Consider the following 72,089-nt stretch of genomic DNA (forward strand, 5'->3'; position numbering starts at 1 on the left):
CTATCCCCTCTGAGCTTCCGCTTAGACCTTGGTACCTCAAGGAGGAGCTGATCCGCTGTGGTACCAGTTGTGTCTGTATGGAGTTGATAGGTTCTCCTGGTGACCTAATGGGTTTTATCTGAGCGCTCCGATTTCCTCCCACTCTGTAGATGTACAGCTTTGAAGGTTAATTGGCTTCTGGAAATTATAAATTGTTACTAGTATGTAGGATAATGCTAGTGGACGGGGTGATCGCTGGTCGGTGCGGACTCAGTGGGCTGAAAGGCCTGTTTCCGCGCTGTACCTCTAAAGTCTCAAGGCTGCTTGCAGTTGTTGGGTGCCCATGACTGGAGGTTTGCCTTCATTTGACAGAAGCATACAACATGTACCAGCAGCTACCCACTCACATTAGTAAAAAAAACCTATTGTGGTACAATGATAATTAGGCTACTGAGCTGTCAGCGAGTAGAATAAATGAAAAATTGAAATGGTATTAGTAGGTTTAGCAGCCCTCTATTTAACATTCTTTCTTATAGAGATTTTAAGCCATGATACACCCAGTTATTCTTTATTACAAAGAAAACTCAGATGTAATATACACCATGTCATTTACCCATTTTCTTGCCTTGGTATCATTAAAAAAGTTTAGTTTAGTTTAGTTTAATTTATTTTAGTCTTTAGTCTAGTTTAGTTTATTGTCACGTGTGTCGAGGTACAGTGAAAAGCTTTTACACAAGGTACAGTGAAAAAGAGATGATGTACAATATAAGGTAGACAAAAATCCTGGAGGAACTCAGTGGGTGAGGCAGCATCTATAGAGCGAAGGAATTAGCGACGTTTCGGGTCGAGGCCCTTCTTCAGACCGATGTCAGGGCAATAGACAATAGGTGCAGGAGTAGGCCATTCGGCCATTCAGCCAGCACCACCATGTCATGTGATCATGGCTGATCATCCCCAATCAGTACCCCAGGGACGGGGCGGGATGGGAAAAAGAGGCAGAGACAGTAGGACTTGTAGGAGAGCTACTGTGGGGGAGGGGAAGGAGGGAGAAAGCAAGTAAAATGAGAGAAGTCAATGTTCATACCGATGGGGTGTAAACTACCAAAGCAAAATATGTGTTGCTGTTCCTCCAATTTGCGCTGGGCCTCACTCTGGCAATGGAGGAGGCCCAGGACAGAAAGGTCAGAACTTGGTTCGGTATGAACCTCATGGGCCGAAGGGCCCATTCCTGTGCTGTACTGTTCTATATTTTATGTTCTATATCATGTAACTGGCATCAGCAGATGAGTTGATATTAAATATTGAGAAGGCAGAAGGAGGAATTGAATGAATCCAGGGCAATCCCATGGATTCATGGTGCATTTCATCAGGGTTAATTAGTGTTACATGTACCAAGGTCAAGTGAAAAGCTTTTTGTTGTTGGGTGCTATCCAATCAGTGGAAAGACTACACATCATTACAATCAAGCCGTCCACAGTGTACACACACAGGATGAAGGATATAACATTTAGTGCAAGATAAAGTCCAATAAAGTCCAATTAAAGATAGTTTGAAGGTCTCCAGTGAAGTAGATGGGAGACCAGGACAGCCCTTTAGTTGGTGAGAGAACGGGTCAGTTGCCTGATAACAGCAGGGAAGAAAGTGTTTCTGAATCTGGAGGTGTGCTTTTTCACACTTCCGTTTCTCTTGCCTGAAGGGTGAGGGGAGAAGAGGGGCTGGACGGGGTGAGATAATGAATCCAATCACTATTTCTTCTACCTGCCAACTTACTCCAATTGAAAGCAACTTCTGCAATGTTGATAACAGATGAAATCAGCGAGCTGAGCCAAAGATGATAAATTAGTCTAGTTGATGGGTTAGGGGAATGGTGGGCAGGCCTGTGACTAGTGCTAGTGACGAGTGTCCATCCTTGTGGGTGGTGCTATAATGATATTTAAAAGTCACTTGGCCAGGTACACGGGCCGCAATGGTTCAGAGAGATAAGGGGCAAACACGGGCAAATGGCCAGAAATATTACAATCTGGTTTGGGAATTGCTCTGCCCAGGACAAGAAGGCTCTGCAGAGAGTAGTGCGTTCGGCCGAACGCACTATGGGAACTTCACTCGCCGCTCTGCAGGAACTATACATCAGGAGGTGCAACTCATGAGCCAATAAGATCATGGGAGACCCCTTCCACCCCTGCAACGGACTGTTCCAGCTGATACGTTCAGGCAAACGCCTCCGTTGCCATGCTGTGAGAACGGAGAGGTTGAGAAGGAGTTTCTTCCCAGAGGCAATTAGGACTGTAAACTCCTATCTCACCAGGAACTAACTTTACTGTTACCACTCTACTGTTTTTTTTTTAATTGCTGTTTTTGGGGGGGGGGGGGGGGGGGGTTCCCCCTTTTTCCTTCCGCCCACAATATTTAATATGTAAAAGAATATGTGATTCTGTTCCAGTCTGTTTGTAGTTTGTTTGGTTGTTTGTTTGTTTGTCTTTTTGCACAAAGTCCGCGAGCATTGCCACTTTTCAATTCACTGCACATCTCGTATGTGTATGTGACGAATAAACTTGACTTGACTTGAAATGGAATGAGCTTAGATGGGGCAGTGTGGTTGGCATGGGCAAGCTGGGCCGAAGGGCCTATTTCCATGGTCTAAGACTCTGTGAGAAGGTCCTGAGATACATTGAAAAAGCCATACATTCTCATAGCAACTTATAGAACTTCAGGGTCTTCCAATGCCCTTTATAGTCAATGCAGCCTAGGCACTATTATTATGTGGGCATTGTGAATTGTACTTAGGTGAAGAAAGAGCCCATATTAATAAATTGATAATTACTGAATAATCGTTTGTGAGATACCAAGTGAGCAGCAATTATTTACAAAATATGCATAACCTCTCCACTCTGAGACTGATAACTTGGCCACAACTAATATGATATCCTATGTAATCAGGAAGAACTGTAAATGCCTCTGAATCAGTCTAAAGAAGGGAGTCTTCAGAAAGGACTCGACCCGGAACGCCACCTATTATTTTTCCCCCGAGATGCTGCCTGGGCTGATAAGTTACTCCAGCATTTTGTGTCTACCTTCAACGTAAACCAGCACCCGCAGTTCCTTCCTGCACATTTAGGCTAAAGAAAGACCTGAAATGTTGTCTGACCAATCCCCCCCCACAGATACCACCCCCCCCCGGCACTTTGCGTTTTGCTTCAGATTCTGGCACCTGCAATTTCTTGTGTCTCTATCACTTACGACTGTCAAACTTCAAGCTTTCCCACTGTGATGTGTGCCGTTTTCAATGTTAGTATCAAAAAGCCCCCATTCTCTATCAAAGTACAGTACAGTATTTGGCAAAAAAAACACCTGCCTTTTGTGAGTCAGAACCAACTGGAACTGACTCTCTTGAGGAACTGTGGGCTGATATTCTTCTTGCTAATTTTAGAAGAAAAAAAAGGTGCATGAGAGTGTAAAGCTCAAAACTGCAATCTACAATTTTTCCTAAAATTTGAAGACAAAATTTCAAGTCCATAGTGACCTTTACAAAACCTCCTTGGAAATAACGTTACGGTTCGAGAACAAATAGTCTATGAATTAACACAAGGAAAAATGATGGCAGGGTGGTGCAGCTGGTAGAGCCACTGCCTTAGAGATCCAGGCTCGATCCTGACCTCGGGTGCTGTCTGTGTGGAGTTTGCACGTGTTCCCTGTGACCGCATGGGTTTCCTCCGGGTGCTCTGGTTTTCTCCCACATCCCGATGAGATGTGGGTTTGTAGGTTAATTCGCCTCTGTATATTAACCCTGGTGTGCACGGAGCGGATAAGAAAGTGGGATAACATGGGATCTCCCCAGAGATCACAGTGTCCCGCTGAGTTGCTCCAGCATTTTGTATCTATCTTTGATTTAGACCTGTATCTGCATTTCTTTCCTACACATAGTAGCAATGTTACAAAATTTTGAGATTTAAAAAATCAAGTCTGCAATTTATCCCATCAGATAAAGCATAAAAATAAGTTTAATTTGGCACCTAATTCACTTTCATATCTCAAGTAATAAAAAAGTTATGGCCATTTTCATACTCGGAAATTAGCATCTTGTTCCCTATTGATTTTCTATGGACATAACAAAAAAGCTGTGATCATGGACAGTCAAAAGCCCATAACCTTCTTAAAAATTAAGAGAACTGAATGAAATTTTCAGTTATCATAGTTTGAACCATTCTGAAACAAATATAAAATAATCTTACTTGGATGACCTGAAATTAAAGCATATAATTAGTTAGTTACCCAATTGTAGCTAATTTCAAACTTCAATTACTAGATCTAAACATCTATCCATTTCTTAATAAATTATTAGCATTTATAAATAGCCTAAGTGTCCAAATAATATTCACAAATAATTCACAATAAAACATGATTTTTAAATCTCATTTACATCAATTTATAGGCCAAATGGAAGGAATTTAGTGTTCAATTGCTGTAAATTAAAGTCCATTTTAAATCGGCTTTCTAGTGGGTTCCTGTGAACGCGCTGGTTTAGAACGTTTACATTGCGCTGGATTTGTGCCCTCAAATGCCCAGAAAAATACTGCGGGATATAAAGAGCCCAAAATGAGCTACTCGCTATAGAAAACTTTATATACAGGGTTCTTAAGAAGCCCCTTTTAATGTAAAAATAAGGTACATACCTTTAATTGTTTGCTTTATAAAACCCTGGGGCTGCGAGAGGTTGCGGGTTGAGAGAGTGATTTTTAAACTACTATAACTATTATACAAGGCCATAAAAACTAATAATATCTTTTGCGACAGGGTCTTTCAGTGATTTTTCGTTAATGATTTACTAGGCTGAACATTTTCGATTGCAACAGCCTAGTAAAAATCGCGTTTTAAACCCGCCCCCTCTAAACGCCAAAATCACACACACGGGGTGGGGGCAGATTCTCAATGACGATTCAGGTAGGTTTTGTAACATACCTACACATAGTGTGAACTGATGTTCGATGGTCAGCATGGACTTGGTGGGCTGAAGAGTGTGTTTCCGTACTGTATCTCAAAACTAAAAATAAAGACCGAACCCTTGAGAAAGACAAACTGCAAGATAATTTGTGTTCATAATTGAGAATGTACATTAAATGTTAACCGTACCAATTGAATTTAACCAAAGATCCTTTGAGAACCAACGCCTTTAACTTCGTCACCATCAATTTACCATTTTAGAGATACAACGCAGAAACAGGTCCTTCAGCCCACCGAGTCTACTCTGAACAGCGATCACCCCGTACACAAGCACTATCCTACTAGGATACCTATCCTACTCGGGACAATTTACAATATTTACCAAAGCCAATTTACCTACAAACCTGTACATCTTTGGAATGTAGGAGGATACCGGAGCACCCAGAGAAAACTCAGTCACAGGGAGAACGTACAAACTCCGCACAGAGACCACGTCTCTGGCGCTGTAACTCTACCGCTGTGCCACTGGGCCACAGTAAAAAATAATGGCCCCAAGTCAGTCTGCGCTGTCCCTATTTGTGGCTTCCTATTCAGTTGCTGGGATTTTCTGTGATCAGTCAAACTCGAGGGGAACGTTCCACATTGCATCATGATTGAAGGCTTTAGTGAGTGAGGGTGGGAAAGTCTATGTATTATGGCTGGATCTGATCCCTGCCTTTCTCTTGGTGTGATCACAAGGGGAAGATCATGCCCACTGTGTCTCTAATTGGACCAAAATCATGCTGTGGAAGCAGCTCCTTGACACATGGAAGAAACAGTTCAGAAGACCCAAGGGCGGTCACGGTGGCGCAGCGGTAGAGTTGCTGCCTTACGGCAAATGCAGCGCTGGAAACCCGGGTTTGATCCCGACTACGGGCGCTGCCTGTATGGAGTTTGTACGTTCTTCCCGTGACCCGCATGGGTTTTATCCGAGATCTTCGGTTTCCTCCCACACTCCAAAGACGCACAAGTTTGTAGGTTAACTGGCTTGGTAAATGTAAAAATTGTCCCTAGTGGGTGTAGGATGGTCTTAATGTGCGGGGATCGCTAGTCGGTGCGGACCCGGTGGGCCGAAGCGCCTGTTTCCAAGTTGTATTTCCAAACCAAACTAAACTAAACTAAACTAGAAACAAAGACGTACAGATGCTGGTCAATACACAAAAGGACACTGTATTTCCATGTGCCTATCTAAAAGTCTCTTAAATGCCACCATCATATCAACCTCAACCACCACACCTGGCAAAGGTTTCCAGGCACTCACCACCCTCGGTGTAAAAAAACATGCCCAAGCATCTCCTGTAAACTTTGCCCCACTAACTTTAAAACTATATCCTAGAGCATTTGAGTTTTCTATCCCGGGGAAAAAGGTTTGGACTGTCTACCCTATCTATTCTTCTCGGAATTTTATAAACTTCTGTCAGGTCTCCCCATAACCTCTGGCGTTCCAGAGCCAACAATCCAAGTCTGTCCAACTATTCCCCGCAGCTAATACCCCCTAATGGCCCTGTCCCACGATGCGAGTTCATTAAAAAAAAAATCAAACTCGTGATAAGCACGGAGAATGAACGTAGCAGGTACGTCGGAGCTCAGGGACGTCTCTTAGCGGCTCGTAACGCTAACAGCAGGTACTCGGGAAGACTCGCTAACGGCAAGTAAGCTCGGGAAGATTTTTCAACATGTTGAAAAATGTCCACGAGAACCCTGAGTACCGACGAGTGGCCATTACCGTAAATCTCTGAGTTCGAATCAGGGCAAACTCGGGAGAGCTCTTGGAATGAACCCGTACAGTGGGGCAGGGCTTTTATCCGGGCATCTTTCTGGTAAACCACCCCTGCATCTTTTCCAACGTCTCCCTATCCTTCCAGTAATGGGGCGAGCAGAACTGCACAAAATACTCCAAATGCGGCCCAACCAATGTCCTATAAAGCTATCTCATGGCTTCTTGACTCTTATACTCAATGCTCCAACCGGTGTAAGCAAGCACTGGTTTCCTTATATGCCTTCTTTATTGAAGCTCTTGGCTGCTAAGATTTAATATTTCTACGACCATATTATATTTGTCCACATTGACAGGCGCACATCCCACAAAACTGGAGTGGAACCAAGTCATCCTTGATCCCAAGGGTATGCCTATTAAGATGACTTGATAATCTGTGGTTGTGAATGACATCACCCGTTATGGCAGCCATCCATGCACTTAAAAAAGATAAACAACACAAAATATGTGAAGCTTTTATCCCCTTCATCTTGAAAATTTATTTTTTCTTTTCACTGCGGAAGCTTGACAATAACTCTTGTTTATCACCCAAACTTTGAAAGTCTTGACTTAAAAAGAAAACCAAATCGAGTGCTTTAGCTCGTGAAAAATACACAACATAGTGAAAGGTCACTTGAGCTGAAATGTCAACTGTTTCTCTCTCCACACGTGACGCTGAATGTACTGAGTGTTTCCAGCAAATGAAGTTATTATTTATAAAACATTGCTTTTGAGTTTTTCTCAGCCCCTCACACGTATCTGGATTGTATGAGAAAAGAACTGAAGTAATGAATATGACAATTGTTTACATAATACTTTGTAGTTACATTTCCAGTATTAAGCAGTACAATCTAATAGTTTCAAAACTTGTCTAAACATTACTATTTGGCCACACAAGTTACAGTTTAACCATATATAACCATATAACAATTACAGCACGGAAACAGGCCATCTCGACCCTTCTAGTCCGTGCCGAACACATATTCTCCCCTAGTCCCATATACCTGCGTTCAGACCATAACCCTCCATTCCTTTCCCGTCCATATAACTATCCAATTTATTTTTAAATGATAAAAACGAACCTGCCTCCACCACCTTCACTGGAAGCTCATTCCACACAGCCACCACTCTCTGAGTAAAGAAGTTCCCCCTCATGTTACCCCTAAACTTCTGTCCCTTAATTCTCAAGTCATGTCCCCTTGTTTGAATCTTCCCTACTCTCAGTGCGAAAAGCTTATCCACGTCAACTCTGTCTATCCCTCTCATCATTTTAAAGACCTCTATCAAGTCCCCCCCTAACCTTCTGCGCTCCAAAGAATAAAGCCCTAACTTGTTCAACCTTTCTCTGTAACTTAGTTGCTGAAACCCAGGCAACATTCTAGTAAATCTCCTCTGTACTCTCTCTATTTTGTTGACATCCTTCCTATATAATTAGGCGACCAAAATTGTACACCATACTCCAGAATTGGCCTCACCAATGCCTTGTACAATTTTAACATTACATCCCAACTTCTATACTCAATGCTCTGATTTATAAAGGCCAGCACACCAAAAGCTTTCTTTACCACCCTATCTACATGAGATTCCACTTTCAGGGAACTGTGCACAGTTATTCCCAGATCCCTCTGTTCACCTGCATTCTTCAATTCTCTACCATTTACCATGTACGTCCTATTTTTTGATTTGTCCTGCCAAGATGTAGCACCTCACACTTATCAGCATTAAACTCCATCTGCCATCTTTCAGCCCACTCTTCCAACTGGCATAAATCTCTCTGTAGACTTTGAAAATCTACTTCATTATCCACAACCCCACCTATCTTAGTATCATCTGCATACTTACTAATCCAATTTACCACATCATCATCCAGAACATTGATGTACATGACAAACAACAGTGGACCCAACACAGATCCCTGTGGCACCCCACTAGTTACTGGCCTCCAACCTGACAAACAACCATCCACCATTACTCTCTGGCATCTCCCATTCAGCCACTGTTGAATCCATCTTGCTCCTCCACCATTAATACCCAACAATTGAACCTTCTTAACCAACCTTCCATGAGGAACCTTGTCAAAGGCCTTACTGAAGTCCATATATACAACATCCACTGCTTTACCCTCATCAATTTCCCGAGTAACCTCTTCAAAAAATTCAAGAAGATTAGTCAAACATGACCTTCCAGGCACAAATCCATGTTGACTGTTCCTAATCAGACCCTGTTTATCCAGATGCTTATATATATTATCTCTAAGTATCCTTTCCATTAATTTGCCCACCACTGACGTCAAACTAACAGGTCTATAATTGCTAGATTTATTTTTAGAACCCTTTTTAAACAATGGAACAACATGCGCAGTACGCCAATCCTATCGCACTATTCCTGTTTCTAATGCCATTTAAAATATTTCTGTCATAGCCCCTGCTATTTCTACACTAACTTCCCTCAATGTCCTAGGGAATATCCTGTCCGGACCTGGAGGCTTATCCACTTTTATATTTCTCAAAAGTGTCAGTACTTCCTCTTCTTTGAATCCCATAGTTTCCATAGTTAGTCTACTTGTTTCCCTTACCTTTCCCTTACCTTTCTTTCAAAAACCCTGGAGCGTATCGTTGCGTTGCAACTTCATTCCCACCTCCTTGCGTATAACCTACTTGAACCCCTCCAATCTGGCTTTCACCCCGTCCATAGCACAGAAACTGCTCTCCTCAAAGTCCTCAACGACCTCCTCACCTCTGCTGACACTGGTTCCCTCAACATCCTCATCCTCCTCGACCTGAGCGCAGCCTTCGATACAGTGAACCATAACATCCTGCTCACCAGGCTCAAAGGCTTCGGCATTGAAGGCTCTGCACTCAGCTGGCTCCGTTCCTACCTTTCCAACAGATCCCACTTCATCTCTCTCCACAACCACACCTCTGCTACAGCCACAGTCACTCAAGGCGTTCCCCAAGGCTCCGTACTCGGCCCCCTCCTCTTCATCATCTACATCCTCCCCCTTGGTCAGATACTCCGCCACTTCAATCTGGACTTCCACTGTTACGCTGATGACACCCAGATCTACCTTGGCACCAAATCCCCCCACAACCCCCCCCCCCCCCCATATCAACTCCTGTTTGTTAGCTATAAAAACCTGGATGCAACATAATTTCCTCAAACTCAACAGCGATAAGACAGAATTCCTCCTCATAGGCTCCAAAGCCACACTCAGCAAAATCAATAACCCCACTCTCACCATCGACGGCACCACTGTCTCCCCATCTCCCCAGGCCCGCAACCTTGGCGTGATCTTTGATTCCACCCTCTCCCTTGAGCCTCACATCCGCCATGTCATTAAAACCTCCTTCTTTCATCTCTGCAACATCGCCAAACTCAGACCCTCTCTCACACCGCCCGCTGCTGAAAGACTCATCCATGCCTTCATCTCCTCCCGACTGGACTATTGCAACTCACTTCTCCTTGGCATCAGCTCCACCTACATCAACCGACTCCAACTGGTCCAGAACGCAGCCGCCCGACTCATCACCCATACCAAATCCTGGCATCACTCCAGTCCTCAAACAACTTCACTGGCTTCCCATCTCCCACCGGATCACCTACAAAATCCTGATCCTCACCTACAAAGCCCTCCACCATCTGGCCCCCCCATATCTCACTGACCTCCTCTCCCCCTACCAACCCTCACGGTCCCTCAGATCCACATCAGCCGGTCTCCTCTCCATCCACAAGTCCAATCTCCGCAGTTTCGGGGACAGAGCCTTCTCCAGGGCAGCTCCCAGGCTCTGGAACTCCCTCCCCCAACTGATCCACAATTTCGTGTCCCTCACCATCTTCCAGTCCCGCCTCAAGACCCATCTCTTCACCTCTGCCTATCCTTAGCCCCACATGCCGTCCCTTTTCATCTGTGCATTAATTGCCTCATACTGTGTTTTGTATTGAATTCTGTATTTACTTTATGTACTAGTCATGTCTCAACTATTTATTTCATTCCCCTTACATGTTTTTCCTCTAACTGCTAAATTTTTGTAAGGTGTCCTTGAGACGCTTGAAAGGCGCCCATAAATAAAATTTATTATTATTATTATTATTATACCTCACATAATTCAATATCCTTCTCCTTGGTGAATACCGAAGAAAATAAATTGTTCAATATCTCCCCCATCTCTTTTGGCTCTGCAGATAGCTGTCCACTCTGACCCTCTAATGGACCAATTTTATCCCTTGTTATCCTTTTGCTATTAATATAGCTGTATAAACCCTTTGGATTTACTTTCACCTTACTTGCCAAAGCAACCTCATATCTTCTTTTAGCTTTTCTAATTTCTTTCTTAAGACACTTTTTACATTCTTTATACTCCTCAAACACCTCATTTAATCCATGCTGCCTATAATTATTGTAGATCTCTCTCTTTTTCCGAACCAAGTGTCCAATTTCCCTTGAAAACCATGGCTCTTTCCAATTTTTACTATTTCCTTTCAACCGAACAGGGACATAAAGATTTTGTACTCTTAAAATTTCACCTTTAAATGTCCTCCATTTCCCTTCCACATCTTTCCCATAAAACAAACTGTCCCAATTTACTCCTTTTAAATCCTTTCGCATCGCCTCAAAGTTAGCCTTTCTCCAATCAAAAATCTCAACCCTAGTCCAATATAATCCATAATTATATTGAAACTAATGATATTGTGATCACTGGACCCGAACTGTTCCCCAACGCATACCTCTGCCACCTGACCCGTCTCATTTCCTAACAGGAGGTCCAGCACCGCCCCTTCTCTAGTAGGTACTTCTATGTATTGCTGCAAAAAACTATCCTGCACACATTTTACAAACTCCAACCCATCCAGCCCATTTACAGAATGTGTTTCCCAGTCTATGTGTGGAAAATTGAAATCTCCCACAATCACTACCTTGTGCTTACTACTAACATCTGCAATCTCCTTACATATTTGCTCTTCCAATTCTCGCTCCCCATTTGGCGGTCTATAATACACCCCTATAAGTGTTGCTACCCCTTTCCCATTTCTCAGTTCCACTCAAATTGCCTCCCTAGACGAGCCCTCTAATCTATCCTGCCAAAGCACTGCTGTAATATCTTCCCTGATAAGAAATGCAACACCTCCACCTCTTGCCCCTCCAATTCTATCACACCTGAAGCAACGAAATCCTGGAATATTTAGTTTCCAATCACAGCCCTCCTGCAACCATGTTTCACTGATCGCCACAACATCATATTTCCAGGTGTCTATCCAGACTCTAAGCTCATTCACCTTTCTTACAATGCTCCTAGCATTAAAATATGCACATTTAAGAAACCCCCCGCCTCTTATTCTCTGTTTATTTCCTTTTTCTTCTCTCTCCCCTACATTTTGGGTCAGAGTGCTACCATTCTCTGCCATCTGCCTCACACACTGACTGCTAGCTTTCCCAATTTGAGTCCCTCCCCCCAACCATACTATTTTAAAGTCTCCCCAGTAGCCTTTGCAAATCTTCCTGCCAGGATATTGGTCCCCCTCGAGTTCAAGTGCAACCCGTCCTTTCTGTACAGGTCGCACCTTCCCCAAAAGAGGTCCCAATGATCCAGAAACTTGAATCCATACCCACTGCACCAGTCCCTCATCCACTCATTTATCCTCCACCTCGCTCCATTCCTACTCTCACTGTCGTGTGGCACAGGCAGTAATCCTGAGATTGTTACCTTTGCAGTCCTTCTCCTTAACTCTCTACCTAACTCCCTAAATTCTTCTTTCAGGACCTCTTCTCTTTTTTTACCAATGTCGTTGGTACCTATATGTACCACAACCTCAGGCTCCTCTCCCTCCCATTTCAGGATTTCTTGGACACGTTCAGACACATCCCTGACCCTGGCACCAGGGAGGCAAACTACCATCCGGGTCTCCTGTCTGCGTCCACAGAACCGCCTGTTAAAGTTTGTTAAAGTTCAAGAAACTTCCTTTCCTGGAGGTATTTCTCCACATATGGTCATAGAATCATAGAGTCATACAGCACATAAATAAGTCCTTCGTCCCAATTCATCCATGCCAACCAAGACGTCCCATCTTAGCTAGTCCTATATAAGGTCATGAGTAATAGGAGCATAATTAGGCCATTCGGCCCATCAAGTCTACTCCGCCATTCAATCATGGCTGATCTATCTCTCCCTCCTAACCCCATTCTTCTGCCTTCTCCCCATTACCCACATGTCCATATTTGGTCCATTTCCCCTTAAGCCTTCCTATCCATGTACCTGTCCAAATGTTGTTTTAGATGATGTTATGGTATCTGCTTTATACCCATAGGCTAATTAACCTACATACCTGTACGTCTTTGGGATGTGGGAGGAAAGCAAAGCCTCTGGAGGAAACCTACGCAGTCACGGGGTGAAAGTGCAAACTCCACCCTGACAGCACCCGAGGTCAGGATCGAACCTGGCTCTCTGATGTTGCGAGGCAGTAGCTCTACCATCTGCGCCATTATGCCACCCAACATATCAGACGTGATCTTATTGAATGGTGGAACAGGCAGAAAGCTTCAAATAGCCAACTGTTCCTATTTCTTATTATTGGTGTCAATAGAATACAACCTGACTAATCATTATTCTTCAAGTGACGCTGGTATTTTATTGTGCTTGCTTTTTTTTTTCCAGTAAAACATATATATATATATACTTCTAAGGCTAGGTTTTGAACAATTAACATCACTATGAGTCATACAGTATATGTGCTTCAACTAATACTGTAATCAAATTGTTATCTGAAGCTGCAAAAGCCCACATTTTTTTACTAATATAATAGGGGATTTTCAATGTGGATGCAAAACAGCACCAACTATAGGCGGATGTCTTCTCTGATGAGCAAGGGAGAACTAGGGTAATAGGTTGGAAGTAAAAAGAGGGAAGTACAGAGCAAGAGAAAGAACCTAAAAGAAAATGTGTATCAGGTAGAAAATCAGCTCTCACCGTGGCGCAGCGGTAGAGTTGCTGCCTTACAGCGCCGGAGACCCGGGTTCGATCCTGGCTACGGGTGCTGTCTGTACGGAGTTTGTACATTCTCCCCATGGGTTTTCCCCGGGTGCTTCCCACACTCCAAAGCCGTGCAGGTTTGTAGGTTAATTGGCTTTGATAAAGATTGTAAATTGTCCCTAATGTGTCGCATAGTGTTAGTGTACGGGGTGAGCAATGGTCAGCACGGACTCGGTGGGCCAAAGGGCCTGTTTCCGCACTGTATTTCTAAACTAAATTAAAAATGGGCCACTGTGCCCATTTGTAATTAAGGATGGTAAACAGAAGCTCATGTATTTATAAAGAAAATGAGCTGAAGTACTGTATGGTTGAAGGAACAAAAAGTCAAATTTTGACCAGGCAGAAGTACTACTGCAGTTGTACAGGGTCTTGGTGAGACCACACCTGGAGTATTGCGTACAGTTTTGGTCTCCAAATCTGAGGAAGGACATTATTGCCATAGAGGGAGTGCAGAGAAGGTTCACAAACTGATTCCTGGGATGTCAGGACTGTCTTATGAAGAAAGACTGGATAGACTTGGTTTATACTGTCTAGAATTTAGGAGATTGAGAGGGGATCTTATAGAAACTTACAAAATTCTTAAGGGGTTGGACAGGCTAGATGCAGGAAGATTGCTCCCGATGTTGGGGAAGTCCAGGACAAGCGGTCACAGCTTAAGGATAAGGGGGAAATCCTTTAAAACCGAGATGAGAAGAACTTTTTTCACACACAGAGTGGTGAATCTCTGGAACTCTCTGCCACAGAGGGTAGTTGAGGCCAGTTCGTTGGCTATATTTAAGAGGGAGTTAGATGTGGCCCTTGTGGCTAAGGGGATCAGGGGGTATTGAGAGAAGGCAGGTACGGGATACTGAGTTGGATGATCAGCCATGATCATATTGAATGGCTGTGCAGGCTCGAAGGGCCGAATGGCCTACTCCTGCACCTAATTTCTATGTTTCTATGTTCTATGTTTCTATGTTTCTAAGACAAGAGGAACGAGAGACAATCCAAGCGGAAGACAAGATATTGGACTGAAACATACGGCAGAAGTTAAAGAATAAGCAACCGAGGCAGAAGTGCAGACAAGCACCAATGATAGACACAAAAAGCTGGAGTACCTCAGTGGGTCAGACAGCATCTCTGGAGAAAAGTAATAGGTGACGTTTCGGGTCGAGACCCCTCTTCAGACATCAACCTGAAACTTCACCTATCCCTTTCCTCCGGAGATAAATTATAGGGTGAGACAGAAACAGATTAGAAATTGAAATATAAAAGAAATAGAAGGTGAGATAATGAAAAAGAATGATAGAGAAATCTAGAACTAAGGAGCAAATTACCTAAAAAGAAAGAAGAGTAAAATAATGATGGGGGAGTCCAATATTTCCATTTGGTGCATTAGCAAAGAAAGAACAAAGGGAAAAATCTGAATAAGAGAATATAAATGAATCAAACATTTTTTTATCTGTTGCTCTGTTGTCTACTTCCCAACACTGTTTATTTCTCTCTACATTCGCAGTTGACCCACTTTCGGTCCTGGTTTATAAAACACCCTCACTTTGGCATTATAGGGCAAAGTGCTGGGATTACTCAATGGTCAGGCAGCAGCTGTGGAGGGAATGGACAGGCGACGCTTTGGGTCGGGACTTTTTTTCTGAATGCTGCATTTACTTTGGAATGGTCCCGACACAAAGGTCGTCTGTCCAATCCTCCCACAGATGCTGCCTTCCCCGCGTGACATTCCAGCTTTTTGTGTTCTGCTCAAGTCCCTTGTGTGTCCTTATTTTGAGATTCTCACCCTTGTGCATTAATCCCAATCTTCATAATACAGATATCTACCGTCCTACAGTTGAGAACACTTGTTGGTCTTGGTTGCTGAGGGTCTTAGGTCCGCTTAGTCCATCTTAACCTACCTGATCTCCCGGTGGCTCAGCACTTCAACTCCACCTCCCATTTCCAATCTGACCTTTCTGTCCTGGGCCTCCTCCATTGTCAGAGGCCCAGCGCAAATTGGAGGAACAGCACCACATATTCCGCTTGGGTAGTTTACAACCCAGTGGTATGAACATTGATTTCTCTAACTTCAGGTAGCCCTTGCTCTCTCTCTCCATTCCCTCCCCCTTCCCAGTTCTCCCACTAGTCCCACTGTCTCTGCCTACATTCTTTCTTTGTCTCACCCCCTCCCCTGACATCAGTCTGAAGAAGTCTCGACCCGGAATGTCGCTAATTCCTTCTCTCCATAGATACTGTCTCACCCGCTGAGTTTCTCCAGCATTTTGTGTCTATCTTAGGTCTGGAATTGGCTCAGGATCTCTCCACCACTCTATCCTATTTAAAGTTGCTCCCTAAAACCTATATCTTCATCCAAGCATTTGGTCATCGGTCCTTGTGCACTCAGTGACAAGTTATGTTGGGAACTGCTTTTATACTTCTGACTACATAAAAGGTATTGTACAACTAATGATCACAATTGATATATTTACAGTCGACTGTAAATATCAATACATTATAATTCTGACCAGTTAGCAGTTCTATCACCACTATGCATCTAGAATCTGCAACATTCTACTTAACGCTCGTGGTATCTTTCGGAAAGATGTGGTGGAATATGATTTTAAAAAAAAGGTTAATAGAATGATCAAGGAATTAAATATTTCAATTGAAATATTCCACAGTTTAGTACAATATTTTCCAATAATTTGTATTATTGGTGTTATTCGGGCATTTATTAATAAAATGACTATTGAAGCAGCTGTTGGCATCCACTGCCATACACCCATTTACACTAATCCTATGCTCACCCCCATATTATTCTCCCAATATTACCATCAATATCACTCACTTGAACATTAAGAACAATTTATAAAAGCCAATCAACCTCCCCAATCTGGAGAATTCATAAATTCATAAGCTGATAGGTCATGGGAGTAGAATTAGACCATTCAGCCCATCAAGTTGACTGCCATTCAATCGCAGCTGATCTCCCCATAACCTTTGATGCCCTTACTAATCGAGAGCCTGTCAATCTCTGCTTTAAAAATACCCATGACTTGGCCTCCACCAGTGTGTGTGGTAATAAATTCCTCAGATTCACCACCCTCTGCTGAAGAAATTACTCAACTCCTTCCTAAAGATATGTCCTTTTATTCTGAGAATTGATATGATAGCTGATCACGAGGGACGGCTTAAGAAGAAGTATATGCCAGAGTATTTGTAAGTACTCCAGGGCCTGAAAAACAAGACATAAAATGAAATATGTAAGAAGGAACAGCAGATGCTGATTTAAACCGAAGACGGACACATAAAAGTTGGAGTAACTCAGCGGGGCATGCAGCATCTCTGGAGAGAAGGAATGGGTGACGTTTCGGGTCAAGACCCTACTTCAGACTGGTTATAGTCTGAGAGATATAGACAATGATGTCCCGACCCAAGAACAATGAATGAAACATATGCAAAAAAGTAACGATGATAAAGGAAACTGGCTATTCTAAGCTGTTTGTAGGGTGAAAATGACTTGGTTGACGGAGGGATAGAGAGAGAGAGAGAGAGAGAGAGAGAGAGAGAGAGAATGCATATTTTGCTTGGCCAGCTTACAGCCCAGTGGTATGAATATTGATTTCTCTCACTTCAGGTAGCCCCGGCATTTCCAGAAGTGGATGGCACGGTGGCGCAGCAGTAGAGTTGCTGCCTTACAGTGCTGGAAAACCCAGGTTTGATCCTGACTACAGGTGCTGTCTGTGCGGAGTTTGTACGTTCTCTCCATGACCGTGTGGGTTTTCCTCAGGTGCCCGGGTATGAGGATTGATGGAAGGCACGGACTCAGTGGGCTGAAGGACGTGTTCCCGTGCTGTAAACAAAACTAAAATAAATGACTTAGAGCAGAAACACAAAGTGCTGGAATAACTCAATGGGTCAAGCTGCATCTCTGGAGAACATGGATGAGTGACGCTTCAGGTAAACCAGTATCTGCATTTCTTTGTGAGTCCAGGGCATTATTCAGAATCAATCTGCAGTGGGTATAGGAAATGAGTCACATATTTGATCACCAGTTGCAATGTGCACAGTCTAGGCTTACCTGTGAAGTAATTTAATTGCCTCTTCTAGGATATTTCAAAGAGCAGGCTTTTGGAATTATATGCCTACATGATAGTCTGCCTCTGAGGTTGAGGGGTGAAAATCAGAGGGGAAAAAGTAATGAAAAAAATCCCTGTCGTTAGCACATCTTCCGTGGCCAACAATGGGCTATTATGGGCTCCACCGTTCCTGAGGTCATCTGGTGCTAGCCCTGTTTGGTTCTGACCTTTGCTCACCTCCAGCGCCCCACCCCCACCTCAGTCTGAAGAAGGGGTCTGACCCAAAACGTCACCAATTCCTTTTCTCCACAGATGCTGCCTGACCCACTGAATTGCTCCTGCATTTTGTTTCTATCTTCGGTATAAACAAGCATCTGCAGTTCCTTCCCACACATTTTGTCCGTACCAGGTCCCGACCCAAAAAGTCATCTATTCATGCTCACCAAGGATACTGCCCGCTGAGTTACTCCAGCACTTTGTGTCTTTCCTTGGTAAACCAGCATCTGCAGGTATGTTAGTTTGTTACAGTTGGCCTCAACCTTTTTGTTTCCTGCTCTTGATACAAAAACCCTGTTGGTCAAAACTATCTGGTTTGCAAACAGATGATATTAAAAACTCATCACAGGCACTGTCAGGTGTAGTTGTTTTTTAATCCACTATTTCGTCTTCTCAACAGAGATGTAATTTGGAAATTTCCAGTGATTACCATCTATGAAATGATTACCTGACAGTTACAATTATCCAATTGTTACCCCCATTGATGAGATGAAAAACAGATGCGTTCAGACAGGCAGCTGATCCATTCGACCACATTAACAACTAGACAGTAAAGCTGAAACTTGCCTTTATAATCCTTTCCGCATCTCTACTTCCCAGAGGCTTTTATAACTTAGGTTTGACCTTGCGTGACCATTACCTCTTGAATCACATTGTCTTCTGTCTGATACTTCAAATATTTTGGAATTAATTCCGGAAGTGGCGGCGCTGTTAACAGCTGCGGCTCGCCTGCAGTCCGTCTGTCTTTACTTTTTTCTGTTGGTTTTTTTGTCTTGTTTTGGTTAAGTTTTAGTTTGTTGGGTTGTGTTAGAGGGGGTGGAACATGTTCTCTGTCTCTTCCTTCGGGGGAATGCGACTTTTTCATGTCGTATCCCCCTTCTCTGCCTCCGTCTGCGCTGAGGCCTAATGGCGGAGCTGGCGGCCTCCAGCCTGCGACCGACCCCGAGGCTCCGGAGGCAGAGCCAGCCAGGACTTACCAACGAGAGGCTGGCCGTCTTCGGGGCTGAGCAGCGGTGGCCCGACTTGCTGGTGCGGCGTTTCTGGCTTTCGGCGGCGGCCTGGGGCTGATGCAGCGGGGCCCGGGGCTGGGGCAGCGGCCTGGCGCTGGGGCAGCGGCCCAGAGCGGAGACTGCAGGATCTGGAGCCGGGGCAGCGGCCCGGAGCGGAGACGGCGGGACCTGGAGCAGCGACTGCGGGACCAGAAGCTGGCGCGGCGGCCTGGAGCTGGGGCAGCGACCTGGAGCTGGGGCATCGGCCTGGAGCTGGGGCAGCGGCCCGGTGCGGAGACTGCAGGATCTGGAGCTGGGGCGGCGACCTGGAGCTGGGGCATCGACCTGGAGCTGGGGCGGCGGCCCGGAGCTGATACTGTGGCGGGCCGTCTCGGAGCGGGGATGGCGTTCCGGCTTTCGGCAGCGGCAACATCACCACGGAGGTCCGCTGGACTGGAGAGCGGCATCTCCGGCCTGGATCGACCGCCTCAGCGCAGAGGGAGAACAAGGAGGGAAGAGATGGAAACTAAGACTTTGCCTCCATCACAGTGAGGATGTGCTTGGTGAACTCACTGTGGTGGATGTTTAATTGGTGTTTATTGTATGTTTTGTTATTATTGATTCTGTGTATGACTGCAGGCAACATAGTTTCGTTCAGACCGTAAGGTCTGAATGACAATAAAGGATCTATCTATCTATCTATTTAATTAAATGATTTCTCAGAACAGTTTAGTTTAGTTTATAGTTTATTATCGTCACATTGAAAACCTTTTTTGTTGCGTGCTAGCCAGTCAGCGAAAAGACTACACGTGATTATACATCGGTAGCAAAGAAAGCAAACTCAATGCTAGCATTTATTTCAAGAGGGATGTAATGCTGAGGCTCTATAAGGAGCAGGTCAAGCCGCATTTGGAATACTCTGAGCAATTTTGGGCACCATTTCTGAGGAAGGATTTGCTGGCTCTGGAGACGGTCCAGAGGAGGTTTACAAAAATGATCCTAGGAACGAATAGGTTAACCTCTGATGAGCGTTTGGCTACACTGGGCCTGTACTCGCTGGAGTTTAGAAGGATGTGGGGGGGCCCTTTTGAAACTTACAGAATAGTGAAAGGCTTGGATAGAGTGGATGTGGAGAGGTTTCCATTAGTGGGAGAGTATAGGACTTGTCATAGCCTCAGAATTAAAGGACGTTCTTTTAAGAAGCAGATGAGGAAAATTTAATTTTTGTCACAGGGTGGTGAATCTGTGGAATTCTTTGCCACAAATGGCTGCATAGGCCATGTCAGTGGATATTTTTAAGGTAGAGAGAGATAAATTCTTGATTAGTACAGGTATCATAGTTTATGGGGAGAAGGCAGGAGAATGGGGTTAGGAGGGAGAAATAAATCAGCCATGATTGAATGGCAGAGTAGGCTTGATGGGCCGAATGGCCTAATTCAGCTCCTATTCCTTATCACTTTATGATTAAAATCAAGCCGTCCACAGTGTACAGATACAGGGTAAAGGGAATAACATTTCTTGCAAGCTACAGTCCAATTAAAGATAGTCCAAAGGTCTCCAATGAGGTAGATAGTAGGTCATGACTGCTCTCTAGTTGGTGATAGGATGATTCAGTTGCCTGATAACAGCTGGGAAGAAACTGTCCCTGAATCTGGAGGCAAGCAATTTCACACTTCTATACCTCTTGCCTTGTGGTAAGCTTCGGTGTGCTTAGACCACCGACTCCAACAATCGCGGAGCTGTGATGGCAGGGCTTCCATTTGCAGGCGGCGCTGACTTTAACATCACGGGGGCCTGGGATCTTTTGCCGAGGTGTTGGAGCTCCGTCCAGCTTGGCATGTGGACTTCGGAAGCCACGGTCTACGGTAGAAAGTGGCCGATTCAGAACTCCAAGCCACTGAGAGTGTTCTTCCAAAGCGCCATCATCCGGCGAGAGGGCCTGAAACATCGGGCCTCCGCTGCAGCGACTGCAGAGGCCTCAATAGGCCCCGACCACGGATGAACATAGAGGAAGAGGACTGAACTTTTATTGCCTTCCCTCACAGTAGAAAACGTTGATTCTGCTGTGGGGCGACGTTCATGTTAAATTCTATAGTGTGTTGTGCTTCTCTTTTAATTTGTATGGCTGTATGGCAACCCAAATTCTTCTATGTACAGCACTTTGGTCAACATGAGTTGTTTTTAAATGTGCTATATAAATAAAATTGATTGCTTGATTGATTGCCTGAGGGGAGTAGAAGGAATGGCTGGGGTGAGACTGGTCCTTGATTATGCCGCTGGCCTTGCTGAGGCAGCGTGAAGTGTAGATGGAGTCAATGAAAGGGATGTTGGTTTGCGTGATGGTCTGGGCTGCTGTGGACCTGAATTTTACAACACATTTTTCTCGTTTCTGGCCTGCCTGATTTGATATCAGGGTCTGTGGAAGTGATGTGTGGGAAAGAACTGCAGATGCTGGTTTAAATCGAAGGTAGACACAAAATGCTGGAGTAACTAAGCGGGACAGGCAGCGTCTCTGGAGAGACGGAATGGGCGACGTTTCGGGTCAAGACCCTTCTTCAGGGTAGTGGGCGGTACAGAGATTAAATGTAGTCGGAGATTTGTCCGCGGGCAGGAGGAATCACAGAGGGGTTTTCTGTTGAAGTGATATTTTATTGCACAACTGCTGAAAGATCTGCTGATCGCATTTAAACAAAGAACAGAGTGTAAACACAGCAGTCTGAAGAAGGGTTTCGGCCCGAAACGTTGCCTATTTCCTTCGCTCCATAGATGCTGCTGCACCGGCTGAGTTTCTCCAGCATTTATGTGTACCACAGAATACATAATATTCTTTTAAACTAGCCAAAAGAATGCTGAGAAACCTAGAGCTGCCAAGAGCACCCCCTTCAGGAAACACGAGTCACAAAATCATAGCACTCAGTCAATATCACTTTTCTATATTGCATTATTTTGTTAGTGCACATTAAAGGAAGTAAGATAATTTTGGCAAGATTTCAGATGACACTGCCATACCATTTAAGTTACAGAAGCATTGTTTATTTATTTGCTTCTGGACTCCACGATTTGAGATATGTAATAGAAAAAAATCACATGTGGTTAAAGTGCACATTATCAGATTTTAATAAAGGCCATTTTTATACATTTTGGTTTCACCGTGTAGAAATTACAGCAGTGTTTATACATAGTTCCCCCCATTTCAAGGCACCATAATGTTTGGGACACAACAATGTCATGTAAATGAAAGTAGTCATGTTTAGTATTTTGTTACATATCCTTTGCATGCAATGACTGATTGAAGTCTGCGATTCATGGGCATCAACAGTCGCTGGGTGGCTTCTCTGGTGATGCTCTGCCAGGCCTGTATTGCAGCCATCTTTAGTTTATGCTTGTTTTGGGGGATAGTCCCCTCCACCATATAAAAGGCATTCGCAATAGGGTTCAGATCAGGTGATTGACTTGGCCACTCAAGAATTGACCATTTTTCTAGCCTTAGAGAGAATTCTTCTGTCATCAGCCATGGAGGTCTTCCTTGGCCTGCCAGTCCCTTTGCGATTAGTAAGCTGGCCAGTGCTCTCTTTCTTCTTAATCATGTTCCAAACAGTTGATTTTGGGTGGGCTGATGTCTCCAACAGTTTTATTCTTGTTTCTCAGTCTTATAATAACTTATTTGAAATTAATTGGCACAACTTTGGTCCTCATGTTGATAAACAGCAATAAAAGTTTCCTAAGGTGATGGAAAGACTGGAGGAAAGACTAGGTGCTGCGAGCTCTCTTTTTCTCCGCATTAAGGAGGCAATTAAACACACCTGAGCAATTACAAACACCTGTGAAGCCATGTGTCCCAAACATTATAGTGCCCTGAAATGGGGGGGGGGACTATGTATAAACACTGCTGTAATTTCTAATTGGTGAAACCAAAATGTATAAAAATGGCCTTTATTAAAATCTGACAATGTGCACTTTAACCACATGTGATTTTTTTCTATTACAAATCTCAAATTGTGGCATACAGAGGCAAATAAATAAATGATGGGTCCTTGCCCCAAACATTATGGAGGGCACTGTATATGAAAACGGGATTCATTCGAGTGCTTTGCTTTATTTAATATCATTATCTAAAACCTGTTGACAGTTTAAGTCTGTCTCCTGAGGGGCCTGAAAGTTTTAGAAGTCAAGAAGTTGTGCTTCATAAAGTAATTAAATGAAGTAAACCAACTTTCATCCTTAGTAACTGTTTGCTGCTCCACACTGATCATAGTGTCTTGTACATAAAAGATACTTCAACCTACAAAGCATATATAAACTTAAAATGTGGCCTATAATTACTATATAACTAATTTAAATGGTTATACCTCTTCTTTGAAGAGGCATGTGGAAGTCATATTCTTATGAGAAAGATTATATGTTAAAATTAAGTATCAAATATAACTCCTTTTATGCTTCCTGTGTTTGATGTCTGAAGTTATCCAAATTCTGACCAAATGTACTCTTTGTTACATGGTTTTGTAAATCCACATCCATCAAGACTTGGATTTTGTAAAACGAAAATGAAGTCAGAGAAATAGACTTGTGTAGGCAATGGGGAATGCATTGGTTAAAATAATTAAAGGGGGCTCGAGAGAGGGTCAAGAGTGTTTTATTGTCCCGAAAGAGAACAATTAAATTCTTACTAGCAGCAGCACTACATATTGCTCTGTAAAATCCATAATAAACAGCAAAAAAAAGTTAAATAATATAGTAAATAATATATAGATATATATACACAAACGGACAAATAAATGGACAATAGCAGTGCAAAGTCAAAAATGATATCCCCAAGTCTATATAGTTCAGAGCCTATTTGGAGGTTGTCGTGTTTAACAGCTTGACGGTTGCAAGGAAGAAGCTGCTCCTGAACCTGGACATTACAGTTTCCAGGCTCCTGTACCTACTTCCCAATGGCAGGAGTGAAATGAGAGCATGGCCAGGGTGCTGTGGGTCTCAGATGATGCCGGCTGCCTTTTTGAGGCAAGGACTCACCTCAACGAAAATAAAGGTTTAATGAATCGTTTTATTAGTGTACAAGATACAAAATGATGATATACCTTCATCCACACATCAACTGGAAACAGTACCATCATGACAGAAATGACATGGATTCATCACACAACTATAAAGTGCATTGACCTCAGTGATAACCAGGTGAACATTTCCCGCCAGTATTTCTTGTGCGTTTTCATTGCAGTGCATTCAACCCTGCGCTTAGCAAACATAGATTCAAGATCAATGATTGATGCAGCAGAAGCTTAAGGGGGTCTTGCTTTTCAGATTCCTGACGACGGGTGCTGTCTGTACATAGTTTGTACAATCTCCCTGTGACCGCATGCGGTTGCTACGGGTGCACCGGTTTCCTCCCACACTCCACAGACGTACAGGTTAGTAGGTTAATTGGCTTCAGTGGATTGTTAATTGTCCCCAGCGTCTGTAGGATGGTGCTAGTGTACGGAGCGATTGCAGGTCGGCGTGGACCAGAGAGCCAAAGGACCTGTTTCCATGATGCATCTCTAATGTCTAAAGACTATTGTTAAATTAATATTATTATAATTGACATTTGCTAGTCACAAAGACTGAGTTGAGCTACAAAAGGTCACAGAGTGCTGGGGTAACTCAGCAGGTCAGGTAGCATCTCTGGAGAACATGGATGGGTGGCTTTTTGGGTCAGGACCCTTCTTCATCCTTTAAATCCTTTAAAACCGAGATGAGAAGAACTTTTTTCACACAGAGAGTGGTGAATCTCTGGAACTCTCTGCCACAGAGGGTAGTTGAGGCCAGTTCATTGGCTATATTTAAGAGGGAGTTAGATGTGGCCCTTGTGGCTAAGGGGATCAGGGGGTATGGAGAGAAGGCAGGTACGGGATACTGAGTTGGATGATCAGCCATGATCATATTGAATGGCGGTGCAGGCTCGAAGGGCCGAATGGCCTACTCCTGCACCTAATTTCTATGTTTCTATGTTTCAGACCTCTGTGCTTTCAGCTGCTCTCTGGCTCCACAACCCTTTGTGCCTCCTGACTTAGTTGAAATAATCATTGTGCTACTCGTATTAATATTCACTAACCAGATTTTAGTTAAGTTTATCTTACAGATACAGCGCGCAAACAGACCCTTCGGCCCACCGCGTCCGCGCCAACCAGCGATCCCCGCACATTAACACAATCCTAAACACACTAGGGCCAATGTTATACCTATTCCAAGCCAATTAACCTACAAACCTGTACATCTTTGGAGTGTGGGAGGAACCCAAAGATCTCAGAGAAACCCACGCAGGTCACGGGGAGACCGTACAAACACCATACAGACAGCACCCGTATTGAGGATCTCTGGTGCTGCAAGTGCTATAAGGCAGCAACTCTACCGCTGTGCCACCCCAGATCTACATATAGATGATGGGTAATTGTTTATGGTATTCTGAAGGCCTTTTGAGATTCACGGTCATATAGCAAATTGAGCTTCTTTGCATTTCAATTTATTTCCAAAAATTACTTTGACTTTGATTATTATTTCAAATGTTAGCAGGGATCAAAACTAAACTCCAGATGCTTCATGAAAGTTAGTTAAAATGGAATCAGAGTACAAATGGACTAACAAACTGATTTTTTTAAAATATACTAACTCGCAGGTTTTAAATTAATTCTAGTTTCAGTATCAGTCGATGTTAAAACAGTGACTTTATATAATGGATATAAACAAGGCAGTTGCAGCTGTTAAGGTTGTTTTTGAAATTTCTGTTATGTACTTAATGATGTTTATGGACCAAATTACAGTTTTACACAGCAGAATTCCATTGAAGACAACTAATTCTAATCCTCTTGAGATTATGAAGTTCTTTGCTGATTTTGGCAAAAATAATTATTGAATTCAATGATACTTTATAATTGTATTGCATAGAATCCGGTAAAATCATGTAGCAGACCTCACCCAGGCAGAACGCAAGTGCCGCCATTGTTTTGGCGCTGACAGTTACAAAACTTCACCGAACAGTCCTATCCATAGCCATATAGTAGTTTAACAGTATCTCTATTGCAGTCAAGAAAACCTGGACTTCCATAGAATTGTGCCCTTCATTATCTGAGGGACCTCACTTTCCCACTTCTTTTATCTATCAGACTCCACAAAAATCTTTAAAGGTATGGGCCTGTCCCACTTAGGTGATTTTTCAGCGGACTGCCGGCGACTGTCAAGTTGCCAGCAGTCGCCTGAAAAATCGGGAACTGTCAGAGTGGAAAACACACACAAACCATCGCATAGGGCATGCGGGGGAGCTCCGTCTTAAAATCACACGGTACAAAGCCAAGGTGATACAGGCACACACCGCAATGAACAGAAAGGTTGGCGCTGCAATTAAGATTAAGATACAGTGTACGGTAAGTCCTTTAAAAGAGGGGAGAAGAGAAGGGGGGGGGAGAAGGGGGGGGGGGGTAGAAAGGGAGGGAGAAGGGAGAGTGGAGACAACAACTTTAAGAGGCCAGCCAACTTTTAATAAGCCAGAGATACACAGCTGTGAAGTTCGACAGACATTTAGCATTACCAGTCGGTTATCCTTGGTTCTGAAAACACCTGCTTACGTTTTCATTCCCCAATGAGCCAATGAAAATGACCAGTCAGCAAAGGCGATTAACTAAAACTACCTTAACTAACGACTACCTCGACTAACAATAACTACATCGCGACCCCACTACAACTGCACCTACGACTACAGGATTAGCAATTTGTTTTGTTTTTCAACGTTGAAAAATTTGCGGCGACCATTCTGAGGCCGTGACTAGTTACCAGAATGCGGGAATTCCTCGCGACCATGAAGGAGACTCACCAGAGACCATCAGCGAACATGGGGCGACCATGTGGTGAGTGCAGAGTCTACTGCACTCGCCTAAAAAGTCGCCTAAGTGGGACAGGCCCTGTAACATTCGAAAATCTGGGCGAGCTAGTTGGTTATAATGCAACGAATAATAAAACAACAAAGAAAAAAATGAATCAAAATCTTTACATACTGTATGTACCAACTTTTTCCAATTGGAAATTTCCAAATTCACATTTATCATGGAAAAGCTATTTGTGAACGGAACCATTAGCCCAGTCATATATAGCCCATAAACATCCTTCATGCAGAAAACCTTGAGTCTAAAAATCACAAGATACTGTGCCCTCCATAATGTTTGCGACAACAACCCATCATTTATTTATTTGCCTCTGTGCTCCACAATTTGAGATTGTGATAGAAAAAAATCATATGTGGTTAAAGTAGCGATGTTACAAAACCTACCTTCAGCAGCGCTGCAGATCTGCCACTGGCTGTGTGCACGACTCTGGTGCCTTTGGGGGGGGGGCGGGATTAAAATGCAGTTTTGTACTGCCTGTCGGAGGCGGATATCCTCGGGCTGCTAGCTGATGAAGAAAAATCTATCGGCCTTCCGTTCCCAGTTTATTTTTTTTTTAATTTGCTGGACAATTTAATAATTGACGACTTCTAACGCCCTCAACACCTACAATGTGACGGATCGCGAGAACGGGACAAAAGAAAGGGTAAGTCGTCTATTTTACATATTGCTTCTTGGGATGGCTTTAATTTAATTTTGCAGTGCAAAAATATTATTTGGGCCCCATACGAACCGACAGTGTCTTTCCTGCCGATATGGGAACTGCGTACAGTTTTGGTCTCCAAATCTGAGGAAGGACATTATTGCCATAGAGGGAGGTTCACCAGACTGATTCCTGGGATGTCAGGACTGTCTTATGAAGAAAGACTGGATAGACTTGGTTTATACTGTCTAGAATTTAGGAGATTGAGAGGGGATCTTATAGAAACTTACAAAATTCTTAAGGGGTTGGACAGGCTAGATTTTTGAGTGGATGTTTCTGGATTAATTTATGGGAATTAAACATTAATTTCCTTCCATTTGGCCTATGTTCATGACAGTGAGATGTAAAAATCATGTTATATTGTGAATTTGTGTGAATATTATTTGGACACTTAGGCTATTTAAAAATGTTAACCTTTTCTTAAGAAATGGATAGATGTTTAGATCTAGTAATTGAATTTGATGAAACTGATGATTATGAATTTACCTTGTTTTAGGATTTAACCATCTATAAAAACTGAAAATTTCATTCCGTTCTTTTAATTTTTAAGAAAGTTATGGGCTTTTGACTGTCCTCGATCACAGCTTTTGAGTTAAGTCAATGGAAAAGCAATTTCTGAGTGTGAAAATGGCCATAACTTTTTAAATACTGAAGATATGAAAGTGAATTAAGTATCAAATTCAACTTCTTATTATGCTTTATCTGATGGGATAAATTGCAGACTTGATTTTTAAAATCTCATAATTTTGTAACATTGCTAGTTAAAGTGCAAATTGTGAAATTTTAATCAAGGCCATTTTCATACATTTTGGTTTCGTCATGTAGAAATTACAGCAGTGTTTATACATAGTCTCCCCCCATTTCAGGGCACCATAATGTTTGGGACACAGCAATGTCATTTAAATGAAAGTAGTCATGTTTAGTATTTTGTTGCATATCCTTTGCATGCAATGACTGCTTGATGTCTGCGATTCATGGACATCACCAGTTGCTGGGTGTCTTCTCTGGTGATGCTCTGCCAGAATGAACTGCCGGCCAATGAGTTTTGAGGCATTTGTTTGAATTTGAGCAGATAGGATGTGTCTATACATTTCAGAATTCATTATGCTACCACCATCAGCAGTTATATCACCAATGAAGATAAGTGAGTCAGTACCTTCAGCAACCATACATGCTGGGCCATAACACCCCCACCACCGTGTTTCACAGATGAGGTGGTATGCTTTGGATCTCGGGCAGTTCCTTCTCTCCTCCATACTTTGCTCTTGCCATCACTCTGATATAAGTTAACTTTCATCTCATCTGTCCACAAGACCTTTTTCCAGAACTGCAGTTGCGCTTTTAAAACTCTATGACATACAAACTTGCCGACCAATAAGAAAGAGAAGAACAAAGAGAAGGTATTCACAAAAGAAAACAAATTTCTGGAATTAGTGGATTTCTGGATTAGTGGGTCAGGCAGCACTCTGTCTAACTGCACTGGTGACTTTGCCTTGGAGTTAAGACAGGAACAAAAGATGTACAGCATGTAGAAACGAGGAACTGCAGATGCTAGTTTGCAAGAAAGCACATGGAGCTCTGGAGTAACTCAGTGGGTCAGGCAGTATCCCTGGAGAACATGGATAGGTGACACCTAACCTTCGATCTTCCAGCATCTGCAGTTCCTTCTTGAACACTTTGTCTACTCCACTGCGATATCTCCTCAAGGTATGCCTACTTTGAAGAAGTTCTCCTCCTCTCTCCGGAGACAGTTTCACAACCTCCTCTCTAACTGCACACCCTCTGTGATCCCCCCCTGCCCTCCAACTATACAACCACATCCTTACCCAGACTCGCACTTTCCGTTGCAACCGCAAGAAATGCAACACCTGTCCCTTCACCTCCCCCCTCGACTCCATTCAAGGACCCAAGCAGTCGTTCCAGGTGCGACAAAGGTTCACCTGTATCTCCTCCAAACTCATCTACCGCATCTGCTGCTCTAGATGTCAGCTGATTTACATCGGTGAGACTAAGCGGTGGTTGGGCGATCGTTTCGCTCAACGCTCAATGTGTGAGTCTCACGCTAAATGTATGAGACTCAAGATAAAGTCTAGTAAAGTCCGATTAAAGAGTGTCCAAGGGGCTCCAAGGAAGTAGACGGTAGCTCAGGACTGCTCTCGGGTTGTTGATAGGATGGTTCAGTTACCTGGGAAGAAGCTGCCCCTGAATCTGGAGGTGTGTGTTTTCACACTTGCCTGATGGGAGAGGGGAGAAGAGGGAGTGACCGGGGTGAGACTGCTCCTTGATTATGCTGGTGGCCATGCCGAGGCAGCGTGAAATGTAGATCGAGTCAATGGAAGATGGTCTGGTCTGTCTCCAGTAGTATCTTCTGTAAGTTATAGTGGACATAATATATACAAAATACTTCAGAGATATCGCCTTCCTTCATTGTTGCACCTGGTAAGCCTGCAGGGTGTTCCAGTAAGTAGGTCATCTCTTGACAGGAATGATTTTGAAAGGATGTGGAGATAGAGTGAGGCCGAATCGGCCGGTCATGTTTGGTGCATCTTCAGCTTCAGGAAGTTTGAAGGAAAATGACTGCAGGAGGCTGCTGAAGATGAGGAACAGTTCCATCTTTGCCATCTGCTCTCCCATACAGATCCTTTTGCCTGATCAAAAACAAAACACGTCCAATCAATGCAAAAGCAATCAGAATTGTATCATTTCTCAGCGGCATTCCAGTGACACAGAGCATAAGATGGCTCCATTCCCATTACTGCAGATACTTTAATGGCATATGTCTCCTTTCTTAGGTAGATTTGTGGTATCACTAGGGCCCTTATATGATTTCAGTAAAACAGTTCTCCTGGTACTCATGTCCTCTTGAAATGAAGGCCAAACACCGTTTGCCTTCTGCTTCACTTGCTGCTTCTGCATATTAACGTTCAGAGGTTTGTGCAGGACACACAGAATCCTCCAAGTACACGATCCACTTCCTCCACCGACAAATGATACTGTTTAAATTTAGGGTAAATGTTAAAATTGGAATATTACACTAAAAAAATAAACCCTTACCTATTCCAAAAGGCATAAAAGCTTCATGTTTTACCACATTTCCATCCGCATCCAAGAATCGAGAAGGGTTAAATTCATCAGGTTTCTCCCACATGCTTACATCTCTATGGACTGACCAGAGATTTGCAATCACAATGCTTCCCTTAGGAATGGTATAACCTTTAAAGTCTGGGAAAAAAGTAAAATAAAAATTATCATACTTTTGAAAAATCTATTTTTCTTTAATTCCAAAATGCCTGTGATCAATCATAAGCTTAGATATCAAAATAGGTTATTTCTGAGTGCCTTTCAATTAATTCCTCTGCTCCACAGCCAGGATTTGAAAACTTAAAACTTTTCTCGATTTCCCAATTCTGATGAAAAGTCTTTAACTTCAAACATTAACTGTTTCTCTTTCCAGAGCTCTTGGCTGAGCTGATTTGATTTTATATTATACAACTTTGTTACAGCCTCAAAAGGACACAGTGCTGGAGTAATTCAGTGGGCCAGGCAGCATCTTTGTTTCTGCCTCGTTGGGTTTTGTCAATTAATAATTTTAGTTTATGTTAGAGATACAGCTTGGAAACATGCACATTGAATCCATGCTGACCATCAATCACTTGTTTATACCAGTTCTCCATTATCCCACGTTTGCATTAACTCCCTGCACACTAAGGCCACTTTTTACAGAGGCCAATTAACCTACAAACCCGCACGTCTTGGGATGTGGGAGGAAACTGGAGCATGCGGTGGAAACGCGCGCGGTGACAGGGAGAACGTGCCAACTCCACACATTCAACACCTGAGGTCGGGATCGAACCTGAGCCACTGGCACAGTGAGGCAGCAGTTCTACCACCTGCACCGCCCTAATGAAAAACTGCAACACACAGATCATCATGTGATTAATAGCCCTGTCCCACTGTACGAGTTAATTCAAGAGCTCTCCCAAGTTTAAAAAAAATCAAACTCCTGGAAGCATGTAGAATGTATGTAGCGGTTCTCTTAGCGGCTCGTAGCGCTAACGGCAGGTACTCGGGAAACACGGTAAGCTCGGGAAGACTTGGGAAGATTTTTCAACATGTTGAAAAATGCCCACGAGAGCCCCGAGTACCTATGAGCGGCCATTACCGTAAATCTCCGAGTTCGAATCAGGGCAAACTCGGGAGAACTCTTGAATGAACTCATACAGTGGGACAGGGCTTTGACTGCATGGAAACTCCAGCAGAAAAGTTGGTTGATCTTTGATAGTTTCTTGTGTAATAACTGTTCATTCAGCACACTCACCTACTGTTTCTGATGCCATGTGTGGAATGGCTAATGGAACAACTGTGGTCATCCGTTGAATTTCCATTATTGTTGCTTCTGTGAATGGCATGTGATGTTTGTCTTTGATGGACGGAGATCTGAACTCACCAACAACAGCCCTGATCTCATTATAAACCTGTTCTGCAAAAAAATAGGAATGTCGTTTACAACCAATCCATCCTGCTTTGCATGCTCAGAGATGGTTATGTTAGAAGTTTGTCTTAGAGAATTATGAACGGGATAAAACTACGGAAAAATGTGTAATTCATGAGCATTGGGATGAATTAAGAGGCAGGTGCTACACAAAATGGCAACTTCCAACAATGAGGCAGGCTCTGAAGAACTGATCTGGACATTAGGACATCTATGTTTGATTATTATCTTTGGTCATTTTTGATCTTGTATGGAAATTGAGTAAGTTAGATGTTCTCTTTTCAAAAAGTAAAACTCTAAACATGAACACTGTACATCGGTATAATACAGTAGTTGTATTAATAGGTTTCATTGCTTTCAATGATACAGCATGCCTTCTTCCCTCATTCATCAGTTTACAACTCCGATTCCCCTCAACAATCCTAACAAAGCACCATGCAAATTTTGGACCTAATATATTGGAAGAATAAATTAACTTAACAGTATTCTTGGCATAGCTTTAAAGTTAAACTTCAGTTGGCCTTCAAATGTCAGTCAAACCTCCCTTCAGCAGTTTCAACAAATATAATTTCTCTCCTAACTCTCAATAATTTCCTTCTCATCATAAAATAATTAATCTTCCATCAGTCTTGCAAGATTTGCTGTGCCACGCACCATTTCCTCATTAAGGTACAGTGGCAACATTTGTTCTGTTTATTTCAATTTCACAGAGTTTGTGAAGTAAATATCTGACTCACACTTTCACTGTTCCTCTCTTCTTGTGGGAACCGTCTTCATTTCAAAATCTGTGCTCCAGAGTCTGTTAACTATTTATGGGTAGCTGATGGGTCATGTTATTCATGTCCCAAGTGCAGTAAATAACCCCTCAGTGCTGACAGAACTATTAGTAAACAATATTTGACATTTAGTTACCACATTGGGATAGTTCATTCAAAGAGATGAGGTGCATCTTAAAAGTAGGAAAAATAGGTAAAAGGCTGGGGATGAGAACAATAGAGACTGAATTTCAGAGCTCAAGACCTTGACAGTTAAATGCATAGATAGTTAGAGTCATACAGCATAGAAATGCCAACTCTTCCATGCTGACCAAGATGCCCTAAGTAAGCTGCTCCCATTTGCCCTTCCCATCAATGTATCTGTCCAAGTGTTAAATGCCGTTATAGTACTTGCCTCAACTACCTCCTATGGGAGCTCATTCCAAATATTCACCACCATCTGAGTAACAAAAGTTGCCTCTCAAGTTCTTATTTACTCTTTGCCCTCTCATCTTAAATCTATGTCTTCTGGTTCTTGATTCTCACAACCTGAGTAAAAGACAGTGCATTCATCTTATCCATTCTTCTCAAGATTTTTATACACCTCTATAAGATGTTACTGAAAGGGCAAATAAACTTGAAGATGTTGCAATGACCAGAGCATTACAGATATCTGTGAGAGAGATGTAGAGCTGGAAAATACAAAAATAATGACCAAAAAGGAATCCGCTCCCCGTTGGGCCGCTACGGAGAGAAGTGGCAGTTCACCCACAGCCCGAGCTGGTGGGCCTGGGGGTAGGTGTTCATTGGTCCTGACGTCTCCGGCCACCCCCCTGGACAGGAGCTAAGACTGGGAACTGTACGCCCTTGCCCCCTCCCTCTGCAACTGCAAACAACCCCACTCTCCTGCTCACCTAACACCCCCCATCCCTCCCCCCAACCTTTCCCTCCCAACTCCAGTCCCGTCCCGACCCCAATCCCATCCCGACCCCCTGGGAAACTGAAGGGAGTGACTGCCCCGGAGCGACTGGCACTGACCTGCTGGCATCACCGACGTGAAGACAGTGCAAAGCCCCCACGCCGGTGCAATGAGCGGGGAGCTGGAGAGGGGAGGGAAGGGGTCACACACATGGCCGGGAAGCAGAGGGGTGTAGGTGGGGGTGGTGACAGATAGAGCCAACAATGAGTGGAGAAAGACAGAAACACCGACGTGCAAAGGAGACCTACAACAGTGCATGATCTCTCTCGCGTTATGGCAGGTGATTGTCGCTGGGAAACTGAAAGGAGCGACAATCTGCTGCTGCCTGCCCGCTGAGTTAAAGAGTTCCCACGGTAGATTCACGATACACTAAGGTAAACGCACGGGCCACTACGTTATTACAACGAGTTAAAATGTTTCAATTCTTAACCACGAGAGTAAAATTGATTTGTGGAAAATTTCAAACAGGTTTGATTTTTTGCAAGAGTCGACAAGTTACACGAGTACCTGCCGTTAGCGCCACGAGTCTCTAAGTTGCGTCCACGAGTTCCTTACGTTAATCGTACGTTATTACCACGAGTTTTAACTCGGGGTACCTCTTGTGTCAACTCGCAAGGTGAGACTCAGCTATTAGATGGACTTTGGAATGAGAATTTTAAAAGCAAGGTACGACTTAACTGTTTAACACCAAGTATGGGATCTGGGACAATGGCAGCAGAGTGTAAAGATCAAGTTCACAGGATAGATCAAAGGAGACTGAAAGTGAAAATTATCAAGTTGATAGAGAACAAAGGTATGGTCGAGGGTTTCAGGTGCAGGTTGGTGAGTCATCATGTGTGGGAAGGAACTGCAGATACTGGTTTAAACAGAAGATAGGCACAAAATGCTAGAGTAACAGTGAGATAGGCAGCTTCTCTGGCGAGGAGGAATTGGGTGACGTTTCGGGTTGAGACCCTTCTTCAAAGTCTGAAACGTCACGCATTCCTCCTGTCCAGAGAAGTTTCCTGTCCCGCTGAGTTACTCCAGCATTTTGTGCCTATCTTTGGTGAGTCATCGGTTTGACTGCAGAAAAGTCAATGACACACTGCATATACCTTTGAAGCATCTCTTGACCAAGGTCACAAATAGTGTAGATCTGCCTTAAAATAATTGCCACTGTGAGGGCTGGAGCCGATTGTTAAAAAGCAGCTTTTATAATAATAATAATAATAATAATCTTATTTATATAGCACATTTTTAGTCAACTTGCATTGACCCCAAAGTGCTTCATATAATTACATTACATTTACACACAGGCAAAGGTGGGTGAAGTGTGTCTTGCCCCAAGGACACAACGACAGTATGCACTCCAAGCGGGATTCGAACCGGCTACCTTCCGGACTCCAGCCGAACACTTAGCCCATTGTGCCATCTGTCGTCCCATCTGTCGTTTACTGAAGGCGATGACCCTAACTTGCTAAATAAAAAGCTTAGTCCATATTTGCACTGGTTAATCAAACCTATGTGGACTGAACAATGTACATTTGCTGAAATATAATTCTAGGTCCAGAACTTCAATGCTCTTGCCTTATGCAGTGAGGTTAAGCCACTGTGGCTATTCCAGCACAACATCCACACATCAAACAATGGATGACTTTAACCGCAGACTAAGTACCAACTGCAGCTTTGCAAAGCATGAAACGTATTGAGTTTTTAGAATTCTTGTAAATATTCAATATATTTGGAAATTATATAAAATTAACCGGACAATTTAAAAAAAAATTACATCACTTCAACTACTTTTAAATAAACAAAAACATTACTGAAAATACAAATAACCAGAAAAGAAACTCGAGCTACTCTCAGTTTAGTTTAGTTTATTGTCACGTATACCGGGGTATAGAGAGCAGCTTTTGTTGGGTGCTAACCAGTCAGCGGAAAAACAGTACATGATTACAATCGAGCCATCCAGTGTACAAAAGAGTGGAGCGATTGTAAGGTGTGATTGCAGATCCACCTCTGTGACCAGCACACAGAGTCATCTGGCTTGGGTGTCATCTTAGACCTTGATTCTTACCGTTGTTCCTCCATTCAAATGAGTGGGCTCAGGGATTCTCTTAGGCATATATCATATGTGTAGGAAGGAGCTGCAGATGCTGGTTTAAACCGAAGATAGACACAAAATGCTGGAGTAACTCAGCAGGACAGGCAGCATCTTTGGAGAGAAGGAATGGGTGACGTTTCGGGTCAAGACCCTTCTTCAGACTGAGGGTCTGGGAAGAGGGAAACTGGTGGTATGAAAAGTTCCAGAATAAATCCCAGCCTGTGCCGATTACTCAAGAAAGGTGGAGATTGGACAGGCTAGATGCGGGAAGATTGTTCCCGATGTTGGGGAAGTCCAGAACAAGGGGTCACAGTTTAAGGATCAAGGGGAAATCTTTTAGGACTGAGATGAGAAAAACATTTTTTACACAGAGAGTGGTGAATCTCTGGAATTCTCTGCCACAGAAGGTAGTTGAGGCCAGTTCATTGGCTATATTTAAGAGGGAGTTAGATGTGGCCCTTGTGGCTAAAGGGATCAGGGGGTATGGAGAGAAGGCAGGTACAGGATACTGAGTTGGATGATCAGCCATGATCATAATGAATGGTGGTGCAGGCTCGAAGGGCCGAATGGCCTACTCCTGCACCTATTTTCTATGTTTCTATGTTTCCACAATGGTCCATTGTTGCCTGTGGAAGAGGTGCAAGTCTGGGTTAAAATGTGCTCATAGAGCCGGAGAACAGGAAGAATCACAGAGGGGGGAGAGCAACAAGTGAAAGCATTGCAGTAATATCTGTCGGAGAGAGGAGGAGAAATTCTTCAAAGTCGATATACCTTGAAGAGATTTTGCAGTGGAGCAGATCAAATGTGTAGGATGCTTCTGCGGGTTCCCAAAATAGAAGTACGGAGACATTTAACAAGCTTGTGTTTTATCACCAGAATGTGCAGCACTGTCAGAAAATCCACCAACATTTCCACCCCAATGGTGTTGCTCTTATTAATATTTTGTTGTAGGAAATGCCTGTTCTAGCAGTACATGACAGGAGACAAGGTGACTAGATGGAGACTGAGAAGGGACTGATATAGAGATGTTGAAATAGAAATGGGAGTTATTACTAGACCTATTAAAATAAATCGACACAAAATGCTGGAGTAACCCTGCCGGTCAGGCAGCATCTCTGGAGAAAAGGAATAGGTGACGTTTCGGGTTGAAACCCTTCAGACTCAGTGAGTTCCTCCAGCACTTTGCTATTTGCTCCAGATTCCAGCATCTTCACCGTTTTACACCTCCTTCATTAGGGTTAGCATTAATTCTCCCGAGATGCTGCCGGTCCCGCTGTGTTACTCCTGTATTTTGTGTCTATCTCCAATCGTCTTGACCCCGCTCTGGGAGTAGGAGTGACGGCCGTGAGCCCCAGGCCGAGCTTGGCGATCGCATTGCCTGCTTCTGCTGCTGATGGAGGTGAGATGTTGTGCCGCGCCAGGGTGTCCCACTTGGCTGTCATTTACGCGACAGGCCGGTGGCGTGCGAAGATTTTGTGCAGATCGAAATCCTGGAGCGCTGCGCGATACTGCGCACAACTCCACAGTCCTCCATGCCACGCCATGCGTCCGTCCCAAGCTGCCCACACACTACCAGGTCGCGTAAATGGCGTGCAAATGACGGCCAAGTGGGACAGGCCCTTAAGCTTTGCCAACACAGCATTTCTCCCTTTGTTTCACAGATCATTATTTCATCTGTCAGTCTGATGAAGGCGTCCCGAACCGAAACAACACCTATCCGTATTCTTCGCAGGTGCTGCCTGACCCGCTGAGTCACTCCAGCACTGCTTGTCTTTTTAAATCATCATTTCAACCTTTGAGAACAGACGATGGGAAAGCTTTTATGCGTTAAAAAATATAAACGTTTCACTTGGCTGAGACAATCCTAATCAATGAAATTTTGGTGCTTAATTATACAATCCAATATCCATAGCAGGGATATTGTTTTTTGTTATATGCATATAACATCATCCTTCCACCTAAATATTTACAATATTGCTACAATTACTCTATTGTTAAACATGGTTGATCAGTACCTTGAACTCCTGGATATGATGCCATTATTAGAATAGCCCACAGCAAAGTGTTCGATGTTGTATCAGTCCCCGCTACAAAGAGATCACTAATTATGTAAAATAAATAATCTTCACTGAAGTTCGTGTCTTGGTTTCTTTGCATTTCACAGTCTACTTCTTTCAGGTAAAAATCAATAAAATCACGTGGGTTTTCAGGGTCCAAAGTCTTTCGGTGAGCAGCTATGATATTTTTCAGGAAAGATGTGACATCCTTTACTGTTTGGGAAAATTCCTTGAAAGGCCCAAAAGGTAAATACTGAAGGAAGGGAAATACATTGATGAGTATTGCAGGACTGTTTGATGCTAGCTTCATTCCTCGAGCAATTTGATGCAAAACGATTCTAAACTCCTCATCTTCATAGTCAAACCGTTTACCAAGGCACATGGAGCAGATTATGTTTGACACGGCATTGTTTATGATGTGGAAAGGAGAAAACGCTGTCCCCTCTGCGTCGTAAATCTCTGACTTCACAAATTGCAGTTCCTCAAGGATTTTAGGCTCGAGATCAAGTTTCCCAAAACCGAAATGCCTCAGAATCGAGAGAGAAAACTTTCTTTGCTCCTTCCAGACCAAACCATATGGCGCAAAGACTATACCTGAAAATAAACACAGATGATAATTCATGCTTTACTTTAAAGAGCACTTACATTCCCCTAAATAGTTCACCATGTTAAGACAATTTTGTAATCATATGTTAAACAGCAAGAGGAAGTATCACCCAGTTGTATTTTAGAAAACTATTGTTTTAATGGAAGTTTGTGAACTAAATCAGGGTACATCACAACTTCTATCCATGCTGGTACCTTGCCTCTAATGCCATGGACTCCTATCTTGTTCAGCAGCCTCACGTGTGGCATCTTAAAAGTCTTCTGTAAATCAAACAACTTTCCTTTGTCTATACTGCTTGTTACCTGCTCAAAAAAGTCCAACAGATTTGCCAGGCAAGATCTTCCCTTAACAAAACCGTTGACTTTGGCCTATTTTACCATGTGCGTCTGAAGAAGGGTTTCGGCCCGAAACATTGCCTATTTCCTTCGCTCCATAGATGCTGCTGCACCCGCTGAGTTTCTCCAGCTTTTTTGTGTACCCTCATCTTTAATAATGGACTCTAAATTTTAACAACCACAGAACCACAGACTAACTGGCCTACATTTCATTTTCTTTACCTCACTCCCCCCTTAAAACAGTTGAATAACATTTTCCCATTTTCCAGTCCTCTGGAACCATTCCTGACTCTAGTGATTCTTGAAAGATCACCTCTAATGCTGCCACAATCTCTACAGCTACCTCTTTAAAAATCCTGGGGTGAAGTCCATTGGGTCCAGGTGTCTTATCCATCTTCAAACCTTTCAGCTCCCCAAGCACCTTCTCCTCAGTAACAGAGACTACACTCACTTCTGCCCCCTGACTCTCTTGAAGATGTCTGCAGCCCCATCTATGCTAGTCCCACCTGCCTGCCTGCGTTTGGCCTGTATCCCTCTAAACCTTTCCTATTCATGTACCTATCCAAATGTCTTTGAAATATTATAGCAACTGCCTCAACTACCCTTCAGGTTCCTACTAAATCTTTCCCCTCTCACCTTAAACCTATGTACTCTGGTTCTTGATTCCCCCTCAAGGAATATATGGGTTGTACATAAATCAGGCATTTGTAATCTGGGTAGGACCTACACTTCAGGCTTACTAGATGTACTGTACCTCATGATAGGTCTGAAACCTGAAATATCAATTCTCTCGCCACCGAGGCTGTACTTCCTCGCTGGGATTGCCGAATTATCCCAGTGTTATTTAACTACACTTTCACAGCTGATTGGCTTGAGAAATATAGTCTTTGATCCTGAGAAAGATCGCTGGGCAATTGGACGAAGAACTGTCACATCTAACATTACAGCATCCCCTAAGAAGTGTAAAGATTTTTGAGCCAAAAGTACATAATCAAGGACTTGCCACACTCTCCACAAATGGCAGCGAGGACTTTGATTTGTACGAAACTCGTCCTACTTATGAAATGGATGTTTTTGTTTGAAATATAAATTGGAAGAACCCTCAGGAAAGTTACAGCAATTTGACCCCACTCCATTGAGTTGGTGCACCAAGTGTTATCACCATGAGACAATTATACAGAGCATCACTTTGTTTTCCAAAAGGCAAGACCAAGTGCAGACTGAGCGATTGTTTCGCTGAACACTTGCGTTCAGTCCGCCTTGGCCTACGCGATCTCCCGGTTGCCAAACATTTTAACTCATCTTCCCATTCCCACGCTGACCTTTCCGTCCTGGGTCTCCTCCACTGTCAGAGTGAGGCCACATGCAAATTGGAGACACAGCACCTCATATTTTGGTTGGGCAGCTTACAACCCAGCAGTATGAATGCTTATTTATCTAATTTCAGGGAACCCCTTCATTCACATCTCTTTCTCCCCCCCCCCATCCCTCCACCCCCAACCCTGGTCGTCCTACTAGTTCCACGGTTCACAACCTTGTATCCCTTCATTATCACCTCTTCCCCAGCCAACAATGAGCCATTATGGGCTCCACCCTTCCTTGGTCATCTGTTGCCAGCCCTGCCTTGTTTTGGCCTTTTCTAATCTCCAGTTCCCTCCCCTCTACTTTCAGTTTGAAAAAGGGTCCCGACCCGAAACGCCATCCATCCTTTTTCTCCAGAGATGCTGCATGACCCGCTGAGTTACTCCAGCACTTTGTTTCTATCTTCGGTATAAACCAGTATCTGCAGTTCCTTTCTACACACTTCATTTTCCAATATCTTTGAAAGATCACCACATTTTCAATCTATCACAATTCCTCATTTGATCAAGGCCACATGCATACTTTCCACAATATCTTTTTAACCATGAAGGAAAGCTAGCCTCCATTGGAAACCACACTCAGCAACTATCTAAACAGTGACATTGCTCATGACTTGTATGTCTACGACATGGGGCAACAGCTCCAGCTATGACTGGAATCTGCCCCCGCAATACTGCGAAACTTCTTTGAACTACCATTACACCGTCATTACAGGATAAAGTTTCACAAGAAATTGATTCCAATCTACTCTGTAAATTACCCAGAAATTTTACACAACTGTAACATTTATCAATTTTGATTTTTTAATGGAATCAGTGAAGACAGTGAAGTGAGAAGTGTATGAGGGGAACAATTTGTTTCCCTTCAGGTATTCGTTGGGTGGCTACCGAAGTTTTGTTTTCCTTTTTTACATTTTGGACATTTTTTTTTGCTTGGGGAAGGGGTTTTTGCTTATTTTTATTCCTTTATGATCCTTTCTTGTGCTGTTGCCTACCACTCAGCTTTTCAAGCTAACAGTGGTCATTGTTGTCACACCTTATGGAATTTTATTTATTTGAAGTAACGTATTTGAAGCATTGTGTTTCTTCCGCTAGAACCAATGATAATCGTTTCTGAATTGGCATACGGACTGCATTCCAGATTCTCTTTTAGAACCATACAGCACGGAAATAGGCCCTTTGACCCAACTTGTCCATGCCGACCAAGATGTCCCATTTGAACGCATTTGGCCCAAATATCCTTCTAAACCGTCCCTATCCACGTACCATGCTTTCCTTTCAGAACTTTCAAGAGGTGGGGTACTAAAATGGTTCCCATGTGCGTGATTGTTCTTTCGAGTTTCTGTTTTTCCCAGTCAGGATATCTTTGCCTTTCACCCTACAAGGCTACAACTGTGATTGGAACTTAAACATTTCCAATAATAAATAATATAATTTATAACATAAATTTTATCTTCAAATCTTTTGCTACTTTATCTGTAAAGTAAGCACTGAAGAGCAATTATCTGTAAAAAAAAATAATTCACAAACAACTGGCAGGAATATTTTAAAAATAATTTATTTTATGGAGTCCCTTGCAGCCTAGTCTGTGGACCATAATCATTGCTAAAGGTTGTTTGCATGAGGAAACTCATTTATACTTTTGCTTTTGACAAAATAAAAATTTGGAATGTGGAATGATGAACAAAATTAATTTCATTAAAATAGTGTCAAATAAAAGTAGGATAAAATTCTCCAAATAAGGACAAATATTGTTTTTCTCCGATTAGAAAACCTGCTAATGATATCCAGAGAATGTGCTGATTTAGAAGTGAAAAAGATAAATTGATTTTTTTTCTGTGAAATTCACCTCTACGTGCATTATAGTCTAACATATCTCCTCCACACATGATGGCAAGAATTTAGCATATCCTCATTCGGGCAAGTGTTCACATCCAACTTTACAGGCACCCTTGTGCCTTTTATAGGCCATCTACAATGATTTAATTTGGTCATTTATGCAAAAGAGCAAGTGTGACAATTTATAGAACTAGTACAGTATCTCCTTGGAATGGAGGAGGATGAGGAGTGATCTTGAGAGGAATATGAGAGTTCATGCCCAGAATAGGGGAATCAAAAACCAGAGGGACATAGGTTTAAGATGAGGGGGAAAGACTTAATAGAAACCTGAGGTGTAGGAATATAGAATGAGCCACCAGAGGAGGTTGTTGTGGCAGGTACTATCACAATATTTAAAAAACATTTGGATAGGTACATGGATTGGCTAGGTTTAGAGGGATATGGTCAGGTGGGATTAGTATAGATGGGGCATGTTGGTTGGTGTGGGCAATTTGGGCCAAAGGGCCTGTTTCCACGCTGTATGAATATATCTAGTCAATTTAAAATTGAGATATTTAAAAGACACAAAAATTGTTTTAAATCACCTAAATTAAAGAATACCTGATTCACTGCCAATGCTTTGCACAGAAATACTCAAACACATGCCTTTTTGCATCTGGAAGTCAATGAAATCAAGCGCACATGGAGATTAACATCTGCTAAATTTCTTTCAATCTTGTCTTGTTAATATAATCACTATTCCTTCATTGACATTAGGCCAAATTTCCCCTGTGCAGCAGCATCTAGAAAGCAACTTGATCAGCACAATAGCAGTTCTGGAAATGTGCTCATCATCACTTTCTCATGGGGAATTCAAGGGTGGTATTAATGGTAGACACAAGGAACAGCAGGTGCTGCAATCGCATGTAGAACACAAAGTGCTGGAGTAATTCAGCAGGTCAGGCAGCATCGCTAGAGGGAATGAATAGCAGACAGTCGTGGTCAAGACCCTTCTTCAGAGCCCAAAGCCCAGAAATGCCACCTATCCGTGTCCTCCAGAGATGCTGCCTTACTTGTTTAGTTACCACAGCACTTTGTGTTCTACATGATATTAATGGTAGTCTTGCCGGTGATACAATTATTCCCCCAGCACACACATTTCCGAATCAGTTCCGATACTGTCAACCTCAAACACCATCAAACCAATTGGTACATTCATCCACTGGCACTCTCTATAATTGATTTATAAATTGACATCCCTTCACAATTTCTCTATTCCCTTTAACCTGCTTATACAATAACATCCATTAACGTTCTCTTTAACCACATGGTAATCTGTCTTAAACTGGCACTTCATCTGGATATCATTGTGATATTGCATCTAGCTGGGTAACACACTGCCAAGGTTTAGCACTAATAGTCTAGAATAGTTTCATCCATAGCACACTTTTTTTTTAAACTATTCAATACGCTATTTACTAATTAAGAGCAAGATTAATCCAAATGGCATTATAGCTGGTAATAGCTGGTCTTATTTTAACCTCAACTCAGCATTCTCCTATATCTTGATAATCTCATCAGCTTGATCAATTATCTGTTTTTGCTTCCCTTTGAAGAAGAGTTCCAAGTACTCGGAACCCTTTTAAACATTTGGTATTCTGACATGAATACTAGGATTATCATAATACTAGTATTATGACTAGTGTGGATGGGACATGTTGGACGGTGTGGGCAGGTTGGGCCGAAGGGCCTGTTTCCAAGCTATATGACTCTATGAACAGGCACTTATCTTTGTTAACAATCATCGCAGTGATGCAGCTTTTGGTGAAGCAGCCTTTTTCAATAACGCAATAAGTTGTGGAATACCCTAGCCAGGGCTATGAAAGACATCCACTCAGTTGACATTTTTAAATGGCATCTAAAAATTTATCTTTTTAATCGTTTTTAACTGACTTTCCGTTGTCCTTTTGCACTCTCAATTTTATATTTTATATATTTTATACAAATATGTGCTTTTTATGCTATTAACTGCCTATGTCCTTACTGTTTTTAATTTGATTTTTGTTGAGACCTGTTTTTTTTTGGGTTGGGTTGCATTCAATTGGCATTCTTGCCATAGAGGGAGTACAGGGAAGGTTCACCAGACTGATTCCTGGGATGTCAGGACTTTCATATGAAGAAAGACTGGATAGACTTGGCTTGTACTCGCTAGAATTTAGAAGATTGAGGGGGGATCTTATAGAAACTGACAAAATTCTTAAGGGGTTGGACAGGGTAGATGCAGGAAGATTATTCCCGATGTTACGGAAGTCCAGAACAAGGGGTTTAAGGATAAGGGGGAAGTCTTTTAGGACCGAGATGAGAAAATAATTTTTTACACAGAGAGTGGTGAATCTGAGGAATTCTCTGCCACAGAAGGTAGTTGAGGCCAGTTCATTGGCTATATTTAAGAGGGAGTTAGATGTGACCCTTGTGGCTAAAGGGATCAGAGGGTATGAAGAGCAGGCAGGTACAGGATACTGAGTTGGATGATCAGCCATGATCATATTGAATGCGGTGCAGGCTTGAGGGGCCAAATGACCTACTGGTGCACCTATTTTCTATGTTTCTATGTATGAAAAGTGCTATACAAATAAAGTTATGATTATTATTATTTAACTGATTAATACAAACTAATCTCCTGGATCTCTTAAACTGGTATCCTGACATCCACAAGCATTCTCTTTAAACAATTGCACACTCTCACTTGCTAAAACTCTTCTTCGCCAGTATACTGTGACAGCGTACTGTTCACTTTGTAACTATTTTGCACACCATTCTCCAGTACCACTGTCTTTAGCCGATTGCTACACTGTCACATATCAACAATATACTGTCACCTACTGGCATGGTCTGTTACGACTGTAATTGTCATTTGTTGACACACACATTAATTGAATAATAAAACATCACTGACTTTCAATGAATGGTACCCTGCCACTCATTGACATGCTCTTGATGGTACTCCCATCACCACTGACAGACTATTCAGATTCAGATTCAATTTTAATTGTCATTGTCAGTGTACAGTACAGAGACAACGAAATGCATTTAGCATCTCCCTTGAAGAGCGACATAGCACACGAAGGGGATGAGAAGGTATATTTTAATGAGAAGGTATAATATTACTTATGTACGCTCTTTTAACCAGAAAGGACACTATCACCTTCCAGCACTATTTACAACCACAAGGGATACTATCACCTATGGCGCACTTTTAACAAGGTAGTAACTGAATGTAGCTCTTTAACCAGATGATTATCACCCATCAGCATCATCACTCCTGAACCATTTGGCATCTATTGGCATATGTTTCTCTCTTGTTTATTATATTGTTTACAATGTACTATGTTTACACATTCTGTAAGAATGTCATTGTTCTATTTGAGACATATGACAATAAATCACTCTTGACTCTTCTCCAGAGATGCTGCCTGTCCCGCTGAGTTACTGCAGCACTTTGTGCCTATCTATTCACTGTACCTCGGTAGATGTGACAATACATTTGACCCTTCCTCAGACTAAGGCTCTCTAACCTTTGCGCTGAGTTATGATGGTGACGAGGGGGATGGTCGGCCGGTCGGAGAAGACGTCGGCTCTGCGCTGCAGGGCGTCCCTGACCGTCTGGAAGCCGCTGAGCACCACCAGGAGGCGGCTGCCCAGCCACAGGCTGCACACGCTGCCGTGGGCCCGGCCCAGGGCGTCCAGCAGCAGGTGCGGGGGCAGGCGAGGGTCCAGGCCCGGGTCTAGGCCTAGTCCCAGTCCCAGTCTCAGCACGGCCCACCACCGCCTCGGCCCGCCAGGGGGAAGCTTGCAGCCGCCCCCAGCCCGGCGCTTGAGCAGGTAGCGGGTGAGCAGGAGCACGGCGACGGCGGCGAGAAGGAGGAGGGAGGAGGAGGAGGAACAGCCGGTGTCCAGGGCCGCCATCTTGGGCCCGCCATGACGTCAGCGGCCGGGGTTGGGCCTTCACAGTGGGAGACGCTCCAGATGTGGAGGGGGGGGCAGACAGATGTTGGGGGCAGAGACAGGTGTTTAAGGCAGCTGTTGGGGGGCAGAAACAGATGTTGGGGCAGAGACAGGTGTTTGAGGCAAAAACAGATGTTGGGGTCAGAGACAGGTGTTTGAGGCAGCTGTTGGGGCAGAAACAGATGTTGGGGTGTTTGAGGCAGAAACAGGTGTTGGGGTCAGAGACAGGTGTTTGAGGCAGCTGTTGGGGGCAAAAACAGATGTTGGGGGCAGAGACAGGTGTTTGAGGCAAAAACAGATGTTGGGGTCAGAGACAGGTGTTTAAGGCAGCTGTTGGGGCAGAAACAGATGTTGGGGCAGTTTCAGGGCAGATACAGCTGTTGAGGGGCAGATACAGTTGGAGGGCAGAGACTGAAGTTTTCAAGAGAGAGTTAGATTTAGCTCTAAGGGCGAAAGGAATCAAGGGATATGGGGAAAAAAAGCAGAAACAGATTTGTGGGATCAGATGATCATATGAATGGCGGTTGCTGGCAAAAAGGCCGAATGATACTCCTGGGGTCTATTTTTGGCCCGAAACGTTGCCTATTTCCTTCGCTCCATAGATGCTGCTGCACCCGCTGAGTTTCTCCAGCAGTTTCAGTGTACCTCCTATTTTTCAGTTTCTATCTTGCGGGGGGGACTAGCAGCTTTGGCGGGGGAGAAACAGATGTTTTCAAGAGAGAGTTAGATTAGCTCTAAGGGCGAAAGGAATCGAGGGATATGGGGAAAAAGCAGGAACGGGGTACTGATTTTGGATGATCAGCCATGATCATATTGAATGGTGGTGCTGGCTTGAAAGGCCGAATGACCTACTCCTGCACCTATTTTCAGCCCGAAACGTTGCCTATTTCCTTCGCTCCATAGATGCTGCTGCACCCGCTGAGTTTCTCCAGCATTTTTGTGTACCTCCTATTTTTCAATGTTTCTATCTTGCGGGGGGGACTAGCAGCTATTGGCGGGGGAAGAAACAGATGTTGATGGCCAGTGGCCACTGGAGTAGAGGGGCTGACACAGCTGTTGAGGGGCTAACACAGCTGTTGAGGGGCAGATACAGTTGTTCAGAGCCAGATACAACTGTAGGGGGCAGATACAGCTGTGGGAAGGGGGAAGGGGGGAGGCAGATATAACAGTTGTGAGGGAGATATAGCTGTTGGGAGGGAGAAAGATGTTGGGGACAGAAACAGAGGTAGCGTGAAACAGAAGCACAGCTGTCCAGGCAGCTGTTGAGGGGGAGAAATAGAAACACAGCGGGCTGTTCAGCAGCATGGTGAGAACAGCTGGGGAAGAAATAGAAACACCTGGCTGAACAGTAGCTGGGGGGCAGTAGCAGGTGGGTGAGGGGGATGGAGATACAGATGTTTGGAGCCAGCAGCAACTTGTGGAGCAGTAGCAACTGTTTGGGGAAGGTACAGGTAACAGAGAAAATCAGAAGCAAACCCAGCTGGGCAGCAGCTGTTGGGGAGCAGAAAGAAGCATAGCTGGCCGGACAGCATCTGTTTGGAGAGAATCCAGCAAAGGGTAGTGGGTATTTTACACAAAGGGTAGTGTGTTATGGAACAAGCAGGTAGCTGAGGTAGATTCTACCATAACATTTACGGGACATTCGGACAGGTACATGGAATAGGGTAGGTTTAGAGGGTTATGGGTAAGCGTGGATAAGTGGGACTGGTATATATAGAGGACATGTTGGTCGGCGTGGGCAAGTTGGGCCGAAGGGCCTGTTTCCACGCTGTATGAATCTTATGAGAAGCTTAGCTGGCCAGGCAGCAGCTGTTAGACCTATGAGAGAGAAGCGAGTGTCACCAAACTTCTGAATTCTCTGGGGTGGAACCCTCTCCAAGACAGACATGAAGCTCACCATTTGACCTGTTTTTACAAAATGTTAAATGGTCAGCTATAGTTACCCAACCAGATGCAACTAAATTTAAAGTAGCTCTTTCTTCCCAATATCCTTTTCTGGCTTAAGCCCCCCATTCACCACCTCCAGTTTAAATTCCATTTGGAATATTTTGGAGGACCAAGAAACCAAGAACCAAGAACCAAGTTAGAAGGGAAACCGGTAACTTCCAGCTCAAAAATGCTCCCTCAGAATGGGGGAGAAAGACAACATGTTGTTTATGTGTTGTAATAAGAAGAAGGAACTGCAGATGCTGGCTGATGTTTAATTCCTGAGAGTGAGTAAGTTTTGTAGTAAGCGGAATGTTGTGCACTGTGCCTGCAGAAACGTGTCACCAAATTTTACACTTCAACCAAGTGCTTGGGAAAGCCCCAGGGGGTAGATTCATGGGAAGAGTAGTCTCAGAATGTACTGAGGGGGAGAAGAAGGGAGGCTATAAGATCGTATCATTGAGTAAAGCGAGATAAGAAGCGTAAAGGCGAACAAAAAGACATAGCAAGTTATTAGGAAGCTCAATGCTGTGATGGCCTTAATTGCAAGAGAATGAGTGCAGGTGGGAAAGTCATCTTGAACAAAACACGAAGTGCTGGAGGAACTCAGTAGATCAGGCAGCATCTGTGGAGGGAATGGACAGGTGACGTTTCAGATCAGGGACACCCATTCCATCATAGTAGAATGGGTACAAACAGGGTATTGAATACAATGTAGCACATGGTGGATTCCAGGGACCGGTAATCCCGTGGGGGCTATGGGTGAGTGGTGGAATATTGCGTTGGGGGACCAGGCCTCCCGTGCGACAGGGAACCAACGGGTCCCACTTGGTCTAGTGAGACTATAAAGATAACTATAAATAAAAAGTTCTAAACATTCTGTATGGATGCCTGGTATCGATGAGGGGTAAGGTTGTACAAGGACAACAGAAAAAGAGCAGATTGGTAAATGTCTTCAAAAGGATCAGGCTTAATAATATGCCATGTTTGTAGATTCACATTGAAAATTAGAAAGTGTACTATTATGGTCAAGATTTCAGACAGCTGTTTAGAGTTTTTTTTAACCAAAGAAAAATAATTTATTTCTCTGGACCACCCAACGTGAAATAACCGGATAATAACAGTTTGCATTTTCATTAATTTTTATCCAAAGATGGTCTGCTCAGTATTGTATTTCACCAGTAGACGAGAATTTGTCATTTCTGCCTATCTCCTCTTGAGTTTACCACTATCACTAAAGCTCGCCTTCAGCCAATTTGATTCAGTCCATGCGATAGCATAAAATGGCAGAACATATTGAATAGAACAAAGATATTGCTTACAGACAACATCAGCTGCGGGGAAACAAGAAAGATAGGCACAAGATGCTGGAGTAACTCAGCGGGACATGCAGCATCTCTGGAGAGAAGGAATAGGTGACGTTTCAGGTCGAGACCCTCCTTCAGAACGCAGATGCTGGAATCTTAAGCAAAAGGTGAAGGGTCCTACCTGAAACATTACTTATCCATGTTCTCCAGGGATGCTGCCTGACCTGAAGAAGCACTTTGTGCCTGAATTGATTTGGCTTTGAATGGTTCTGCTGTGCCAGAGCACCATCAAGTGGACATGATGAGTTAATACAGTTTTTAATGCAACAAACTTGAGATGAGCCCAGCCATTTCCAAACTTTCCAAGTCATTTATGATGCCACCAAACAATGGGGAAACCCATTCTCGAACTTAAAAAACAAAGAGCAACAAGATGTGCACAATGCAAGTATCCCTCAGGTGGGCAGTCTGAAATCCACAATTTTCTCCTAATCCAAAGATCAAGACTATTTATGAAAGTCAGTAGACACAAGGTGCTGGAGTACAATAACTCAGCGGGTCAGGCAGCATCTGGAGGAAGAGTTCAAGAAGGAACTGCAGATGCTGGAAAATCGAAGATAGACAAAAGTGCTGGAGAAACTCAGCGGGAGCAGCAGCATCTATGGAGCGAAGGAAATAGGCAACGTTTCGGGCCGAATCCCTTCTTCAGACTGAGTCTGACTCTGAGTCTTCAGAGTCTGAAGAAGAGTTTCGGCCCGAAACGTTGCCTATTCCCTTCGCTCCATAGATGCTGCTGCACCCGCTGAGTTTCTCCAGCACTTTTGCCTATCTGGAGGAAGAGGATGGGTGATGTTTTGTGTCGGGACCCTTCTTCAGTCAATGCTGTTTAATTATACTTTATTGTCATATGTACTTAGATACAGTGGAATTGTTTGTTTTGTATACAATCCAGTAAAATCTTACTATTCGTATGTTATTTTTGTCTAAGACCAGAATGCTCAGAATGAACCAGGCATTTGTAAGCTAGGAGAGAGCACTTATCCGCATTGATAAACTCATTGATAAACTTGGAGTGGTCAAATATTTCTCTCCTAATAAAATGAAAACTGATTTCTATAATTACCATTATTCAGCTTTTTAGCTTTAGCGTTGAGAAAACAACACTAAACATCCAGTGGAGGATTAATGAATGACCATATTTGGGGTGATCTCTGGAGGAGATTACTTGGAGCACAGGAGAACAGAATTCTTCTCACACGCTGAATTGTTTCATTCAGAAGTTATACAATAATAATGTGAGGCAGTGACAAAATGGTGAACAGAATAAGTGGGAGCTTATTTAAGGTTTTATTTTTTGCTTGCTTCAGTCCTATTACTTCTGAACAAGTCACTAAGACCAGCATCCTAGCCATGCTATAGGACAAATGAGTCAGTAGGAGGGTTGGCACGGACACAATGGGTGAAGGGCCTGTTTCCCTGCTCTATGATCCTATGACTATTATTCAGCCGAGTGGTCTGTCCATGATTATTACTGTTTGCAATTTGGATCAATGAGCCCCAGTTGTGGAATTGCTTGACTTCATCCATACCCAGAGAAATGTTGAGAAAGTCATGGAGTCATAGAAGTCATACAGCATGGAAACAGGCCCTTTGGCCCAGCTTGCCCATGCCGACCAAGATGCCCCATCTACACTAGTCTCATCTGCCACGTTTAGCCCATAGACCTGTAAACCTTTTTTTTCTCTCTCTCTCTCTCTCATTTATCATATTGTTCACAGTGAGTTTACATATTCTGTTGTGCTGCAGCAGGTAAGAATGTCATTGTTCTATCTGGGACATATGACAATAAAACACTCTTGTTCAAATGTCTTTTATCGGCTTGAATGTTTTGGATCCCGAGTCACAACGTAACCTATTCATCTTCCCCAGAGATGCTGCCTGACCCGCTAAGTTACTCCAGCACTTTGTGTGGTTTTTTTTGTAACACTGCACCTGCAGTTTCTTGTGTTCCCACTCAGTTACTAAGTTCTATTTTAGCAATTGCTGTCTCTCAATGCTGCTTACTTTAATGGATCTAAATTTACACTGACTGCTCCTTAGCAAGTAATTCGATCCACTAAATGATGCCTGAAGTGGAAAGCAGTGTGTGTAGCCTGTGTTTAGTCCCAACTCAATAATCTAATCATTTGTATGAGAATGTTGTGAAGATTATTGTGAATCAACATTGGAGGACACATACTTAAGATTTTAACATTGAGTATTCTATGTTCACTTAAATACAAATAGAGCCTACTGGAAATTCTCAGCATGTCAGGCTACACCTGAAACATTAACTCTGTTTCCCTTCTGACCTTTACCTACTGAGTACTTTTTTAAATTTAGATTTACAGCATCGGGAATTTTTTTTTGATTATCAATATTCCCCATTACAAATTATTAATGATTCCTGGCTCACATTGTTGGTTGATTGTGCCTGATAGACGGAGGAGCAAAGAAAATATGAATAAATATCAAGAATAAATTGAGCTTTTCAGCTTCGGACAGAAAGAGTCCAAGTCAAGGACAGCACACTGGTATTGCAGTAGATACCTGAGTGAAAAATAATTTGTGTCGGAAGAAACTGCAGACGCTGGTTTAAACTGAAGATAGACATAAAAAGCTGGGGAAATTTAGCGGGGGCAAACAGCAATACAATACAATACAATACCTTTATTTGTCATTTGAACCTCACATGAGGTTCAAACGAAATGTAGTTTCTGCAGCCATATAATAAAAGAACCGAAACACACGCAAACACTATTCACATAAACATCCATCACAGTGGCTCTCCTCCTCACTGTGATGGAAGGCAAAGTTCTTGTCTCTCCCCTGCATTCCATTTCCCTCCCGAAGTCGAGGTCAAAGCCCCCGGCGGGCGCTAGTCCGCGGCAAATTAAGGCCGCGCCGGGCGTTGTAGGGCCCCCCTCCAGGTCACTCTCAACCCCGCAATTCGGGCGGGAGAAGTTGCTGCTGCCGGTGCCCCGCAAAGCAGCCTCCCACTGGGGTTCCATCCACCGGAGCTGGGCCGCAGCAACGCGCATCTCTGGAGAGAAAGAATGGGTGACGTTTCGGGTCGAGACCCTTCTTCAGACTGGTTAGAGATAAAAGGCAAACGAGAGATATCGATGGTGATGTGGAGAGATAAAGAACAATTAATAAAAGATATGCAAAAAAGTAACGATGATAAAGGAAACAGGGTGACAACGGGTGCGGGAGAGATAGTGAGAGAGAGAATGCCTGGGCTACCTGAAGTGAGAGATATTAATATTCATACAAATGAGCTGTAAGCTGCCCAAGCGAAATATGAGATGCTGTTCCTTCAATTTGCAATTTGCCTCACTCTGACAATGGAGGAGACCGAGGACAGAAAGGTCTGTGTAGGAATGGGAAGGAGAATTAAAGTGTCCAGCAACCGGGAAATCAGGTTATTTAAATATTTAATTATTTTAGATTACTTTGAGAATAGGTGTTTCAGAGGGAAACATAATAATCTTGAAACATGCAGAGGAAGAAAAAAAATCATGATAATCGTTCTCTTTAGGTTTAGTTTAGTTTAGAGATACAGCGCGGAAACAGGCCCTTCGATCCTCGCACATTAACACTATCCTCCACCCACTGGGGACAATTTTCTTTTACATTTACCAAGCCAATTAACCTACAAACCTGTATGTCTTTGGAGTGTGGGAGAAAACCGGAGATCTTGGAGAAAACACATGCAGGTCACGGGGAGAACGTACAAACTTCGTACAGACAGCACCCGTATACGGAATTGAACCCGGGTCTCTGGCGCTGCATTCGCTGAAAGGCAGCAACTACTGCAGCGCTACCGTGAACCGCCCATATAATATGGTAAATTATGGTAAATACCATTTAGATATTGCTTAAAGAAGCGTAGTAAAATTGAGACATAGGAGACTGTAATGCTGGAATCTTAAGCCAAAGACAAACTGCTGGGAAGGGTCTCTACCCGAAATGACACCCATTCCTTCTCTCCAGGGATGCTGCCTGAGTTACTCCAGCTTTTTTTGCTGGTATTTGATGGTGTTATTTTTTGCTGGTTTCAGCAGATCAGGCAGCATCTGTGAAGGCAAATGGACAGACGACATCTCAGTTCAGATGAGTGGGTGTTATACTTTGACGATGAGGTCTTACGATGGAAAGGTAAACAGACGCTGTTCGGTCAATCACAAGTCCTGTCCTCACCACCATCAAAGGGGTCTACAGGAGTCGTTGCTTCAAAAAGCAGCCAGTATCAACAAAGAACCACACCACTCTGGCCATGCTCTCACTTTGCTCCTACCTTCGGGAGGAAGGTGCAGAAGCCTGAAAACCATGACCACTAGGTTAGAATAGCTCATTTCCAATAATCAACTGGCTCAAGATTCCTAAACAACACAAAACCCAGCAAATATGAACATCTATGGACTGTCTTTGGTTGCAGTAAAGAGTTCAGTTTTCGCACTAGAATTAAGGTTATTAATTTTTTTTTTTAATTTAATTTTATATATTATGTATTTATATATTATATATTTATATTTTATTTTATATATTATGGCAAAGCTGGTAGAGATGCTTCCTCACAGCACCTGAAATCCAGGTTCGATTCTAACCTCGGGTGCTGTCTGTGTGGAGTTTGTGCATTCACCCTGTGACTATGCGTTTCCTCCAGGTCTTCCCTCATCCCAAAGACTTGCAGGTTTGTAGGTTAAAGGGCCTGGCCCACCTGGGCATCATTTGCGCGTCATTTACGCGACACATTTACGCATGGCATGCATTACGCGCGCGTGATGTGCATTACGCGCACATGATGCGTGGTGACATAGGCAGTGACCGGATTTTGGGATTCACAAAATCTTCGCGCGCCACCTGCATGACACGCAAATGACGGGCAGGCCCTTAATTGGCCCTTGGCCCCTGTAAAATGTCCCCCAATGTTTAGGGGGTGGATGCGAGAGTGCGGTAACAAAGAACTACTGTGAACGGGTCGGCGAGGATTCGGTGGACTGAAAGGCCTGTTTCTATTTTGTATCTATAAACTAATCTAAACAAAAAAAATCTGTGTCCATTGCATTTACAGGACTGTTAACTTGCTTCAAGCTAGAATGCCATTGATCTGTTGTCAGTACATATGACGATCAAACACTCTTGACTATATTTTTAATACAAATGTTGGTGATGACAATTGTACATAGTGCTCATATCTTATCAGAGAAGACAAGTTTGTCTTTTATACAGAAAGCAAAGAAACGTTGCCACAGGGATAAGATGTGCTGTTCTGTAAATAACTAATGGCAGGAGCTATACACGAAGGCAAGGCATTTCCATTGTATATCTGTGTGGTGACATTTCTTGATAGAAGTATTTTTGATTTCACTACCCACAAACCTTCAAGATCTTAAGGGCAAATCATACAAATGCTCCAAATGCATTTGGAATATCTGGAGTGGAATAGTATGTGATAGACTGACCTCCCGTGAGTAGCCCGCCTCACAGATCAATAGAATGGGCGATGAGCAAGAGCATATCAATGTTTTTATTTACATACCTTTCATTCATTTGTTCTATATCTCTCGATATCACCGTCTATATCTGTTGCTTCCCTTTCCCCAACTCTCAGTCTGAAGCTGGGTTTCGACCCGAAACGTCAGCTATTCCTTTTCTCCAAAGGTGCTGCTTGACCCGCTGAGTTACTCCAGCTTCTTGGGTCTATCTTCTTTTTTTATTATTTGTTTTCATGCATTCCAGTTTATTGGGGCAGTTTGTCCCGATACGCAGGATGTTGTGGAGTCTACATTTAATTAACTGCTGGTTCCATATCTGAGACTACCTGCACAAATGGCTCATTTTTCCACAACATAAATAGGACCTAATTGGCACATCGAGGGGATAGACTTCCCCTGGCATTAATGAGCTCTTCCTTAAATGTATGGTAACGGATGAACGCAAGACTTTTTGGTTAGAGATGCAGCACGAAAAAATTCCACACCGACCAGCAATCCCCGTAACACTAGCACTATCCTGCACACTGGTGACAATTTACAATCTTTACTGAAGCCAATTAACCTACAAACCTGTACATCTTTGGAGTGCAGGAGGAAATCGGAGCACCCAGGGAAAACCCAGCCGGTGATGGGGAGAATGCACAAACTCTGTACAGACAGCATTCGTAGTCAGGATCAAACCCAGGTCTCTGGCACAGTAAGGCATTAACTCAACCACTGCGCCGCCATGCCGCCCTATGGAAGGTTGGATTATACCTGTCCACTGCAGGGTGGGATTGGCTGCATGGTCTGAAGCCTGCTCTGTGTTATAGACAATAGACAATAGATGCAGGAGTAGGCCATTTGGCCCTTCGAGCCAGCACCGCCCTTCAATATGGTCATGGCTGATCATCCCCAATCAGTATGATATTCAAAAACTGTCCTTTAAATGTCTCTTTATTCACATCATTGCTTCATGTTCTTTAAGAACCGTCTGGGTGAAGCAATAGTGGCTTTAGTGTCAATTTCTGAATAGAGTGGGTATTTCCATTACTCATGTGCTCCATTGCTTGAGTCAATTATATGAAATGTTTATGCTGGGCCACTGAAGTCCCAGCAGTTGTGGAGAAAATAGATGTATGGGACAAGTTTTTACACAGAAGGTGATGGGTGACTCTGTAGGAAGGAACTGCGGATACTGGTTTACACCGAAGATAGACAAAAATGCTGGAATAACTCAGCGGGACAGGCAGCATCTCTGGATAGAAGGAATAGATGACGTTTCAGGTCGAGAGCCTTTGTCTGACTGAGAGTCAGGGGAGATGGAGACACAGAGATAAGGAAATGTAAGGTGTGAAAACGAGACATCCAAGGGGATGCAGCTCAAGGAAAATGTAGAATAGATCGTTGTTATCTAGGAGAAGGTGACAAACAAAGCATACAGAGATAAAATTTAATCAGGGACAGTTAGACTGGTCGGAGAACTAGGAAGAGGGTGGGATGGAGAGAGAGGGAAAGCAAGGGTTACTTAAAGTTAGCAATGGGGTGTAAGCTGCCCCAGTGAAATATGAGGTGCTGTTCCTCCAATTTTGGCTGGGCCTCCCTCTGACAGTGGAAGAGGCCCAGGACAGCAAGGCCAGTGTGGGAAGTGTTTAGCAACCAGGAGCTCAGGTTGGATTAAGCGGAGGTGGCTGATACACACTGCCATAAGTGCTGCTTGAGGCAAATATGACAGCAGCATTTGAGAGGCTTTTAAATGGGCACATGGATTTGCAGGGAATTGAAGGATATGGCTCAAATGCAGGCAGATGAGGCATCGTGTTCAGCTCAGACATTGAGGGCCAAAGGGCCTGTTCCTATGGCATACTGTTCTACGTTCTGTGAGGAGCTAATGCAGAGACAAATGTTGAGTTTGCCCATTTCTTTCAGCTTAAAATGGAATTGCTTGGACTTGGCACATGTCGTGTCAAAATCAAAAGGGCAGTCTTTAAATAGAGCAGGCCTGAAAGCTAACTTGATTTAAAGTACTAACGATTAGTGTGTAACAGGAATATCACCTTGGGCATTGTACCTAGTCATGATGGGTTCTAGTTTAGTTTATTGTCATGTACCGAGGTACAGTGAAAAGCTTTATGTTGTGTGCTATTCAGTCAGCGGAAAGACTATACATGATTACAATACAGCCGTCCACAGATGCAGGATAAAAGGAATAGTGTATACTGCAAGGTAAAGCCCAGAAAAGTCCAATTAAGGATAGTCCGCGGGTCTCCAATGATGGTAGCTCAGGACCGCTCTCTTGTTGTTGATAGGATGGTTCAGTTGCCTGATACAGCTGGGAAGAAACAGTCCCTGAATGTGGAGGTGTGCGTTTTCACACTTCTGTACCTCTTGCCTGAAGGGAGGGGGGAGACGAGGGAGTGACCGGGGTGAGACTGTTTCTTGATTATGCTGCTGGCCGTGCCGAGGCAGCGTGAAGTGTAGATAGAATCAATGGAAAGGAGAAGGGTTGCTGTGATGATCTGGGCTGCGTGCACAAAATGGTAATGAGGTAAGATGTGTCGGCTGGGCAAAGAACCAAAGGTTTTCAAGGTTCCATCCTCTGTCATCACGGGATCAGGGTCAGGGTCTGTCACAATCATTCCTTGCCTTTTTATTATTTCTCCCAGAGTTCGAATATTTGTACACACAATGAACTGCAAATGCTGGTTTACAAATAAAAAACACAGCGTGCTGATGTAACTCAGCAGGTCAGGCAGCATCTCTGGAGGTCAAGGACAGGAAACGCTTCGAGTTGGGACTTCAGATTCCTGTCTGAAGAAGGGTTCTGACCCAAAGCCTTGCCTATCCATGTCCCCCAGAGATGCTGTCTGACCTGCTGAGTTACTCCAGCACTTTGTGCTTTTCTCATATTTGTAATTGGCACTGGCTGTGTGTTAAGAGGTTGGTTTAGTACTTCCTTTAACGTTCCACACTCATTATACACCAGCTCCTCTTCCTGTGACTGAGTCTTTAATTGAGCCGTCATGAGACATGCACTGCCAGATTTGGACAGGCTGGCAGTGTGGTCAGCTGCTCTCTGCGTCACAGATTATTTTTTCTAATTTCCCTTTTAGCCCCTACTGATTCTGTTAGACATCAGTACATTGTTGCACAGAGTGGATTAATGTTAACATTTGTTTAATCAATGATTTATTCTCTTGTCTCTAGATTTTAATTTGTATCACACCCTCTTCCAATTAATATCTCACGCAGCGCTAATATCTCATGCCTAATCTTCTATTTTATCTTTCTGTGATTTTTGTCACCTTCTGTGTAAACTGGTTGTAAGTGGACCCTCACCATAGTCACTATATTCCCTTTATTCCCTTATTTCCTTTATCCTGTAAGTATACCCATTTTGGTATTTAAACAACTAAAATATAATGGCTGTAATTTCTTACACTATCTTACTATTTTAAATTGTACTCTAACTCTTAAGAGCTCAGTTCATAATGTCCCCACTCCAAAGTCTGATTCTTTTATCGTTTACTTAATTTTACTTAGATTTAGTTGGGATCTAATCCTATGTCCCTGTTTCCCTTACCCTTTCTATCGAGGGATAGTTTTCTTCCCGTCCCCTCTTGGCGTACTGCCTCAAGTCTGGGTCATGACCAGTACTTTCCCTACGAGCAAGGTTTTCCCTGTCCGGATCCCGTTTGTTAGGGATCCTGCCGACTACGCCAGATTGTCCGAGAAATCAATCGAGGTTAGACACAAAAAGCTGGAGTAATGCCCCTGTCCCACAGGAAACCTGAACGGAAATCTCTGGAGACTTTGCGCCCCACCCAAGGATTTCCGTGCGGTTTCCCGGAGGTTGCCGGAGGTTGCAGGTAGTGGAAGCAGGTAGGGAAACTGACAAATCCACCGGGAACCGCACGGAAACCTTGGGTGGGGCGCAAAGTCTCCAGAGGTTTCCGTTCAGGTTTCCTTTAAGTGGGACAGGGGCATTACTCAGCGAGTAGGTAATCGAGGACTCAGACTTGTGGAGAGCGAGACTTTATTACGTGATATGATGGAGGAACTGCCCCGGGAGATAGTTCCTCAAGCATACAGATGGCCCGGGTTTATATACTGCCGAACAAATAAACATATGTGCAACATATCTTAGTTCCTTAAACAGTTTATTCAGGGAGTTGCGATTTTATCGAAACTGCCTAAACTACATTACTCAGACCTGTATATCGTCACTGTTGGTTTTGCAGTAACAGATAATAACATCACGCACAAAGAAACAGATATCTGCGCAGAATGCTCCAATCATTCGGCCATGGCTTTCCTAAGGACCATGCGGCATCTTTAGTTTCGCAATACGTGTCGACAAGCTGAACAGTTAAAGTTTAGCAAAATTCTCTAAAAATAGCACACAACGAAAAATAGCACACATTACTGGAGATTGATACAAATTTATATTTGATACGGGCTCTGTATCATGAAATGCTATAACATTTACAGCAAAGTAACTAACATGAATTATCTGTGGAGATTGTGGCATTGTTCCAAATTATCCCTTTAGCCTTGAAAGTGAAATTTAAAGAAAATCATTTTCAGAAATAACATAATTGAAAAGATGACCTTGGGAACTAGATACATATTACTTTAGAACAGAATTTGGGTGCATCCCACTGTGCTGTACCCACTGCACATCCTAATGAAATTGGCAGCAGATACATGGAAAATTTGGTGAAAGCAAATTATGAACCAAACAAAACATGTTGCTGATTTTTCTTTAGCTATAACACAACATTGCACTTTTGCACATATAACCATATAACAATTACAGCACGGAAACAGACCATCCCGGCCCTTCTAGTCCGTGCCGAACACATACTCTCACCTAGTCCCATCTACCTGCACTCAGACCATAACCCTCCATTCCTTTCCCGTCCATATACAGTACCTATCCAATTTATTTTTAAATAATAAAAACTGAAATTTTTTATCAGTTCAAGTGAATTATCAGTGAATCAAAGTTCACCCTCATAGAGTAATCTAGCACGGAAACAGGCCCTTCAGCCGAACTTACCCGTACCGAACAAGATGCATATTTATACTAGTCCAACGTGCCTGTATATCACCCATATCACCTTTCCTACCCATGTACTTGTCCAAATGTATTTTAAATGTTGTTGTTGTTGTAATACCTGCCTCAACTATCTCTGGCAGTTCGTTCCATATACCCACAACCCTCTGTGAAAATGTTGCCCCTCAGGTTCCCATTAAACCTTTCCCCTCTCACCTTAAACCTGTGTCTTCTGGTTCTCGATTATCTTACTCTGGGCAAAAGACTCTGTGTGTTTCGCCTATCTATTCCTCTCATGATGTTATACCTCAAATGATTGATTCACTGGTGTAATACTTGAAAGACTCTGTGCGTCATGTCCTGGAAGATTGAATATACAATAAACTGAGTGTATGATGGTGTAGAAATCGGTTCTCTGTGTTGATGAGATTAAAATGAGTTGCCCTGCTGCTGAAAGCTTCTGTGAAACAAAGGAATAGTTGACATAAGGCCTTTGTCCTTGTGCAGTGTCCTCCGAATATTACATGTGAAAAATGCTGACTACACAACACCAACTGTCAAGGCCATTCGCTCCGCTCTGAATCAGATTGTTAGGCTGGACTTGCTCTCGTAATGATATTGTTCATGTAACTGAAAAACCGATCTGCATAGAACGAACTGGATCCGTCATGAGATTCGTACACAGAGACTCAAATGAAAGAGGAAAAAATTAAACTGAATGCTTGTTTGCCTGAATCCAGTCCTGCTATTCCTCATCTGGCATTGTCCCTGTTGGAATGTGAATATGTGCAAATGGCAGCAAATATCTGGATTACTTATGGGTGTGTGCATTTACAAACAACCTTTGTCCAGGGTCAGATTTGGAGAATGACAATTTGAGCAATGTACCATGGAGCTGATTTGCTCATAGAACTGTGTCTCACACGGCTTACTCCGCTTAGGGCACTGGGAAAGAAAAAGAGAGTTAGCGGTGTAGAGGCAGAGTTGCTGCCTCACAGCGCCAGAGACCCGGGTTCGATCCTGACTATGGGTGCTTGTCTACGTAGTTTGTACGTTCCCCCCGTGACCCGAGTAGTTTTTCTCCGAGATCTTCGGATTCCATCCACAATCCAAAGACGTGCAGGTTTGTAGGTTAATTGGCCAGGTATCAATCTAAATTGTCTCCAGTGTGTGTAGGATGGTGTTAATGTGCGGGGATCGCTGGTCAGTGCAGACTCGGTGGGCATGGGTCTGTTTCCACGCTGTATCTCTAAACTAAACTAGACCATGGTGTGGCTAATAGTTGCCTCACTGCACCAGAGACCCTATCCTTGGGTGCTGTCTGTGTGGAGTTTGCGCGTACTCTCTGTAGCTAAATGGGTTTCCTCCGGGTGCTCTGGTCTCCTCCCACATCCCAAAGACGTGCAGGTTTCAGGAGTCAAGAGATTTTATTGCCCCAAGTCTACATTGTTTGGAGCCTATTTTGAGGTTGTAGTGTTTAATACCCTGATGGTTGCAGGGAAGAAGCTGCTCCTAAATCTGAATCTGGACGTTACAGTTTTCAGGCACCTGCACCTTCTTCCCAATGGCAGGAGTGAAGTGAGAGCGTGGCCGGGATGGTGTGGATCCTTGATGATGCTGGCTGCTTTTTTTAGGCAGCAACTCTTGTAAATCCCTTAGATGGTGGGGAGGTCAGTACCCGTGATGCACTGGGCAATGTTTGCATACAGTCAAATTAACCATATAACCCATATAACAATTACAGCACGGAAACAGGCCATCTCGGCCCTACAAGTCCGTGCCGAACAAATTTTTTTTCCCCTTAGTCCCACCTGCCTGCACTCATACCATAACCCTCCATTCCCTTCTCATCCATATGCCTATCCAATTTATTTTTAAATGATACCAATGAACCTGCCTCCACCACTTCCACTGGAAGCTCATTCCACACCGCTACCACTCTCTGAGTAAAGAAGATCCCCCTCATATTACCCCTAAACTTATGTCCCTTAATTCTGAAGTCATGTCCTCTTGTTTGAATCTTCCCTATTCTCAAAGGGAAAAGCTTGTCCACATCAACTCTGTCTATCCCTCTCATCATTTTAAAGACCTCTATCAGGTCCCCCCTTAACCTTCTGCGCGCCAGAGAATAAAGACCTAACTTATTCAACCTATCTCTGTAACTTAGTTGTTGAAACCCAGGCAACATTCTAGTAAATCTCCTCTGTACTCTCTCTATTTTGTTGACATCCTTCCTATAATTGGGCGACCAAAATTGTACACCATACTCCAGATTGGTCTCACCAATGCCTTGTACAATTTTAACATTACATCCCAGCTTCTATACTCAATGCTCTGATTTATAAAGGCTAGCATACCAAAAGCTTTCTTTACCACCCTATCTATATGAGATTCCACCTTCAAGGAACTATGCACGGTTATACCCAGATCCCTCTGTTCAACTGTATTCTTCAATTCCCTACCATTTATCATGTACGTCCTATTTTGATTTGTCCTGCCAAGGTGTAGCACCTCACATTTATCAGCATTAAACTCCATCTGCCATCTTTCAGCCCATTTTTTCCAAATGGCCTAAATCACTCTGTAGACTTTGGAAATCCTCTTCATTATCCACAACACCCCCTATCTTGGTATCATCTGCATACTTACTAATCCAATTTAACACACCTTCATCCAGATCATTGATGTACATGACAAACAACAAAGGACCCAACACAGATCCCTGAGGCACCCCACTAGTCACCTGCCTCCAACCCGATAAACAGCCATCCACCATTACCCTCTGGCTTCTCCAATTCAGCCACTGTTGAATCCATCTTGCTATTCCTGCATTTATACCCAACAGTTGAACCTTCTTAACCAACCTTCCATGAGGAACCTTGTCAAAGGCCTTACTAAAGTCCATATAGACAACATCCACTGCTTTACCCTCGTCAATTTCCCTAGTAACCTCTTCAAAAAATTCAAGATTAGTCAAACATGACCTTCCAGGCACAAATCCATGTTGACTGTTCCTAATCAGACCCTGTTTATCTAGATGCTTATATATATTATCTCTGTATCTTTTCCATTAATTTGCCCACCACTGAAGTCAAACTAACAGGTCTATAATTGCTAGGTTTACTCTTAGAACCCTTTTTAAAGAATGGAACAACATGCGCAGTACTCCAATCCTCGGGGACTATCCCCGTTTCTAATGACATTTGAAATATTTCTGTCATAGCCCCGGCTATTTCTACACTAATTTCCCTAATTAAATTATAATGGGTTAATTGGCCTCTGCAAATTGGTCTTAGTTGGTAGCTAGTGGATTCAAAAGTAGGATAACGTTGGACTAGTGTGAACTGGTCGGTGTGGACCCGGTGATCCGGTGGGTCAATCAATCAATCAACCTTTGTCCGCATTCTATTGGAAGTTTTTTTGACTTGAAACATTAACTGTTTTTCAGTCCACAGATGCTGCCTAGGCTGCTAAGTATTTCATGTATTTTCTGCATTTCAGAATTTGATCTTATGCAGGCATATAAAATCATGAAAGGAACAGATTGGGTAGACACACAAAATCTCTTGCCCAGAGTAGGAGAATCGAGGACCGGGGAGCATAGGTTTAAGGTGAAGGAGGAAAGATTGTCTAGGAATCTGAGGGGTAACTTTTTCGCACAAAGGATGGTGGGCGTATGGAACAATCTGCCGGAGCAGGTAGATGAGTAGATGAGGCAGGGACTATCGCAATGTTTAAGAAGCAATTAGACAGGTACATGGATAGGACAGGTTTAGATGGATATGGGCTAAGCACAGGCAGGTGGGACATGTTGGTCAGTGTGGGCAAGTTGGGCCAAAGGGCCTATTTCCACACTGTATGACTCGATGACTGTGACTAATTCCAGCATTTGTAATTATTTTTTTGCATTTGGAGGAAGTAGTCTACTTGACAGAAAGCCCATTAACATAAATTTAAAGTTGGTTGACAGTTGAAGTCTTTTGTTTGACAGAAGAATTAAGTTAGAATGTAATTTCCCTTTCTCTCTTATATTTTCTGTTGAGCCGGAAGGCATACATCTGGGTGTATTAAAGTGTGAATCAGTAACAGGCAGTTTTCTTAACTATTTCTGTTAAATAGTCAAATGTCTAGTCTTTATGTTTTTTAGTTTAGATTAGTTAAGAGATACAGCGCGGAAACAGTCCCTTCGGCTTAACGAATCCGCACCGACCAGCGGTCCCCGCACATTAACACTATCCAACACACACTAGGGACAATTTCCATTTACACCAAGCCAATTAACCTACAATCTGCACATCTTTGGAGTGTGGGAGGAAACCGAAGATCTTGGAGAAATCTCATAATGGGTTTTATAATGGGTTAATTGGCAGGTCACGAGATGAAGGTATAAACTCCGTAGTCGGGATCGAACCCGGGTGCCTGGCGCTGTAAGCAACTCTACCACTGTGCCACCATGCCGCCCGCTGTTGATTGCTGTTCTGCTGCCATAACTTTAAACGAGAGGAGATCCAACAAGACATGTTTCAGAAACTACATTATTACTTTTATTTAGAAACTCAAAATTCCACAGAATTAGCATGGGATGCACCAAGGATCTATGGTGTTTAAGGTGCAGGATTCAGCCACTAAGTACAATTGTCAGGCTGCATCACAGCATGGTTTGGGAACAGCTCCATCCAAGACCGCAAAAAATTGCAGAGAAGCCCCCCCCGACCATCACACCAATTTCCGCTGCCTCCGCAAGGCCTCCAGCCCAATCAAGGACCAGTCTCACTGCGGCCACCCCCTCTCCCATCAGCCAAGAGGTACAGAAGTGTGAAAACGCACACCTGCACATTCAGGGACTGTTTCTTCCCAGATGTCATGCATCTTATCACCAGCAAGAGAGCGGTCCTGAGCTGCCATCGACCTCATTGGGGACCCTTTGACTATCTTTAATCGGACTTTGCTGTTGTTTATCTTGCACTCTACGTTATTCTACGTATTATATAAACCCGGGCCGTCTGTCTCCTGGGCAGTTCCTCCTTAAGTCTGATTCCTCGATTGATTTCTCTGACAGCTATCCAGTCAGCGGAAAAACAATATATGATTACAATTAAGCCGGCCAGAGTATACACATACAGGATAAAAGAAATAAGAGAATAAAGGGAATATAGTGACTATGGTGAGGATCCACTTACAACCAGTTTTCACAGAAGGTGACAAAAATCACAGAAGGATGAAATATAGATTAGGCATGAGATATTAACGCTGCGTGAGATATTAATTGGAAGAGGGTGTGATATAAATTAAAATCTAGAGACAAGAGAATAAATTATCAATTAAACAAATGTTAACATTAATCCACTCTGTGCAACAATGTACTGATGTCTATCAGAATCAGTAGGGGCTAAAAGGGAAATTAGAAAAAAAAATAATCTGTGACTCAGAGAGCAGCTGACCACACTGCCAGCCTGTCCAAACCTGGCAGTGCATGTCTCATGACGGCTCAATTAAAGAGACAGTCACAGGAAGAGGAGCTGGTGTATAATGAGTGTGGAACGTTAAAGGAAGTACTAAACCAACCTCTTAACATGCAGCCAGTGCCAATTCCAAATATGAGAAAAGCACAAAGTGCTGGAGTAACTCAGCAGGTCAGACAGCATCTCTGGGGGACATGGATAGGCAAGGCTTTGGGTCAGAACCCTTCTTCAGACGGGAATCCGAAGTCCCAGCTCGAAGCGTTTCCTGTCCTTGACCTCTAGAGATGTTGCCTGACCTGCTGAGTTACACCGGCACGCTGTGATTTTTATTTGTAACCCAGCATTTGCAGTTCATTGTGTGTACAAATAGTCAAACTCTGGGAGAAATAATAAAAAGGCATGAAGTGATTGAGACAGACTCTGACCCTGATCCCGTGATGACGGGATGGAACCTTGAAAACCCTTGGTTCTTTGCCCAGCCGACACACCTTACCTCATTACCATTTTGTGGACACAGCCCAGATCATCACAGCAACGATTCTCCTTTCCATTGACTCCATCTACACTTCACGTTGCCGGTCAAGGAACGGTCACTCCCTCTTCTCCCCTCTCCAATCAGGCAAGAGGTGCAGAAGTGTGAAAACGCACACCTCCAGATTCAGGGACTGTTTCTTCCCAGTTGTTATCAGGCAACTGAACCATCCTACCACCAACTAGAGAGCGGCCCTGAGGTACCATCGACCTGATTGTAGACCCTCGGACTATCTTTAATCGGACTTTGCTGTAGTTTTTCTTGCACTGTACGTTTTTTTAAAATCCTGTATCAGTAAACCGTGGACGGCTCGATTGTAATCATGTATAATCTTTCCACTGACTAGATAGCAAGCAACACTTTAATGTTGGTACTTGTGATAATACACTAAACTATAAAGTCCAACAAAAAATGGATACACAACAGTAACATGGGGTGTTCACATCATGGGTGGGGTGGAAGATTGCAACCTTCACGTGGCCCGCCCTGTTTCGACGAATGCAATCAACACGGGCGTGCACAATCAAATGAGATCAAATAGAACAAGTTGTCCTACAACCTTAGGCTGTGCACGCCATACGCAAGAAGAAGAAGATATAATTGGTGCATGTATTAATTGATATCATGCCATTGTGAACTTAGAGAGGGTAAACTTACAATGACAATGATGGAATTATGTTATCAGGCAGGTGTATTATTGCCTGCTATTTGTTCCTTATGTCTTTTTCAATGGTGAAACATTTAAAAGAAAATCACAAAGTACTGGAGTAACTCAGCAGGTCAGGCAACACCCAGGGAGAACATGGATTGGTGACGTTTCGGGTTGAGAGCATTCTTCAGACAGGCATTGTTTGAACATTTAAAAGTATTGCCGTTCAGAAGAACCTTGATGCCTTTAAATTTAAAACTGTAAATCGCAAAAGTTTCTCTGAAATGTAATCTGCAGGTATAGTAAGTATTTAGGTTGTGTAAGGTGTAATTGTAAGGTTCATCTTTATGTGAGGTTTTGAGTACATAGATTCTAATAGAAATTACACAGGTTATGATACCCTATGATAGACAATAGGTGCAGTAGTAGGCCATTTAGCCCTTCGAGCCAGTACCGCCATTCACTGTGATCATGGCTGATCATTCACAATCAGTACCCCATTCCTGCCTTCTCCCCATATCCCCTGACTCCGCTCTCTTTAAGAGCTCTATCTAATATCTTGGGTATCATGTATGGTTCTGGCCTCACTAAGAATATATATTGGCACCAGAGGGACTGCCAGCAAAGGTGAATATATTGTAAAAACAAAAAAAAAATCTGAATTTAAAAACCCTAAACAAAAATTGGAACAGTTGGAAACTGGTAATGGGTAAATTATCACGCAAAAATAAATATTCTCACGCACTATAGATTAGTGGAAGGAAAAGTGTTGAATTGAATACATATATACAGAATGGGAGAATGTTACAGTATGAAGCCATTTGGTTAATAAAATCTGCACCCACTCTATATAAGAACAAACCCACTGGTCCCTTTCTCTTATCTCGTTTCCCAATACTTTGTAAATTATTTGCTTTCAGACATTTAGCCAGTTTCCCGTAAAATGCTGCAAATGAATCTGCTACCACAGTTATCGTATGTAGCACATTCTATGTCATAATTACTCAATGTGGTGAAGTGGATTTCCTCATCAACACACAGTGCTGGAGGAGCTAAACAGGACGGCAATACATGTGGAGGGAATGGTTAGGCAAGGTTTCTTTGAAGAACGTTTCTTTGAAGGGTCTGATCCTGAAACATTGCCTGTACATTCTGTCCACATATGCTGCCTGGCTTGCTGAGTTTCTCCAGCACTTTGTGTTTTGCTAAAGATTCCAGCATCTGCAGTTTCTTATATCCCCAACATTTTCCTTCTGGTTCTTTTACTAATCACCTTCAATCCTTGCCCCCAATTTCTTGATTTCTCTGCCTATGAGAACAGTTTATAAAATCTACTAGACCAAGTGCAGACCCGTTGGGTCTGTTCCCCGAACGTGCGGCTGAGGGGGGGGGGGGGGGGGGGGGGGGGGGGGGGGGGGGGGAGGGGGGGGGGAGGGAGGGAGGGAGGGAGGGAGGGAGAGAGAGGGGGGGAGAGAGGGAGGGAGGGGGGGAGAGGTGATTTGAAATATTTTTATTTGATCCCCTTATAACTTTCTTTGTTCCAAGGAAAATAATTTGTGTTTCTTCATTTTATCCACATTAATAAAGTCCAACATATGGAACAATGTTGCTGAATTTCTTCTGCACTCTCTGCAAAGCCTTTACCTTAGGTGCTCCTGGAGCCCTATTTTAAAAATGTTTGCATTAAACTTCCTTATTAGAACACGCATGCAAAATTTGGTTGAAATCAATTATTGGCCACGAGCCAATCAAAATTGTATCCATTTTATGCAAAAGGCAACTATATTAATGCAATGAATAACTGAAAAATAATAGCTCCTGTAAAATCATTCTGCATATTTGCCCTATTTGAGGTTACGTTGAATCATTTCACTGTTCTTATCCACAAAATTAAGCATGAGGCAGCTATTTGATGGATATTAATGACATCGGTTGGAAGCTGCATATCAAATCTCGTTGCGTTTATGTGCAATGACAATAAATGATATTATTATTATTATTATTATTATTAATATAATTAAAAAATAGCTGCCTTATGTTTTATTAAATACATTTGGAGCTTATATATGGGGTGGAAGATTGCAAATTTCACGTGGTCTGCCCTGTTTTGACTAATGCAATCAACTCGACGTGCACAAACGGAAGATCAACTAGAACAAGTTGTCCAACAACTTTAGGCTGTGCACGCCACACGAAAGAAGAAGAGCTTAAATATTATAAATTGGCTACCATTTGTATATATTGTTATGGAAACCGAACAAAAGCTAGTCAAAATACATTGTGCACTATCACCAATGTTTCCTAAAGTGTTATGCCTACAACTAGACACAATCCTACAATTGTAGCTAAACCGGTGTTTATAATATTTGATCATCACCTCCTTGCCCTGTACTTACTGACACTATTAATTATTGAAGTCCAGAATCTTATATCCTTTCTTATCCAATTCTTTAACCAGCCATGAGGGGCCGAATGGCTTAATTTTGGCTCAATCATGTAATGGAATGCTTTCACAATTGTCGCTGATCCACTTGAAAAGTGTGAATCCTCCCTTATTGCAAAGGGAAGTCAGATGTTCTACTGCTTGAATTGCTTCCTGCTCAGTAAACATGGATTTTAAGCAATCATCCATGTAGAAATTATTCTTCAAAGAGATTCTTACTTCATGAAATTTAGTATTCTCGCCAAACTTGCGTTTCAAAGTCTGGTTGCGTTGCTCTGCCATACGACGATTATTCGATAGACTAACACATTCTTGTTTGAAAGGTAAGTCCAGACAATAGTGTCTGTCAATCTTTACTGAGTAGTTTATAATATCCATGAACTTCAACTCTTCATTCGACATCTCTTCACATTCCTTGTCGATACTTTCATTGAAGTCATGATTGTATGGCTTCATCACCGGCTTTTCTAATTTATCAGTAAATATTTGATTAACAGCAATGGTAGGATAGTTCCTCTGATTCTTGTTTTCGTTGTTCCTTTTCAAGGAGCCATAGATAACCCATCCAAGTCGGGTTCTTGTAGCATACGGTCCATCACCTTAGCTCCTCACAGTCTGTATAGGTTCCAATGCCTTCAAAACATTTGTTCCGATAAGTAGATCAACACTAGAATTTATTTCAGATATCTTGCCATCCTTCAGGTAAGGCCATTGCTTCAAGTCTTCATGTCTTGGTATATTTTGACGACCAACAGGCATGGTTCCATGTGTAAACACTTCAGATATTGGTATAAAATTATCTTCATTCAGACTGGATATCTCCATACTCGTAATGTAACGACTCCTGCTCTCTTTATCTTTAGTCATGGTACGTAATCAAATCTTAGTCTCTTCTCCTGTGATGTTCAGCCTTCTCGTCAGGTTTTCTGTGCAAAAGGTAGTCGAACTTCCATGATCCAGAAAAGCATATGTTTGCGTCTTACTATTCCTTACCTGTACTGGTAAGATAGAAAAATTACAAGCTTCAACCCCGGCCCCAATATGAGCAGTTACTTGAGGCAAGGTGATAGCATCACTAGTAGTTGGCTTCTTCTTCTGTTCCGTTTGCTCCGGATCCTCCTCTTCTATTTGCTCTGGTAGTTCATCATCTATTTGTTCCGGTTCTTCCTCCTCTCAATACTCTGGTAGCTCTTTTTCAGTGTGAAGTGCTTCAGGATGATATTGCCTGCACTTATAACAAATCATAGGATTCTTACAGTCTCTCACCATATGTCCTTTTTGCAAACATCCAAAACAGATTCCCTTCTCTTTCAAGAAATCCATCTTATCTTCATATTTTTTCTTCATATTCATATTCATCTTCATATTGAGTAATGAGGAAGGGTTAGTTAGCAGTCTTGTTGTGCGAGGCCCCTTGGGCAAGAGTGACCATAATATGGTTGAGTTCTTCATTAGGATGGAGAGTGACATCGTTAATTCAGAAACAAGGGTCCTGAACTTAAAGAAAGGTAACTTTGAGGGTATGAGACGTGAATTGGCCAATATAGACTGCCGATTGATTCTTAATAGGTTGACGGTGGATATGCAATGGAAGGCATTTAAAGACTGCATGGATGAACTACAACAATTGTTCATCCCAGTTTGGCAAAAAAATAAATGAGGGAAGGTAGTGCATCCGTGGATAACAAGGGAAATCAGGGATAGTATCAAAACAAAAGATGAAGCGTACAAATTAGCCAGAAAAAGCAGCCTACCAGAGGACTGGGAGAAATTCAGAGACCAGCAGAGGAGGGCAAAGGGCTTAATTAGGAAAGGGAAAATAGATTATGAAAGAAAACTGGCAGGGAACATAAAAACTGACTGCAAAAGCTTTTATAGATATGTGAAGAGAAAAAGATTAGTTAAAACAAATGTAGGTCCCTTGCAGTCAGAAACGGGTGAATTGATCATGCGGAACAAGGACATGGCAGACCAATTGAATAACTACTTTGGTTCTGTCTTCACTAAGGAAGACATAAATAATCTGCCGGAAATAGCAGGGGACCGGGGGTCAAATGAGATGGGGGAACTGAGTGAAATCCAGGTTAGCCGGGAAGTGGTGTTAGGTAAATTGAATGGATTAAAGGCTGATAAATCCCCAGGACCAGCTAGGCTGCATCCCAGAGTACTTAAGGAAGTGGCCCCAGAAATAGTGGATGCATTAGTGATAATTTTTCAAAACTCTTTAGATTCTGGAGTAGTTCCTGAGGATTGGAGGGTAGCTAATATAACCCCACTTTTTAAAAAGGGAGGGAGAGAGAAAACAGGGAATTACAGACCAGTTAGTCTAACATCAGTAGTGGGGAAACTGCTAGAGGAGGTAGTTGAGGCTGTGACTATCCCAGCATTTAAGAAGCAGGTAGACAGGTACATCGGGAACAATCTTCCTGCATCTAGCCTGTCCAACCCCTTAAGAAGTTTGTAAGTTTCTATAAGATCCCCTCTCAATCTCCTAAATTCTAGAGACTATAAACCAAGTCTATCCAGTCTTTCTTCATAAGACAGTCCTGACATCCCAGGAATCAGTCTGGTGAACCGTCTCTGCACTCCCTCTATGGCAATAATGTCCTTCCTCAGATTTGGAGACCAAAACTGTACGCAATACTCCAGGTGTGGTCTCACCAAGACCCTTTACAACTGCAGTAGAACCTCCCTGCCCCTATACTCAAATCCTTTTGCAATGAAAGCTAACATACCATTTGCTTTCTTTACTGCCTGCTGCACCTGCATGCTTACCTTCAATGACTGGTGTACCATGACACCCAGGTCTCGCTGCATCTCCCCCTTTCCCAATCGGCCACCATTTAGATAATAGTCTGCTTTCCCGTTTTTGCCACCAAAATGGATAACCTCACATTTATCCACAGAGGTTTTGTACACCCCTGTCAGATCACCCTTCATCCTCTTTATATTTGTCCTTTTTATAACTGCTTGCAATCTTTCCTTATGTTTTCTATTATATACCGTTATGATTGCATTTTTGGTTCCGCTTCA

General features: G+C 43.0%; 1 protein-coding gene across 1 annotated transcript; it reads right to left on the reverse strand.

Annotated features, from left to right (window-relative positions):
• Window positions 1–28,428: 28,428 nt before the first annotated feature.
• Window positions 28,429–46,139, reverse strand: LOC129701804 (cytochrome P450 2U1-like). Its single transcript, XM_055643255.1, has 5 exons — window positions 45,730–46,139; window positions 37,992–38,627; window positions 31,986–32,147; window positions 30,722–30,889; window positions 28,429–30,315 (listed from the first exon to the last, which is right to left on the reverse strand). The coding sequence occupies exons 1-5, from the start codon at window positions 46,118–46,120 to the stop codon at window positions 30,137–30,139; spliced, it is 1,536 nt and encodes a 511-aa protein (XP_055499230.1). The 5' UTR covers window positions 46,121–46,139; the 3' UTR covers window positions 28,429–30,136.
• Between the last annotated feature and the right edge of the window lie 25,950 nt (window positions 46,140–72,089).

The sequence above is a fragment of the Leucoraja erinacea genome, chromosome 11 (assembly GCF_028641065.1).
Source record: "Leucoraja erinacea ecotype New England chromosome 11, Leri_hhj_1, whole genome shotgun sequence".
NCBI lineage: Eukaryota > Metazoa > Chordata > Chondrichthyes > Rajiformes > Rajidae > Leucoraja > Leucoraja erinaceus.

Coding starts and splice junctions, on each gene's coding strand:
- LOC129701804 (XM_055643255.1), bottom strand. CDS start 46,120: ATGGCGGCCCTGGACACCGGCTGTTCCTCCTCCTCCTCCCTCCTCCTT. Junction 30,890..31,985: donor CATGGCATCAGAAACAGTAG/GTGAGTGTGCTG, acceptor CTTTTTTCCCAG/ACTTTAAAGGTTATACCATT. Junction 30,316..30,721: donor TTTTATGCCTTTTGGAATAG/GTAAGGGTTTAT, acceptor GTTTTTGATCAG/GCAAAAGGATCTGTATGGGA.